Source organism: Apium graveolens, chromosome 6, assembly GCF_009905375.1.
Source record: "Apium graveolens cultivar Ventura chromosome 6, ASM990537v1, whole genome shotgun sequence".
Lineage (NCBI taxonomy): Eukaryota > Viridiplantae > Streptophyta > Magnoliopsida > Apiales > Apiaceae > Apium > Apium graveolens.
The window spans coordinates 199,458,246-199,530,334 of record NC_133652.1 but is presented as its reverse complement, the minus strand read 5'-3'; the positions used below and the strand labels follow the sequence as shown (position 1 = coordinate 199,530,334).

Sequence of the window (72,089 nt, the reverse complement as noted above, 5' to 3'; positions counted from 1 at the left end):
TCTTAAAATTTGGAAACTTCCCTGTTTGTGACTGACCCTCACTTCCCTCAACTTTCCTTTTCTTGCTTTCCTTATCTTTCTGGAACATCTCACTCTCTGTCTCTGCGATCATAGCCTTCTGTACAACCCTGACATAGGTATCCAATTCAAAAATAGCTACCCTCCCCCTGATCCATGGCTTCAAGCCTTGCTGGAATCTCTTAGCTTTCTTTCTATCAGTATCAACATACGACGGCACATACCTTGATAATTCCTCAAACTTCCCCTCATAATCTGTTACCGATATATTCCCTTGCTTTAACTCTAAAAATTTCAGCTCCATTTGATCCTGAACAAACTGAGGAAAATACTTTTCTAAAAACAATTCCTTAAACCTTTCCCAAGTAATAACATCTGTACTTTCCAATGTTTTCACCATTTCCCACCAATAGGTGGCCTCATTCTTCAGATAGTAACTTGCAAATTCAACCTTCTGCTCCTCTTTCACTTTTACCAAGGCAAAAGCCTTCTCTATTTCCTTTAACCACACATTTGCTTCAATTGGCTCTAAGGAACCCTTGAATTCTGGTGGGTTTACTGCCTGAAAAGTTTTGAAAGTTACCTGGGGATTGGTCTGTCTCTGCTGTTGTTGTGCCAGGTGAACTGTTTGTTGGGCCAAGATTTGAAGAATCTGGGCTATTGCTGGGTCCATGGGTCCTGGGTTCACATTCTAGGTTGTATCATCTTGGTTATTATTGTTGTTGGTTTCTTCATTCTGGGTGTTGGTGCGGGTATTTCTTTTGGGAGGCATTTTCTGTAAAGAATCAATCAATTTATTTAGCTTTTGAATCAAATATTTGCATAAAAGAAAAGTTTTGTAAAACAGGAATATCTCTTTTTGAAAACAGTTGTAACTAAGTAAATTGCATGCTTCTTTACAGAGTATAAACAGTTATGGAAAACAGGGCACATGGTATCACAGGGTATAACTGGTGCAATAAAATAAATAACAGTGCTGGAAAGGAAAAAGGTACTGATATATATAGATCAAAAGTTTTAGGGTAGTACAAGCGTAAAGACGCTTCGGAAGTAAAAGCAAAAAGGGTACAACAACCTACTCACTAGTCAGCATAGCTAGTCTATAAATACAACTCAAAAGTCTACTGATACACACTACACACTACTGTACATACTATATAACCACACAACACTGCTCATTATATCCATCTCTGAATCTCTGGCTCATGGTAAATCTGGACCTCCTATCTCCTCAAGCTCCTCTAGAACCCACTTAGCCCACTCTACTAGGAAATCAGGGGTGATGTCCTCATGTGTAGCCTCAGCAATCCTCACAGCAGCTGCTCTACGAAACGCCTAGAGCCTCTCCCTAAGTCGCCTCTCACCACTCCCCATCTCTCTGGTACGCATGATATGTAATAACTCCTGGATCTGACCCTGTAGGAATCGCAGCTCCATAAGGCAAGCCTCAAACTGATGATATGGGACAGGATAGGAAGAGAACTGGAAAGGTACTCCTGTGACTGAATGACTAGTAAAGCCTGAATCAGCAGGTGGGGGTCCTCTGACAGGTGGCCTCATGCCTGGGGGTGGAATAGCCTGCAATGGTACGGGCTGCAACACCGGAGGAGGTAGAATAGCCAATGCTGGTGGAACAACAGGACGTGGATACGAAAACGGCACTCCAACTGAAGGCTCTGAGTGATCAGCTGATACGGGAATAAAAGAGTCGGCCATCTCTGCTATCTGAAATCATATCATAATATAAGAATCTCGTACCATGACGCAAACTATACTAATACCGGTTATACCATAACACTCAACCTCTCGACGTTCTATCATCCTATACCTTACTTCTAATCCTAACCCTCTACCCATTCCCGTTAACCTAGGCTTGTGTCAGTGACTTATAACCTGTAACTCTGATACCAAACCTGTGGCGCCCTCCAAACCCGGGTCAGAAGTTTGGGGTCCACACACACACCTTAATTATAACCTGCTTATAACAATAATAAAGATAATAATAATATATGCAGTGACCCTACTTACCAACCACCACGGACCGCAACAGGTTAAAGTATGCACACAAGCCACACACACTAATATATTACAAACCGTTCAAATCCCAACTATTTCAAACTCAAACTGAGTATTAAACATTATTACAATTTTTTTTCAAACTTAAATTATTCCAAAAGAAGCCTACTAGCTTAGCTTTCTCAACCTGAACCCCTAGCTCTCGCGCTGGACTGGGGATCCTCTATACCAACTGGTTCCTTTTTAACTGGAAAGAATATAAACAACATCGCACAAATGAGCTAACTAGCTCAACAAGTCACAATGACAAAACTGAGAATAATGATCATCAGGTGAATATGTTTATGATATCAAGTGAACAATGGATTATAATTTAGAATTGAATATTATACTTTTAATTTAAAAACCAAGGTTAGGCTGCTGATCAGTCACGCACTAACCCCGAGCAAGGCACACAGCATTGCTCTAACTACTGGATCCAAGGCACACATTGGCCTAACTTGACCATTATATGATCTGACCACGAATCTGGTCCACAATTTTATAAAAACAATCCAATTCTAACATAATAACAGAATATGCAATAATAAGCAATAACCAAAATCATTAACAATAATAAATGTTTAACAATGAAAGGGTTTCAATCCTTGTAAGGATCAATAAGGCAATTTAAAAGCTTGGATGCTGGGTAATGAAAGAATTGAATAACAAAGGAATCAATATTTCAGGGTTTCAAAGATTTAGGCTTTCAAAGCATAGGATACCATGGGTTGAGAATATAATAGTTCATTTCAGTGTCTGGTATTTAGTTTGTATGTATTTGTGGAGTAGTATCATAGATTTGTGGTTCTTGTTTGGGTATACAATAATCAATGGCTTAGAATGAATATGGTTCATAGCTCAAGAACAATAACTGAAATCAGGATTTAGGTTTTCGTGCTTCAAAGCACTTGCAATGTCAACAAGACTATCAAGAATTACAATATCTCGAGAAAGTTCAGAACACTTGCCTGGTATTAGGTTACTATCCTGCACTTGCTTTCAATCACAATCATCTTACTCCTCAACTACCTGTTTCCCTTTCCTACATCTTGCCTCTTCTGCTCACATATCATAAGTATCTATCAATAATTTATTCATGGAATTCTATTCAACACATACTTCTATCTACCCTTCGTTTTACCCAAATCCGATTAACGGATTGAAAGTTATGCAATAATCAAGTAAACACCGAATATATAGACCGATAGTCAAACAACAGGTCACGTATAACACATAATACATCACGTAATCAATGACATATCATCTATAAAGAAGTCTCGGGTCATAAATATGCTTTCGGGTATTTAAAATGATTTTTAAAACATTTTTCGGAATTAAAATGGGTCGTTGTATCAATTTCGGGTTAATAAACAGGGTTCGGTTGGCCCATTCTGGCTCCGAAATAATTTTAGAATAATTATCGAGCCTTGGAAATAATTTAGAATAATATTTTAAAGCTCGAAACTATTTTTCGGAATTTTTAAATCATTTTTAAATTATTAAATCTAATTAAATAACTAATTAAAATCAATTAATAATTAATTAAATCAATTAATCAATTAATTTTTGAATTAATTGACCAATTAATCAATTATAAATTAACTGAAATTAATTAACTAATTAATTCAGATTCATTTGTGAATTAAAAATAATTTTCGGAATTAAAATAATAATTTTCAGAATTTTCAGAAATTAAAAATGAATTTTTATAATAAAAATAAATAGAAAATATGATTTTTAAACATTTTATAAACAGGAATCCTATTTTTGAAAACTTTGCAAACTATAGGGACTAAACTTCACCATCTTCAAAAATACAGGGACTAAACTGCAATTTTGCAGTTTTAGTCGCCGGAAAATCGGGGGTGGCCGGAGAACACGTTCCCGGCGTCCTCACCCCATCAACACCTCCAGATCAACACTACATAACACCAGGAACTTGTTCATGCATTCAAAACATTCTAATCATCCCTGTTCTGGCCGGAAATTGGCCAAGAACATCGCCGGTTTCCGGCGAACATCGCAAATCTTTAAAACACAACTCCCTTCGATTCAAGCATCCTCTGTTAACGAGCTATATATCAATCGATTGCAAATATTATAAGGAACACAACCCACTATAAATCAACAGCTAATAACCCCTGAATCAAAAACCCCCAAATTTCAATTGAAAACATTCATACGGGTTATAAACCCTAATTTTGAAATTCGAAAATTAAACTCAAATTTGAACATGTTATTGAACTCCAAATCAGACGTATGACATATGAAAATCATCAGGAAAACAAGCTCTACAACATGCAATCATCAAATCATACAAACAATCATCCGAACATAAATTCATATTTTTAATAAAATAAATTCGAAAATAAATAAATTTTTAGAAAAATAACCTTGATTTCTGCAGTGAAACAAAGCTCAGAATCTGATAGAACACCTCAAATCCTTCGTTTTGGTTACTCAAGCTTTAAAAACAGAGATCGGTAACGCCTTCGTTTTGCTGTTTGATTCTTAGAACAGCTTATATAATTAGGGTTTTTATCTGAAAATTATATAATTAACTATCTGCAAATGATTTTGATACAAAATAAAATACGGTAAAAGGCTATTTATAATTATGGAAAATTTGTATCCCGTTGGATCATTCCGGATATAAAATAGTACGTTTATCAGTAAAAACTGATCCAAACGGTATCGGTTTTTGGGATAATTATCCAAATCAGTACAATTTGTACTGCGGTCTTGGTCTCAGCGCCTGGTTACACGTATTACGAAGTGATAATTGGGATAGTTTAATAAAAAGCTCTCGTTTATCGAAAATACGGGTTTTATTGATTTACCGAAACGAATATTGTATCGAAAATGTTGCGCCGGGACCCGCGCAGGACAAACCGTAAGCCGGATCGAAAAAGTCGAAACATGGAAAATGCTCGAAATATTACAATTAGGTAAGGAAGGAGTTCTCAGAAGAGTTTCGGGTTCCAAAAACGTAACAACGGGTGACGTCAGTTGGTTCCCGTTTTTATAAAATAGATTTTAATTACCCGGAAAAAGATTTTAGAAATTTCATATAATTCTTATAAATCCATAAACCAACATAAAAATAATTAGGAAGATATGACAATTATCTATATTTTATTTTGGACATATAAAAATTAAAATACTCAATTAATATTATTTTTGAATATTCAAGTACAGATAACACTTAACAATTAACTCACAGAATAGATATTGGGCACACATAATAATATCAAAAATAATTACACGATATATCCCGGATATTAGAATCTTGGTGTGTGGTGATTGATTGATATCCTAGTATTGGTTGTGCTTATTCATCTTATGTGTGTAGCTAAGATATAAGATAGTGTGTTAATCTCTATTGAAACAAAAGTGAATATAGAGGTTTAGAACTTGCCATGCTAGCATAGGTTCATGTATAATTGTATACATGATTCGTAGGTAATTTTAACCATCTTACTTTCCCTATTTAATCACGATAGATAACTTGTTCATTAAACCTTTATGATGTAAACTTCTATAGACATATTGGGTCTCAACATAATTGGTGTCTATTCAGCTGCTATCTCTTTTGTGGATGTCTGGTAGTAGGGTATTTATACAACAAAAGTTGGCGTTTACTAGTTTCATGTTATCTTATTAGTTGTTATCACCATTGCATGGCAATGTTAAGAACAATGACTTTAAATGAAGTATTTAATGAAGTTAGAATCCCATGTTTTTCTTATATAGTTAATTTAATCACTTTTATTCTTAGTTAATTGCATGTTAGTTTAATCTTAGTTATAAACATCTCAACTTGTTATTGTCTTAGCATTGAGCGATAACCATACCATTGTTGCATAGGTGCAAAATCTTAAGTTAACTAAAAAGAGTCTTTGTGGGTACGCATCTGATTTATATCTTATACTACTTGCGAACGCGTATACTTGCGTGTAATTTTAGCGCATGTTTTCGCCCTAGCAAGTTTTTGGCGCCGCTGCTGGGGATTCAGTGTTAATTTTTAGTTTATGTGCTTGACATTAGTGGTCGTTAAAGCTCACAGACTCAAATTCTTTTACTTTCACGGTTTACTTGTTTGTGTTTCAGGTACTCTAGAGGGCGTGTATACGAACACGTTCTCAATCTCGTAAAGAAGAATTGGAAGAAGTTGAAGTAGTTGAAGAAGTTTTTGAAAAAGTGGAGAAAGTTGAAGAAGAAGCGATCATTACAATGGGAGTTTAAGCATCAAATATAAAAGCTTTGATGGAGTATTCTTAACCAAAGATTAATGACATTCAGTCTAGCATTGTCAGACCAGCCATCGCGGCTAATACTTTTGAAATCAAGGCTAGCACAATTCAGATGGTACATAATTCAGTCAAGTCTGGGGGTTCTCCAACGGAAGATCCCTAAATGCACATTAGGGATTTTATCGATATATACGACACCTTCAAGTTCAATAATGCTGTGAAACTGAGACTGTTTCCATTCTCTCTGAGGGATAAGGCTAAGAGTTAGTTACACTCTCTACCAGCTGGTTCTATCATAACTTGGGAGGATCTTGCTCAGAAGTTTCTTACTAAATTCTTCCCTATGGCGAAGACAGTTGCACTCAGGAATGCTCTTACTCAATTTGCGCATAAATTGGGAGAAACTCAATGTGAAGCTTAGGAGCGCTACAAGGAGATACTAAGGAAGTATCCCCATCATGGCATGCCTAATTGGATGATCATCAATTATTTTTGCAATGGTTTGGGAGCACAGTCTACACCCATGCTTGATGCAGCATCAGGTGGAGCATTATGGGCAAAGAGCTATGAGGAAGCTAATGGTCTAATTGAACTGATGGCTGCTATTGAATATCAGTATCCAACCCAGAGATTTCCACATGGAAAAGTAGCTGGAGTTCTGCAACTGGATACATCTACGGCTATCACTTCTCAACTAAAGGCGTTGTCTATGAAGATCGATTATCTGGCTAACTATGGTGTTAATCAAATAACCATTGTTTGTGACTTGTGTGGAGGTTCGCATGCGACGGAGTAATGCGCTATATCTAGTGAATCAGCTCAGTTTGTGAGCAACTTTCAGAGATCGCAGCAACTAGTTCCAGCCACTTATCATCTTGATAACTGGAATCATCCTAACTTCAGCTGGAGCAAAAATCAGAGTGCGATGCAACGGCCTTATCAGCAGTATGCAGCAAAACAATTCAACCCTCCTGGTTTTCAACAACCGTAATATGCACCAAGACAACAATTCCAACTTCAATAACAAACTCATGGAGGTGCAGGTCTATCTTCTAATGAAAAATATGAATTAGAGGAGTTGCGGCTTATGTGCAAAAACCAGGCTCTCATATACCAAAGCCAGGCTGTTTCTATCAAGACTCTGGAGAACCAAGTAGGGCAAATTGCTAATGTCTTATTGAATCGACCATCAGGAACGCTTTCTAGTGATACAGAAGCCAATCCAGGCAAGAGGAAAGTTAGCGAATAGGTGAATGCCATCACCTTGAGATCCGCAAAGGTCACAAGTCCCCAAATTCAGTAAGACGAAGAGTCTGAAAATTCTTTCTAGAATGTAGGTGCATCTGCACCTTGGACAAATCCATAAAATGAGATTATATCTGAAAAAGTGGTGCAGAAGGATGCTGAGGTGGAACCAAAGAAGAAATCTATTGAAAGCAATCCTCCTGAGGGTAATACAGGGGATAAACAGGTCTACCCACCTCCGTCATATCCTAAAAGGCTTCAAAAGCATAAGTTCGACAAGCAATTTGCCAAGTTTTTGGAAGTTTTCAAGAAGCTGCATATTAACATACCTTTTGTTGAAGCTCTAGAACAGATGCCGAGCTATGATAAGTTTATGAAGGATTTTCTATCTCGGAATCTAAAACTTGATGAGTTGGAAATTGTTGCTCTAACGGAAGAGTGTAGTGTTGTGCTGTAACAAAAACTATCTCTTAAGCTTAAAGATCCTGGAAGCTTCACAATATCTTGTACCACTGGAAATCTGTCATTCGACAAGTATTTGTATGACTTGGGAGCTAGCATCAATTTGATGCCCTTGTCAGTTTTCAAGAAACTTGGACTACCTGATCAAAAACCTGTAGACATGTCTTTGCAGTTAGCTGATCGTTCCATTACTTATCCGTGAGGAGAAGTGGAGGATATCTTGGTTAAGGTGGATAAGCTCATCTTCCCTACTGAGTTTGTCATTCTAGACTTTGAAAAATATATGAATATTTCCATTATCTTGGGAAGACCATTCTTGGCTACAGGCCGAACTATGATTGATGTGCGAAAAGGAGATCTTACGATGAAACTTCAAGATCAGAAGGTTACTTTTAGTGTGTTCAAGGCAATAAAGTTACCCACAGATGAAGAACAGTGCTTTAAAGTAGAGCTGGTTGACTCTGTCGTAAATTCGGAGTTTGAGCAATTGCAAAATTCAGATACCTTAGAGAGATCCTTAATAGGGGAATCCATTATTAAAGATGAAGACGGAACAGAACAACTGCAGGTTTTGAATGCACCTCAATGGAAGAGGAAGCTGCATATGCCATTTGATTCTCTTGGGTTAGCAGAGCTGAAAATTTCTCAGGAATGTCTCGAACCATCGATTGAAAAAGCTCCTACACTTGAGCTCAACCCACTGTGACGCCCTCCAAACCCGGGTCAGAAGTTTGGGGCTCACAACGCACACCATAATATTTAAACATGTATATAAAGTATTATATGCATTGACCCTTCTGTACACAACCACGGATCGCAACAGGTTAAAGTATGAAAATAAGCCACGACCTTAACTTTTATTACATCGCACCAAAACCCAACTAGTTCAACTTACAATTGCTAATGATATCGTTGTTACAATCTTGCATAACTCACCTACATTATAAAGCTTCTGCTAGCTAGATCCAATTTAACCGGAACCCGAGCTCGCACACTGAACAGGGAATCCTCGTTACCAACACTTTCTTCTTCAACTGTTGAAAACATAAAAAAAAATTTGCAAGAGTGAGCTTACTAGCTCAGCAAGTAATAATAGAAGCAATTGAGGTTAAACAATCACCAATTGAAATGATTCAGAAGAATCAAGTTTCTGAATAAGCAATGATTAGAATTGGATATTCATTTTTCATTTTAAAAAGCAAGGTTATGCTGCTGATCAGTCACGCACTAACCCCGAGCAAGGCTCCCAACTTTGCTCTATATACTGGATCCAAGGCATGCATTGGCCTATTATGACCACGAATCTGGTCTGACCACGAATCTGGTCCACATTTATAAAACCATCCAATTCTAAAACAATTCAATATGATAACCAATGTAATCAATAAGCTGAATCATAAACAACATTTATTTTGAAGCATAGGGTGATTCATAACACCCTGAAGGCACAACAGGGAATTCAAAAGGATTGGCTTTCAATTAAGGAAAGATTTAGAAAGTAGAAGACCAAGGGTTCAAGGGTTCCAAGAATTGGTCTTCTGTTAAACAAGGAATAAGGGTTGGTATGTCAAGCAATTTAATATCAGAAATCAGTATATGGTAGATATGTATTTGTGGAGTAGTATCGTATGTGTATGGCTCGTATTTGGGAATTTAACAATCAATGGTTTATGAAGAACAAGGTTTCTGGCTCAAGATCAAGAAGAATCAGGGTTCGAGGTTAAATATTTTAAAGCACTTGCAATATAAAACAAGAATTATTTTGAATAATAGCGACATTTTATGAAAATAGTTTGAAAATATTTGCAATATATCTTGAAGAGAAGTTCAGGAATACTTGCCTTATCATCGATGATTTCCACTTTATTTGTACTCACCTAACAGTTTTACTCGTCAACCACTTTTCTTCTCTTTCTATGCCTTGCTTCTATTTATCAATCAATTTCCTTCTCTTTCTACGCTTTGATTCTATTTATGGATCACTGATTTCCTTTTTTATGCCTTGTTGACTCTTGATTTCTGGGCAAAAACAAATGGTTGATTCAGAAAGAAGATTTCGAGAGCTTCGTTTTGATATATTACACGCCCGAATCGGAGTTCGATAACGCCTTCGTTCGTGCGTTTGATTTTCAAGAACTTGGTTTTAATTCGATATTTTCTATGTATTTTACGGGATTTTACTGACTGATTATGATTATATGAATAAAATGAAATAATAAAAGGGCTATATATATTTTTGGAATATTGGTTCATTTTGGATCGTTTTGGATCGTTAAATTAGTTGTTTAGCCGCTAAGTAACTGCAATAACGATCCGATTTGATATCAGTTTTGGATAATTATCCCAACCGGGCTTTTTATAAAACACTTTATACGAAAATAATGTAATATTATCCCGTCCTTTGAGAATATGGGTTTTGTTGATTCACTGAAATGATTATCGTATCGAAAATTTTGCGTCGGGCCGCGCACGGGTCAAACCGTAATCCGGATCGAAAAAGTCAAAACACGGAAAATGTTTGGAATTACCAGATTAGGTTAAGAAGGAGATTTCGGAAGAGTTTCGGGTTGTAAAAATGTAAAACGGTTGAAGTCGGATGATTCCCGGCTTTATAAAATAATTTTGTAATTATTCAGAAAATAATTAATAAATTAATAAATCAATATAAAATCATTTAACAACCCAAAAATTACCAGAAAAATACCGTAATTATCTATATTTTATTCTGGTCATAATAAAATTAACAAACTTATACTGTATCACATATAATCATTCACATATTCCCACCAATCATCAGATAGTTCACCAAAAATCAGATAATAATCATATAAAAATTATTTATTGATAAAGAAAATTACACGCGATATCCCGGATGTTACATCCTTCCCCCTTTAAAAGTATTCTGTCCTCGGAATCATACTAAGGATCAGATAATGATATATTCAAGTGTCTCACTTCCATTTCCTCAGGTTGATCTTTCAACCCTACAGCTTTTCATTAACTTTTACTCGCAGCATCACTCACTACTTATCAGTCTCTTATTGGCATCATTATCTATCTGATGCTCATGTTATTCAACTCAAGTCTCCATTTTATATATAATGGAGCTAAATTACTTTTCCTGAGTATACACGTATAAATACCGTATGAATCTGCTAAACGGGTGGCGATGAAGCCAACTTACTTACACTTATCCTGACTATTTTACTGTCTCAAAAGGGACCAGCATAATGCTTACTAATTAGCTTTTCTTTGTAATTCTATTAATTCGTACTTGTGAACGTTTGCAATAGCTACTAGTTGTTGAATATCCTTCCCACATTTTTCTCTATTCAATTAACTTAGTTCATAATCACTTCGAATCGCATTCGAGGCACTTTAGTCGTTCTTTTAATCTTCTCGTCCATCTGCGAATGATATACTGGAATTATGGCGTATTCGATTTCTAACGTTCTCGAGATTACTCCAGAGTTAAGGATTAACAAGAAAATCTCGACTGAATATGACTGACGCACATACTTATCACCATATTTTATTTTCCTTGAAGCACAATCGAGGAGGTTTATCAAGCGAAGATCTCTTACCATTTTTAAAGAAAGTACATTAACCTGGAGGCATCACCGGCATACTTTTAACCTATATCATCATTTATTTTGATTCTAAGGAGTTCTCATACGAAACTGACTGCAATGCTTTCCTTGACGTCTAATCACATATAACGTTTATTCTTTCCTTATGCCATACTATCAAAAAAAATTCTTTGACATCTATGTCTCGTATCATACCTTCGGATTAGCTTGAATCTCTTGAGTTATCATTGTTCAACCAAATTCCTATCTTTTTGGTTCCGCTTTACTTAATATCCATTCCTCTAGAAGTAGTACATACCATTCTAGTTCGACATAATTTATCATATTCTGAATATTCTTGTCAAATTTCAAATCACACAATATTAATCGTCTACAACTAGTTCCTGGATTTGATGACGTACCACCATTTCTTCAAGCAGCAACTAACCCACCTTTAGTTCTTAGTTGGCATCACCATAACGTTTCTTGGAGAAATATATCCGTCTAGTCTTTAATGTCCCGCCTCAACACCTCGATACCAATAATTTCCCTCTAAATCTCTATACATATTGGAACTTCATGGATGGACCGAATGTCTTGAGTTGTAAGCTTCTTGTAAAGTTCTATCCTTCAATTCTGTCACTATTGGAATCCCAAATTCTGAAATAAAATATGGGAATGTCTTGATCATTCTTTTGAGTATATATATATATATATATATATATATATTTTCTCTAATGATAATATCTTGATCTATTATTTCCCCTTGACATTTCTTTACCTTCTCTAGCAATCCTGGCTGAAAAGTTATACTATACATCTTTGCATTATTAGGTTTGCAAGCTCTGGCTTCCAATTTCAACTTTTGAAATTCCTTGTATGATTCTTCTGACATGGTCAACACGTTCGGTCTTTCCTTTCTTCTTAATGCATCTGTTATTACGTTTGCTTTTCCTGGAATCTTATAAAGTTTCTTTATCACCCTTTTGATTCCATTTCCTCTCCTATCTCCGTTCTTCATTCTCATAGCTTATTGAAAATCAAACTCCTGACATTAATACTCATTTTGCTGTCATATCAACCTAGATACGAATACGAACTTTGATGCTCACAACATCCCATTCTGAAGTAAACATCAATCATCTATTTTAATACCACTTCTGATATCTAACAACAACCTAAGTATCAACATTAATTAGAAACTGAATTAAAACTATATCTCATACTTAATCCAAAACAGAAATACTTGACATATCATTTATTGTATAATTATCACAACAATTTTGAAACAAGACATTCTTTGATAAAACTTTGTTGCAGATGATAAAATCTCCCTGACCGTCTTATGAAATCCATATTGGTGTAGTTATTAATCTCTACTTTATTCTACCTCCCTTCTTCCTTTCTTCTCTTTGCTTTATCTTAAATCTTTAGCTCTTGGAAACATTCTTCTCACTTGTCCATACGATTAACTTTTTATTTCTCTTGTCCATTATGAAGGCGTATTTATCCACGTAAAAACTCACACATTTGCAGAAATTTTCTGAATTCTACAAGCGTCCTTACTTCTCCCCAATTCCTCATTGTTTTGATTTCGGATTTGAAAGTCACATCAAAATTTGACTTAATTTAATTGGAATCAATATCCATGTAACTGACCATTAGTTGGTACAATTGATCAATTAATTGGTCAATTAACTTACTTAATTGATCAATTGCACCAAGTGATGACTAGCTAAATGAAATCAAAGCCAATTATATATAGTCGGATTGGATGTAACAACCTCTTTCGAGAATCGAGATTCCAAGTAATTGGAGTATCAACATGAATATCTATAACACATAGAAGTATGCTTTCCCTTTTTAATAGTAGGGTACTTTCCGAAAAAAAAATTGGGCAACATCTCCTTTATATTATTGACTACTAGTCGGACTCAAGCCGACACTCAAAATAAATTGTTCTCATATTTTCTGATTATAACGGAATATCACTACTGAGTACAATTATAAATTATTCTAAAATTCTTCTAGTTCATGTTTCAATTCAAGCTCTCTACTTAACAATTAGTCCACCCCGGCAATATACACTTGTCCTTATTAATTAACTTGTTCAACCTTTGATGACCAACACCTGGTTTCAACCAACACTCTTAAAATCTTGCGAATGAGTACGTTTGGTTTAAAGCTTCAAATCTTAAAAATTGTTGCAGTCAAACCGCCATACCTTCATCTTCCCTTATGTCTTTCCATATTTGAACCTTCTTTGTCGTCCTTGCTACAAGCGTAAATTTTTACCACAACTCATTTTCTTGAGTTGGGGAAAGCCTAACCATCCCTTGATGAACACACTTAAAGTTTATCTGTATCTAGCATTTCTTCGATCATGAATCTTCATGATAAATATATCCCTCATGATTAAGGTATGCTTCATCATCACAACGTATTACTTGATTATCTGGTTATTGTTAAGAATTTCTTCATTCTCCTTCAGTGTCCAATCGATCATTTGCCTCATCTGATACATGTAGCTTTACTTTCGTGTTTCTCTAGTTAATTTACCTCATTCAGTTTGCTAATTACTCCAATTCATGCCAAAATCTCAGACTCGAAACGTATCATGTATATAGATTTTCCGCCTTTGATTTGATGCTCTCGCAACTATCCCGTTATCAGTATACTGATTCTTTTCTGCACGTAAATGTCCACCATTTATCGGCTTGCAATTGTCCACACTTGTTACGTAACTCCATCTGCTACACGGGTTCATTTTGCTTCCTTTTTAAAACATTCAAAGAGTAGACCATACACAAGAAGGAATTTGTGTATGATTCTGATTGAAACTTTCTGTAAGGGATAAGAGTACAAGGAAACAATCAAAGAAATTCATGAATAAACAAATCAGGATTTAAGTAGAAAGAATGAATAATGATTTGAATAGGAGTGAGACAACCATATTAGTACTCAAGATGGCCAGTCTTTCATACCATACGGCACACAGCATATGATTAGGTGGCGTCTCACCAGACTCTTTGTCATTTCGATAAATCGTCACACCATAACACTGTTTATCCCGATTAGGAAATAATATTTTGAAGAAGGAATGATTTGAAAGGGATTCAACAATCACCTTAATAAAGCAGATCATAAAAGAAGTTCATACTTTACTCGAGATTTATAAGAATAATAAGAAAGATTGATATCATTGGTCACTGTTAGGGTGGAAAACATGCGCTAATAATACATGCAAGTATACGCGTTCGCAAGTAATATAGAATACTTTCTAGCTCTGACTAATTATGTTCAATTAACACTCACTCGCCAATGTATAATTACTTCTCAATGTCAAGACAATAACACTTGGAATAGATTAACTAATTATTAACAACAATTAACTACGAGAATTAAACACTTAATTGACACTTGAATTAACAATATTAAACACACATGAGATCACAATTTCATTACTACTTCCTTCAATAGCTACTGTTATTACCCTTAGCATGTAACGGTGATGATATTAATCGAACAACACGAACTGATACAAGCCAACTTTCTTTGTACTAATACCATTCTACCAAACATCCACAATTAAGATAAAAGTTGAATAGGCATCAATTATGTTAAGACCCAATATGTCTACAGAATTTGACAACATAACGATTTAAGCACAAGTTATTCCTTAAGATTACACAGGGCAAGTAAAACGGTTAGAGTTACCCACTAATCATGCATACACATACATGAACCTATGCTAGCATGGCAAGTTCTAAACCTCAAGATCCAATGTCGCTTCACAAGAGATTGACACCCTATCTTATATGTTCGCGACGCACATAAGGCGAATAAGCACAACCAATACTAGATATCATACAATCATCACACACTAAGGTATTAAACAACTAACTAAAGAATTCCATAGCAAATCCGTTACGACCCCACGATCACGATTAGCCCATGATAGAACTCATCGTTATCATGGGTTCATATGAAAACATGATAATAACACACGAGAATAACTAAATAAACTACTTATATTAAACCAGAGTACGTCACAAGAGTAAATAGGTTCAAAGTAAAGAAAACTAGCATCCAACGTTACAACAAAATAAAGAATCACAAGAAAATATGCTTCATCTTCGTTGCGCTGTGCTAAAATGGTCTTCTTCCTTATCTCGTCGCTCCTCGATTGATAATATGATTCAACACTTCATGAAATATCTCTGAAAACTATTTATATAGGAGTGCCAAAAACCCAGCTATCTCAGAAGTTGGAAGCTCAACAGAATTAGGAGTCTAAAATAATAATTTAAATTTACGTCCCTGAGCGGCCGCTCAGCAATCCTTAGCTGGCGCTCAGCTTCCTGAGCGGTCGCTCAGCAGAGCTGAGTGGGCACTCAGACCCCTTCTGGAAAAAACTCTGTTTTTTCTCCTGTTCTTTGCTGCATTCTGCTCCTATCTTCCCACTTGCAATGCCAAACACATGCCAAGGCTTATTCTTGATGAAATCCCTCCACAAATGCAAGTAATACCCTGAAATGCACAAACACTAGAAAAATGCTTCAAATACACAAAATACTTGATTTCAAGACATCAATTTAAGCTATTATAAGACGTTCTAAGTGGTATAAAATGCCACTTATCACACCCCAAACTTAAATCGATGCTTATCCTCAAGCGTCACAGACTCAAAAACAAAACAAAAACATGCATGAATGCAACCTATATGAAATGCAGCGATCCCCCTTACTAAGACCGAACCAACCAATTCACGACATCTCAACAAATGAAATTAGGCGAATAAAGATCAATCAAATCATGCAAACTAACATACAGCCGAAAACGTGGTGTGTGCGGATGCTTAACAGATATGCTTCGAAACTAGATCAATTATCATAACTCGACTATCCTCAAGGTAATCACATGATTATATGAAGAATAAATTTTAGGCACAAAATGACTTATAACACTTCAAGATTACTGGAGCTTATTACGGAATCATGCTTATTAATTAACACACAAACAAATGCTTATTTGACCGTGCAATGAGTGAGGTCCACAGAAGACTTATACAATGGCATCCATTTAGCGAGCGTTAGGTTAGCGGATCCCATACTATAAAAGCCTTAGGTCACTAGGCACAAAGTCCCCTAAGAACTTAATAACTCAAATACCAAAGAGTGATCAATTATGTATTAACTATTTTTTTTTCTTTTTTTTTCTTTCTATTTTTTTTCAAATTTCTGAGCAAGTGCGTTTCACTCCATCTTGCTCAACCTTATACTACTCGTATAAAAATACGAGCCGGCTACTAGCCATTTGACGCCTAACCACAATTAGCAATGAATTCCAATTTTTACTCCAATTTTTTCTATTCATGCCTTTTATCACTAAGAACCTATTATAAATTCTAAACATAATCAATAGACTAACCTTGAAAACCATCAAACCATGACAACAATCTAGTCCTTAAGCATTCTCTAAGACTTAGTGAAATTATAAGTGTTTCTAGCATGCACGTCAACCTACAAGACTCAACATCACTTTAACGTTATCACTGCACTCGCATCAACATCACAAATTAATTGGTAAAGCAACGCAAAAGGGACCATGGTAAATGCATGAGCTACATGACATGATAAATAAAGCTATAATAAAATAAAATAAAAACTATATGGCAAAAATATGCAATTATATGAACCAAACTATCATGAATATGTAATTATATGACACACACAATATATTCCTTAACTACCACCCCCAAACTTAAACTCTTCACTGTCCCCAATGAAGTTAGTTGAAAGGAACATAGGGTATACCTACTCGGAGAGATCATCATCATAACCCTTAGAGGGTGGAGTATCAGGAGGCGAATATGCACAGTCCTCACCAAAAACGAGCCACTGGATGTCAGCTCCAAGGCTCTAAAACCAGTCCCAAGTGCAAGGGTGAGCTCCTGAGCAAACCTGCTCTGCGTCTCATACATAGCATCCATCCTCCTCGACAGCCTCCTATACTGGGCATCAGCCATCCCAGCACCCTCCTGAGCTCTAGAAGAGCATGCCTCATCACGCCCCGGTCTCGCCATGGTAGCACCGCGTGCTGGACGCCCTCCTGGAAGACGATAACCCAGCCCATGCTCCTCGGGCTCTCCACCAGTCCACTCCTGCATCGTATTCAGAGTCCCAGAATCAATAGGAGCGGCCATCAGCTGCAACTGCTTGTGAGAAGGCCACTGAACTCCCACTGCTTGGCAAAGCTTTGTAACAGTAGATGCATAAGGGATGTTCATGTGCTTCGCTCTCCTCAAAAACTTCAGAATTCCTTGGTAGATGAACTCACCAATGTCTACATAGTACTCCTCATTCAAAATACCCCATAACAACTGTGCTCCCTCAACTATAATCTCATGTGCATGTGAAGTAGGCAGAATATTAGCACAAATAAAGGCATTCCATGCACAGGCAAACCTATCATCGCAATCGCCGGAAAATGACGATACTTGTTAGTCCCAGTCTTGAACGTCCAAACCGTGCCCGGCCTACAGAGAGTAGCACAAATCAAATCCAAGTCAAAATCTTCAGCAGCCTTCTCGTTCCAATTCTCCTCTGTGGGCTTCCTCTGTCGCTGCCCAATCACACGGCGAATCACCTCAGGGTGATAATCCACCGTCATCCCCCATACAATAGAAAACCCATTCTTTTCAGACTTCGTATTCGCATAGAACTCGCGAACCACGCTCATCGGAACTACCTCTGGTGACTCACAGAAAGTAATCCAACCCTTCTCAGCAATCATTGGCAACAACTCACCATCCCTCCCCGATGGTAAGAATCCCCTATCCTTCAAAATCGGCTTAACCAGAAGCCTAGTATACTCCTCCTCAGCAGCCCTATCAAACAAACGAGGCCTCGCAGCAGTGCCCCTTGAAGAATCAGCAGTAGGAACAGTGCTGCTGCTATAAATAGTCCTGGATCTCTTGGGTGCCATTGAAACTGAGAAAAAGTGCTTAAGAATTGTGTTTTTGAATATGTGAGAGAGTTTAAGGTTTGAAAGTATATGGGGGAGTATATGGAATAGTTGTATGTATATATAGGGTAGAGATTAGGTTAAAATTTGATTAGGAGTGGGTTTGAGGATTAAAAACGTGGGTAATGGGAACATAATTCGTGGGTAGTGGGGATGTGTTTGTATTTTTATGTTTTTTGATTTTTTTTTGTTTTTTATTAGGCTAAAAAAAATTCAAACAGTCGGGGCCTGAGCGGTCGCTCAGCAAAGGTGAGCGGGCGCTCAGCTTGCTGAGCGGTCGCTCAGCAGAGCTGAGCGGGCGCTCAGGGACCTTCTGGAAAAATATTTTTTTTGTCCTGGTTTTTCTGATTTTTATGGTTTTGGATAGGTTACTAACTTTTAAGGGTTCCTATAACAACAAATCATGGGTTGCCTCCCAAGAAGTGCTTCTTTTTCGTCATTAGCTTGACGTAGCGTACCTTACTCAAGTTGACAATAAAATGGCACTAACCACTTCCCATTTTGCCGTGTCCCCATAGTAATGCTTCAAATGCTGACCATTAACCTTGAATGCTTGGCCCGGATCATTCTTAAAAATCTCCACCGCTCCATGTGGAAACACATTTTTGACATTAAAGGTCCAGACCACCTTGATTTCAACTTTCCAGGAAAAAGTCGGAGATGAGAGTTGAATAAAAGAACTTGCTGCCCCGGCACAAATGACCTAGGATATAGCTTCCTGTCGTGCCACCTTTTCACTTTTTCCTTGTACATTTTGTTGTTCTCGTACGCTTGGAGTCGAAATTCATCAAGTTCATTTAACTGAAGCATTCTCTTCTTACCAGCTGTATCTAGATCAAGGTTCAACTTCTTCAATGCCCAATAGGCTTTATGCTCAAGCTCCGCAGGTAAATGATATCCCTTACCATACACAAGTTGAAACGGGGACATCCCAAGTGGAGTCTTGTATGCTGTTCTGTAAGCCCAAACAGCTTCATCGAGCTTTAAAGACTAATCCTTCCTTGATGGACAAACAACTTTCTCTAGAATGCGCTTGATCTCTCTATTAGACACTTCCGCTTGACCATTCGTTTGCGGATGATAGGCAGTAGCAACACGGTGATTTACATTGTAGCGCTGCATCGTAGAAGTGAACTTACTGTTGCAGAAATGTGACCCCTCATCACTTATGATTACTCGTGGCATTCCAAACCTTGTGAAAATCTACTTATGAAGAAAATTCAACACTACCTTTGCATCATTCGTCGGTAGAGCCTTGACTTCTACCTATTTTGAGACATAATCGACTGCCAGCAAGATGTACTGATTATTGCAGGACGAGATAAATGGTCCCATGAAATCGATTCCCCAAACATCAAAGACATCGACTTCAAGCATCACATTTAACGGCATCTCATCCTTCCTCGTAAGATTCCCCACTTTTTGGCAACAATCACACCTTAAAATGAACTGATGAGCATCCTTAAATAGAGTAGGCCAAAAAAAACCTGCTTATAGAATACGAGCTGTCATCTTCTCACCACCATAATGTCCATCATAAACTGTGGAGTGGCAGTCTCATAATATCCCCTCCGTCTCACAGAATGAGATACATCTCCTGATGATCTGGTCAGCTCCCTGTCTAAACAAATACGGTTCATCCCACATGTACCACTTCACCTCATGCAGAAACTCCTTCGTTTGAGCTGTATTCATATTTGGAGGCATTATATTGCTGACAAGATAGTTCACAATATCTGTGAACCATGGCTCTTCCTCCTGAACTGCGAACAACTGCTCATCCGGAAAAGATTCATTGATCAATATCTTATCATGTGAAATAGAATCGGGATTCTCCAATCTAGAGAGATGGTCAGCTACTTGATTCTCAGTACCTTTTTGATCCTTGATCTCTAACTCAAATTCCTGTAGCAAGAGCACCCAACAAATAAGTCTAGGCTTCGAATTCTTCTTAAAAACCAAATAGCGGATGGCCGCATGATCAGTGAACACTGTCACCTTTATCCCAAGCAAATAAGATCAAAATTTTTCAAAACCAAAAACTATAGCCAAGAGCTCCTTCTCAGTAGTGGTGTAGTTCATTTGAGCTTCATTTAGAGTCTTACTAGCATAGTAGACCACATGAAAGAGATTATTCTTGCGCTGCCCAAGAACTGCGCCCACCGCAAAATCACTCGCATCACACATCATCTCAAAAGGCTCTGTCCAATCAGGTGTCGTAATAACTGGTGCAGTTATCAAACTCTTCTTGAGAGTCTCGAATGCCGTCAAGCATTCATCATCGAATTTGAAAGGCACATCTTTCTCGAGCAAGTTGCACAACGGCTTTGATATCTTCGAGAAGTCCTTGATAAAATGCCGATAAAAACCTGCATGACCAAGAAAAATACGGATTCCTTTCACGGAAATAGGTGGTGGAAGATTTTCAATGACTCCCACCTTGGCTTTGTCTACCTCGAGACCCTTGCTAGATACCTTATGCCCAAGAATAATGCCTTCACGCACCATAAAGTGACATTTTTCCCAATTTAGCACAAGATTAGTTTCCACACACCTTTTGAGCACCGTACGAAGATTATTCAAACATTCATCATACGAATTTCCAAAGACGGAGAAGTCGTCCATGAACACCTCGACATTATTTCCAATCATATCAGAGAATATAGCCATCAAGCATCTCTGAAAAGTGGCCGGTGCGCCATATAAGCCGAACGAAACTCTGTGAAAAGCAAACGTGCCAAATGGACAAGTGAAGGTAGTCTTTTCTTGATCCTCTGGTGCAATACATATCTGATTATACCCCGAATAGCCATCCAGAAGACAATAATACTCATGACCGGCCAACCTGTCAAACATCTGATCAATAAATGGAAGAGGGAAGTGATCCTTCCTTGTGGCCTTGTTCATCTTTCTCTAGTCCATGCATACCCTCCATCATGTGACTGTTCGAGTGGGAATGAGCTCGTTCTTCTTATTTGCTACCATATTAATACCTCCGTTCTTAGGTACACATTGCACGGGGCTCACCCAAGAACTGTCAGAAATAGGATATATGATTCCTGCGTCCAGCCACTTCAGAATTTCTTTCTTCACCACTTCTTTCATGATAGGATTAAGTCTGCGCTGTTGCTCAACAGTCGGCTTACTACTCTCCTCTAGCAGAATTTTATACATGCAATATGAAGGGCTGATCCCCTTGATGTCTGCTATAGTCCATCCAATAGCCGATCTGAATTCTCTCAAGATCCTCAAGAGCTTGTCCTCGTCACTACCTGAAAGGTCAGATGCAATAATAACAGGTAAAGTAGATGCATCACCTAAAAAAGCATACCTCAAGTGTTCAGGCAATGGTTTAAGCTCCAAGGTAGGTGCTTCCTCAATAGATGGTTTGAGCTTTCCTTCAGTATTTTTGAGGTCAGAAGTACCAAGAGATTCAAATGGCATATCTAGCTTTTGCCTCAAGGGAGAAGCATTTAGATATTGTAGTTGCTCATTGTCATCCTCATCATCACTGCCAAAGTCCCTCACTAAGACTTTCTCTAATGCATCAGACATTAGCATATGATCAAGTTCTGAAGTACCCGCAGAATCAATCAAATCCACCTTTAAACACTCCTTATCTTCTGTAGGGAATTTCATCGCTTTGAACACGTTGAATGTCACATCCTGATCCTGCACCCTCATAGTAAGCTCACCTTTCTGCACATCTATCAAGGTACGGCCTGTAGCCAAGAAGGGTCTCCCCAAGATTATGGGAATCTTCTTATCTTCTTTGAAATCCAGAATAACAAAGTCTGCAAGAAAGAAGAGTTTATCCACCTTTACTAGCATATCCTCCACTATGCCTCGTGGGTATGTAATAGAACGTTTAGCCAATTGTAGAGACATGTAGGTAGGCTTTGGATCAGGCAAATTCAACTTTTTGAAGATAGACAACGGCATCAGATTGATGCTTGCTCCCAAATCATTGTTACAATCTTGCATAACTCACCTACACTATAAAGCTTCTGCTAGCTAGATCCAATTTAACCGGAACCCTAGCTCGCACACTGAATAGGGAATCCTTGTTACCAACACTTCTTCTTCAACTGTTGAAAACATAAAAAAAAAATTGCAAGAGTGAGCTTACTAGCTCAACAAGTAATAATAGAAGCAATTGAGGTTAAACAATCACCAATTGAAATGATTCAGAAGAATCAAGTTTCTGAATAAGAAATGATTAGAATTGGATATTCATTTTTCATTTTAAAAACCTAGGTTAGGCTGCTGATCAGTCACGCACTAACCCCGAGCAAGGCTCCCAACTTTGCTCTATATACTGGATCTGAGGCATGCATTGGCCTATTATGACCACGAATCTGGTCTGACCACGAATTTGGTCCACATTTATAAAACCATCCAATTCTAAAATAATTCAATATGTTAACCAATGTAAATCAATAAGCTGAATCATAAACAACATTTATCTTGAAGCATAGGGTGATTCATAACACCCTGAAGGCACAACAGGGAATTCAAAAGGATTGGCTTTCAATTAAGGAAAGATTTAGAAAGTAGAAGACCAAGGATTCAAGGGTTCCAAGAATTGGTCTTCTGTTAAACAAGGAATAAGGGTTGGTATGTCAAGCAATTCAATATCAGAAATTAGTATGTGGTAGATATGTATTTGTGGAGTAGTATCGTATGTGTATGGCTCGTATCTGGGAATTCAACAATCAATGGTTTATGAAAAACAAGGCTTCTGGCTCAAGATCAAGAACAATCAGGGTTCGAGGTTAAATAGTTTAAAGCACTTGCAATATAAAACATGAATTATTTTGAATAATAGCGACATATTATAAAAACAGTTCGAAAATATTTGCAATATATCTTGAAGAGAAGTTCAGGAATACTTGCCTTATCATCGACGATTTCCACTTTATTTGTACTCATCTAACAGTTTTACTCGCCAACCACTTTTCTTCTCTTTCTATGCCTTGCTTCTGTTTATCAATCACTTTCCTTCTCTTTCTACGCTTTGATTCTATTTATGGATCACTGATTTCCTTTTCTATGCCTTGCTGACTCTTGATTTCTGGGAAAAAACAAATGGTTGATTTAGAAAGAAGATTTCGAGAGCTTCATTTTGATATATTACACACCCGAATCGGAGTTCGATAACGCCTTCGTTCGTGCGTTTAATTTTCAAGAACGCGGTTTTAATTCAACATTTTCTCTGTATTTTATGGGAGTTTACTGACTGATTATGATTATACGAATAAAATGAAATAATAAAAGGGCTATATATTTTTGGAATATTGGTTCGTTTAGGATCGTTAAATTAGTTGCTTAGCCGCTAAGTAACAGCAATAACGATCTGATTTGATATCAGTTCTGGATAATTATCCCAACCGGGCTTTTTATAAAACACTTTATACAAAAATAATGTAATATTATCCCGTCCTTTGAGAATACAGGTTTTGTTGATTCACCGAAATGATTATCGTATCAAAAATTTTATACCGGGCCGCGCACGAGTCAAACCGTAATCCGAATCGAAAAAGTCAAAACACGGAAAATGTCCGGAATTACCAGATTAGGTTTGGAAGGAGTTTTCGGAAGAGTTTTGGGTTGTAAAAATGTAAAACGGTTGAAGTCGGAGATTCCCGGCTTTATAAAATAATTTTGTAATTATTCAAAAAATAATTAATAAATTCATAAATCAATATAAAATTATTTAACAGCCAAAAATTACTAGAAAAATACCGTAATTATCTATATTTTATTCTGGTCATAATAAAATTAACAAACTTATACTGCATCATATATAAGCATTCACATATTCACACCAATCATCCTATAGTTCACCAAAAATCACATAATAATCATATAAAAGTTATTTATTGATAAAAATAATTACACGCGATATCCTGGATGTTACACCCACTGCCAGATCACTTGAGTTATGCATTCTTAGGTGCACCCCCGGACTAGGGGTTGGATTATATCTCTGATAATCTAAAGGGTGACTGGCCAGTTCCACCCGTGTTTACAGAAGGTCCCTCTCGTGTACCACAGACAGTTGATAGGTTTGGTCTTGGTGATGCGCAATATAGATGGTTGATTCGGCTTATTGAGGCCATGGATGACATCCACCGACGTTTTCCTACATATTTGACACACGTTCTCGGTATTGTTTTTCGAGACACTGGTGTCGAGGTTGATTGGCCACCTGATCCTCCACCCGAGGAGGGTGATCCTCCCGCTAACTAGGTATGCCTGAATTCCTTATTATAACCTTCAATGAGGACATTGAAAGTTTTAAGTTTGGGGGTGATAATGTAAGGATTAGTTTGTGTGTGTCCATATAAATTCGTATAGATTCATGTTGCATGTTTAGTGTATTTTATTCATATTTTTGCATGATTGTTCATATTGGACATTTTTATTTGTGTTTTTATGTGAGTTCATGTAGTTGCATTTGCATGCATATAACATGATCCCTTAGGTTGAGTTATTTCTAATTGATTGGTTGATGTTGATGTGACTGTATTGATGACGAATAAAGGGATATTTAAGTCTTAATGAATTGATTTGCATGCCAGGAAAAAAAATTCACAAGTCTTATAGGATTGCTTTTGAGCTAGATCATGATCATATTTGTTTAGTTGTTAAGATTTAATCACTTGTTCATATCTAGAATTTTTGGTATTATCGTAATGACAAAAAGAATACTGATTTTTTAAACTGGAGAAAAACTTTGATTTCATTGCTAATTGTGAATAAGGCTAGGCGTCAAATGGCTAGTAGCCGGCTCATAATTTATGAGTAGGCGAAATGCACTCATTCAAAAATTGTAGAAAAATAAAAGAAAGAAAAAAATATGTTTATGCATAATTGATCAAAGGTGAGCTCTTTAATACTCAAGTTATTAAGTTCTTAGAGGACTTTGTGCCTAGTGACCTAAGGCTTTTCATAGTCTGGGATTCGCAAACCTAACGCTATTTACATGGGTATTATTGTATAAGTCTTTTGGGACCTCATTCAATGCACGATCAAATAAGCATATTTGTCATGTGTTCCATAATAGCATGAATTCTTGTACAAGTCTAGTAGAAAGGAGGTGTTATGAGTCAATATGCGTTTATCGTCTATTCTGTTTATAAGCTTGTGATTGTTTTGATGATAGATTAGTTATGGTTATTGATCTAGAATCGAGAGTATATCTGTTAAGCATTTCACACACGCACGTTCTGGTTTGTGAGTTGATTTGCGAGATTTATTCAAACTCTGTTTTGATTTATTGCATTATTAGAGTCGTTCGCTTATTCATTTGGTTTTGATTATTCTGAGGGGATCTATGGCATTATCATTTAGTTGCATTCACGTAGTTGCATTCATGCATTAGGTTTGTTTTATAGTTTTTAAGTCTGTTTATGCTTGAGGACAAGTATCGATTCAAGTTTGGGGGTGTGATAAGTGGATTTTATATCTACTTGGAACGCTTCATTACAAGCTTAAGTTGGTGTTTAGGACTCAAGTTGTTGGTATTTTTTATATGTTTTATATTATTGCATTTCAGGCATCAGTTAAATGAAGAAAGGATATTTTCAAGGAAATATGCTGAAAAGAGCTAAGAATTTGATACCTAGGACATTCTCAATTGAAGAGAATCTCGTTAGCTTCGCGTCGACAGTTGAATCGCCTAATTCTGACGAGCAGAACTCAAGATACGGCCAAAAGAAAAATCAGCAGAAAAATCCAAAAACCATGCGCGGCCACCCCCAAAACCGGCGCGACCGCGCCGACTTTCTGCCAAACAACCAGCGCTCCCGCGATGATTTTAGCGCGGCCTCCCTGCCCTTTTTGCCCCAGAATCCTGATTTTAGTAGAATTTGATGATTTTGAGGGTCCAGGTCCACTAGGGGCTTATATAAACCAATAAAAAGATGTTTTTAACCACAAGGAGCGAAGGGAAAGCATTACGAAGACCTAGAGAGCGCAAGAGGGCTGCGGAGAAGAAGAATTTTGTATTCTTCAATATAGTTGATACTATGGATGCTTGTTTTAAATTTTTCATTTAAACCCTAGTACTCTTATATTGTTTATTATCATGCTTTCATTGGAACCCATGGTGATGATGAGTTCGATTATTAACTAGTCGTTATCGTGGGGTTCTAACAGATTTAATAATGGATTTCTAAAGTTAATTTGTTTCAATATCCTGGTGTGTGGTGATTGATTGATATCCTATTATTGGTTGTGCTTATTCGTCTTATGTGTGTAGCTAACATATAAGATATTGTGTTAATCTCTATTGAAGCGAATCTGAATATAGAGGTTTAGAACTTGCCATGCTAGCATAGGTTCATGTATAATTGTATGCATGATTCGTAGGTAATTTTAACCATCTTACTTGCCCTATGTAATCATGATAGATAACTTGTTCATTAAACCTTTATGTTGTCAAATTCTATAGACATATAGGGTGTCAACATAATTGGTATCTATTCAGCTGCTATCTCTTTTGTGGATGTCTGGTAGTAAGGTATTCGTACAAAGAAAGTTTGCGTTTACTAGTGTCGTGTTATCTTATTAGTTATCATCGCCATTGGATGACAATGTTAAGAAGAATGACTTTGAATGAAGTATTTAATGAAGTTAGAATCCCATGTTTGTCTCATATAGGTAATTCAATCACTTTTATTCTTAGTCAATTGCAAGTTAGTTTACTCTTAGTTATAAATATCTCAACTTGTTATTGTCTTAGCATTGAGCGATAGCCATACCATTCTTGCATTTGTGCATAATCTTAAGTTAACTAAAACAATTCTCTGTGGGTACGAATCTGATTTATATCTTATACTACTTGCGAACGCGTATACTTGCGTGTAGTTTTAGCTCGTGTTTTCGCCCTAACACTGTGCTCAAGTGCTTTGGATTAGAAATCAGCTAATGGATTATGACCTAGTGTTACACAAAATTCAAATTATGTGTGACAATACTAGTTCTATATCTATTGTGGCCAATGCAGTTAATCATTCTTGACCAAAGCACATTGATGTAAGGTACCATTTTATTAGAGAACATGTTACAAATGGTACGATTGAGCTCATTTTTGTTCCAACAGAAAAACAGTTAGCTAACATTTTTACTAAACCTTTGGATGAAGCAACTTTCACTAGACTTGTAGTGGGATGCTAAATTCTTTATTCTAAAGGCAAGAACTCAGCTAATGTTTTATAGCAGATTGATTTCTAATAAATCAAAATCAATTAAATTTAATTGGAAATTAACTGAAATACGAGTTATAAATATTTCAGAAATCTCTGTATATTTATTTTTCAAAATTCAAAACTTAGCTTGGAATTTTTCAGTTCTAAGAAAACTATCTAAATGTTAATTCACATTTTTAATATGTGATATTAGCACAAGACAAAATTAAAAACAACAAAAGTATATAGAGTACTGAGTTCTCCATAAGTCTAATTGACTTCTCGACAAGACATTTAAAGACTTCTCTAGTGAGTTCTCGATAAGTCATTTTCTGACTTCTCGAAGGACTTCTCGACAAGCTTTATTATGACTTATCGGTAAGTCACTGTAGAGTTCTCTATAAGTGTTAACACACAGAGTTCTCTACAAGTATATACTTTAAACTTATCAATAACTCAGAATTGAGATAATTTAACTCAATAAATTATTTTGGTAAAATACTTTTGATAAAATTTATTTTGATTTTATTTTAATTTATTCAAATAAAAATTGGAAACAATTCAGTCCATTCAAGACAAACTGGGTATTTATTTGACATCTCAACAAGTTATTTTCTAGTTCTTGATAAGAGTCAGGAAAATGACATATCGATATTTATTTATTCTCTCAATATGACTTCTCGATAAGCAAATCCCAAACGTCTATTTTTAATTCTTGATAAGTCATTTACCTTTTACTATAAATACCCAAACATCTCGACATACACCTCTTTACGCCTTCGAGATCTCTAAGAGACCTAATTTTTCCAAATCCAAACCGTTTTCTTTCATTTGAAGCTCTTTCTCTCTAATTTTCTTACCCACTCAAATTTAAACTATTCAAATGGCTTCAAACACAGTTACACCTTTCATCCCAAAGGAGGGCACCAATTATCTTGCTTTTACTGATGCAAGCCAAGCTCTTGACAGTTTCAAGAGCTTTGAAAAGTTTCTTTCTGTAACTTACTTTGCAGGTGCTCTAACTGCAAATCCAGTGTTGTACTTGATGTTTACAGGGATTTATGGAAAACAACTGTGGTGAGGACTGTGGTACATGAAAACTAGGCTGTATCTATTATGGTTAACTGTTCCGTTAGAGGCCAACAAGTGGAATTTTATGAAGATGTTGTCAATGTAGCTTTGGGCATCCCAACTGAAAATTTGGTGGAAATTCTGACACAGGATGAGCTAGCTGAGTTCATGGACTTCATTAACTATAGTCAAAGAATCAACCTGACTAGCCTGAACAAAAAGTACCTCAGGAGGGAATGGTCTTTCTTGTTTGATTCTATTGTGAGGGCCTTCACCTGCAGAAAGATAGGCTATGACAACATCTCAAGTGTTGTCCAGAAGCTGGTGTTCTCAATGGCCCACAACAGACACCTCAATATAGGTCATCTCATCATGGAGGAGCTAAGCACCAGGCTCATAATTCCTTTGACATCAAGAGGTAAAGAAATTTTTCTTCCTAGATTCATAATGTTTGCTTTAAATCATAAAGTACATGACATTCACATGCTAAATGGTATAGATAGAAAATAAGAAACTGTAATCAAGTGTCCAAAGTTCTATTTGGTTCACTTATTACTAAAATAATGTACATGTAAGTCTTAAAATCACTCCATTTATGATGGAGAGGCATGATTTACCCTTACCCTATGTCTGACATGAGGTCTAATATTGAATCCAGTGCAGTAATGGCTCCTGTCCATGTGGAAGTACAAACACAGGAACACCAACAGGGGCCTTCCCATAATGAGACCCTTTCTTCTTTACCTGTAGCATCTAGGAAGCCAACCACTTCATCCTCTCAATAGGGTGAATTGAGTAAAAAGAAGAGAAAGCAGGCACCATTAACTGTAATCAATGAGATTTTTTAGGACCAAACGGAACCAGAGTAAACCTTGGTCAAGAAACCAAAAAAGGAAAAAAATTGAGTTGACCACTCAAGTCACCTCTGCATCCTCCCAAAAGGATGTAGTTGAAAAAGAGTGATTATAACGGACTCTAGGGGCATCCTCTCAACAGGTTGTCTCTGTTGAAAAGAGCACTCTCCCTAGTGCATCATGTAAAGAGTCTGTACCGACACTTGAACAAATTCAAGTGTATGAAAGAAGAAATAAGGATGACACACAAAAAGAAAGCACATCTTTTGAAGCTCCCTCATCTAATCAGGGGGAGCTGCCAATACTCAACTCTAATATTCAAAATCTAATTTCTCAAATTTCTTCATCATTTAATCAAACACTTGAATCTCATTCTCAAGTGTTACCAACTTCATGTGACATGGTTCATGAAATTGTGCTCACCATTCATGACCCAAATTTAGTTGGTAAGATGCTACATGATGGGATAGATCTTGATGACACCGATACAAACACAGGGGTTTCATCAGTTTTTACCTAAGACCATGGTAGTTTTCAATGCACCATCATGTGCAAATCAAACTTCACAGGTTGTAAGGTTTGAAGGTAGTACTCCTAAAGGGGAGCTATCTAAATCCTCTCCAATTCAATTGGAGGTTCCTCTTGAAGGAACAGCTCCCCTCAAAACCCTAGCTGGAATTGCACTCACAATTAAAGCTAAGAGTTCAATTTCCAATGATCCTGCTATGGGGGAGGCAAGTACGTCACATTCAAGTGACAATACTTTGAAAGAAGCACAAGGGTTTGAGGCTAGAGTACATGAAAGTAACCTAGTCAACTCCCCTCCAATTCCAATAGAGGTTCCCACCAGAAGTGGAGAACAACAAACTGTCATAACCACAATTCAACATGTGAGTCAAACTGTGACATCTGTTACATGTGGTTCTATTGAGTCTATACCCTCCACTTTAAACCCAGCAGACCAACCATCCACCTCTAACCCTTCTCAAACACAACCTCACTTGGTCTCACAATGGCTACAAGAGACAGAAGCTCAACCAATAACTATCAATGATCTTTTAGTTGATCAACTGTCTGGCCTTGCTCAAATTTCACAAAAGTTTCTCACCTCAGACATGTCTAACCAACATTACCAAGCTATCATGCTTTCCTATCAGAGAGAGGTTCAAGAACATCAGGCCAAAATTGTAAATGAAGCTGAACAAGATGGAAAATTGATATTTGACTGGATGTTGTGTTAGCAAGGTTCAGGGAGGAGTATTTGACCATTCTTGGGAGTAATGCCAAATCTCTACTCCATAAGAAGTCTATGATGCAGTCACTGAGGTCTACAAAGCTCAACTTAAAGCTTTTCACCTCTTTGGTAAAGCTCTAAAACTGCAATTGACTGATCATCAAGACAGAACAAGAAAACTGGTCAATGACAAGCTAGATGAGATAATTCCTTCTCAAGTGGAAATCATACAAAAATTCTCTAGATTTACTGATCAAATGGTCAAGTTTAATTTATCATTTGTAGATAAGAGCATCAATAATCTAAGGAATCATTTATAGCTCTTCATGATGTTGTTTAGCAGCAAATCACCAACACTAATGACATCAGGGTCAAACTAGATCAACTTCATCAGGCTAGATATGAACCATCTGCTCTTTTGATGGAAGGAATCAAGAAAGCTATGCAAGCTATATTTGGAAATTCCCTATCTTCAAGCTCTCAACCACCCATATCAACATCCACCAACTTGCAAATTCAAGCTCTCCAAACTCAAGTCTCCCCCTTTCACTCAGCCAATGAGTCATTGACAACTCAAGTATCACAACTCACAACTATGGTCCAAAGTCAATAGGCTGATATTCAAACCTTGGTGGACTCCCATAAGCATTTACAAATGCAGAACTCAATCTCATTGGGCCATCATGGGATCACTCAATATTCCTTTTCCCGCACTTCCAGAAGCTGTTAGGTCTGAAATCCCTACACCTCACATCTTGTCTGCTAACAAGACTAAGGGGGAGATTGAGCCTAGGTTATTAAAATCATCATTTTCCCAAGCATCTGTTCAAGCTGTTCAAAAAGGTAGAGCCAAAGAAGTTGATGTTGAATGGAAAGGCTTATAAAAGAAGATGAGGGACCCAGGCTGAGCAAGGAATTTCATAAGGGTGATTTTAATAACCAAGGGTAACTTTCAGAAAAAGAGAATTGTGATCAATATCAATGACTCAGGTATGGATAGATGTATGCAGGTGTCCCTTAATTTTCTTACATCAAGAAGGGCATCTGAATTGGATATATTCATTGAAAAAGTCAACATAGTCTTTAATGAAGACACTCTCTTGCTTAAGGAACTTCAAAAAGCTCAAGAAGCTGCTTTTCTAGAAGCATGTCTCCATCCAAGCAAGGGAGTGTCATATATATGTCCATCCACCAAACAACTCAAGAATTTCCATGTTCCCAGACACTGTGTCATGGCACACAAGAAGCTCATAATGTCTTTCGAGACTGAGTTGAAGACTAAGAAGAACAAGAATTTTGAAGATGTTAAGATATTGGGGAGATATTTGAGAGATCCTAGAAAAAATTTGCCCAAAACTCAAATCAATAAGGACGACTAGGCTGATGATGAGCAGGAGAAAGATGATCAAAAACCTTCTAGCTCAAATCCAAGCCAATCCTCTAAGGCAACGGGCAGCGAAGAAGGAAAAAATAAAAGAAATTCTAAGAAGAAGGGAAATGATGAGAAGAAGGGTGATGAAAGAAGAAGAAAGACGAAAAAGGATGGTTCAGGAACAAGGAAAAATGTCCAATCAATTCAAATCCAACATGCTCAAGCCATTAAACCTACAAGCTCAAACATTCTACTATCTTTAACCACTAAGCCTAAGTTTTTGTACAAGACAACTGAAAACGCCCTACTCAAAATACCAATCACATCTAGCCAATCCACCTTGAAGAAAATCACAAACCTACCTTCATTCAAGCCACCAACCTAAACTCATTACAAATATGTTGGAAGAAAACCAAAGAAATTGCAAGTCAGTGAGAGGGCTATCTGGAACTGTTTTGTTCAAACTGATTTTATGCCAATAAATTGGTGCATCACAGATGATAACTACTTTCAATAATTAGCTGAAGAAATAGTCAAATTCTGGGTTGTATCTTACACAGAAGTCAGAATATATTACCAGGATGGTACCTTTACTCTACTTGGTAGTAACTTAATGGGTACACTTTCAACCACATAATTCAAAAGAGTGATTAGTGTGATGAAGGACAAGGACACAATTACAAGGGCTTGGAAGGTTTTGTTGTGTGTATGGGTGAGATAAAGGGATGAAAGAAATGTAAAAGCAAAGGCTAAAAAGAAATAAAAAAAAAGTATGCCGAAGAACTTGCAAGACTTGAACAACGATCAAATGAGGTTAAAGCAAAGGGGATGAGCAGACTTTCTAAGGATGGACACTTTCTAAACATAAAGGTTGGCAGATTCTCAAGATTCAGAGCTGGTTACTTGAATGGTTATTCATTGGATGAGTGGCTCAAGCTTGTGAAAGCTCTAAGAGGTACTGAAATCATAGAAGAATTTCAAGTTCTAGTAAATCTTAAGGACCTTATTAGAAAGGAGCCAGGCTATGAGGATTTCATGTAATGAATGTACTTATCAAACTCATGTAATCACTTGATGTATAAAAGTTGTACTTCTGTCAATTTTTATGTAATCTTTATTGTTTCATTATAACTTGGGGTTAGTCTTGCTACTAGGCATAAATTTGTGATAAGAAATATTCTCAATTGGGGGAGATTGTTGTGCAAGACATGCCTGTGTCATAACAAGACTATGTCAAATTGACAGCCCTAAGAATTAGTTGTATGATAATCTAAATTTGTATTTTGTATTATATTACTTGAGTCTGTAAAAATGTCAAAGATCAGATTGGAGTATTTTTTTGTAAATAGTCTCATACCTAAGAATAAACTCTGAAAGAAGATCAAGAAATCTGCCTCGGAGAGATTGTGAAGAAGCGTGGAGTTGAATAAATCAATTTGAGGAAAAATGTTCTAAGCCAAGATATCTACAATTCACAGATCAAGTCATATAGAGAAGTTATTCGAGAACTCCGAGATGACTTATCCAGAAGTCCAAAATAGCTTATAGAGAAGTCTCAGAGATGTCAACAAGAAAAATGAAGACATGAAGAATAAAGATATCGACAAGTCAAATTATCATTAAAGATCTCAGAGATATCTACAAGTCAAAATGTATATAGAGGTCTTTAAAATATCGACAAGTCATTTATGCATTAGAACTCAGAGATATCGACAAGTCAAAATGAAGACATGAAGATGGGAGATATTGACAAGTCAAATTATCATTAGAGTGCTCAGAGATATCTACAAGTCAGAATGTATATAGAGATCTTTGAGATATCGACAAGTCATTCCTACATGCAGAAATTTGGAGACCTCGACAAGCCAAGTTCACTTATAGAGAACTCAGAGATCTCAACAAGTCAAAGACACTTATAGAGAACTCAGAGATCTCAATAAGCCATTATACTTATCAAGATGTTGGTTCTCTTTAGATAAAACTGGAGATCTCGATATGAACCTCCAGTACAGAATGCAGACAAGTTAAATCTTCAAGATTATCAATCAATAAACGGTCTAATCACTTAGATTGAAAAGTCTACAAAAGCAGCTTGAAGAGTACAAGATCAAAGGCCAAGATTAACTGACAAAGGAAAGTCATAGATCTACAGGATATGAAAGGATTCACTAAGCCAAAACTGAAAATCTTTAGAGATAACTTAAAGTAGGGTTTAGTACATCTTATTACATGCTGTGTAAACCTGTGTTTACTAATTATAAACTAAACACTGGTCCTTTGCTTTTAATGAGTTTCAAACAGATCTAGTTTTTCTTGTAACTCTCTCAAGGAAGAAACCGAGTTCTTTACTTACAAAAAAACCAGGATTTGTAGAAAAACACTAGCTTAATTTTAATACAAAATTAAGTGAGTTTTGAAATATTACGTGCACTGTTTTATTTCAGCTAACTTAATATTACTGCATTTCTAATCTGTGTTGTTAACCAAGTAACAAACATTCAAAAAGCCTTAAAAATATCCAAAACACATTCACCCCCCCCCCCCGTGTTGTATTCATTACCTAAAATAATAATGCTCAGCCGTAATATGTGAAATAGTTTGAAAGTAACTGTTAAATATAACTATCTTTTCTCGTATAATATTATATACATAGGAGAATAACTTTTTTGGTGATATATACCTTTTTCAAACCAACATATTTTATTAACTTCATTGTTCAGCGAATACTTTTAATGAACCTAGCACCTAAGCTTGAGTTATAGTATTGCATACCAATTTCAGTTGAAAATAATTAGGACATTCACCGGATCCCCTACTATATGATGATCAATACCCCTTTTTCCTTACCCCCGGTTGTCACCCTGGGCGCATTCGGGCATTCTATGCTACCACTTTTTCCCGGGTATATTTTGCATACATCGCATGTCCATTGGTATTTATGGTACCTTCTCATACGGTATTATGGATTAAAAATTAGGGTATATTAATTGTTGTATTTATTACTAGGGTTCGTGAGCTTCGAGGCTCGATTTGACTTCTCTTGTGTCTCGTGACTCGATCTGCCTTAACAAGATGCCTACGTACCTTGCTGATTACCAAGGATCAATCCAAAAAACGTAGTTCTGATTTGTGGGGTGAGACCCCTTATATAGATTTTGAAAGTCCTTGAATTGGACTAGAGTTAGGAGACTTGGTGGGCAAGTCTCTGAATTAGAATGGACTTTGGAGTCCTAAGAGGTAGGAAACTGATTCCTCATCCCATGAAGTTCCTTGGAGGTCAATATTGAAGGAATTATATTCCTAACTGGACTTTATTTATCAGCTGATTTATCCCTTATTAATTAATTACGAAATTAATTAATATTCAGGGTTTTGGCCCCTTTTTTTAATGGGCCTAACAGTCAGCCCAATTCTGATATAATTAATACGATATTAATTATGCAATCAGGGTTTATTTTATTCCCTATCATTTTCCCCCCAACTTCTGGGAAACCGTAAAAAGATTTCGCAAAGTGTAGAGCGACCTACACATTTACAACGATTTGCCTTTGTACATGACTTCAAGGATTTTTTGGAATTTCCATATCACTTTCTTTTGCCTTTATTCCTATTATTTAGGAGTTATCTTAATTTCCAGGAATTTTCCCTTAATTTCTGGGAATTTTCCTAAATTTCCAGAATTTTTCCTTAATTCTAGGATTTTTCCTTAATTTTCTGGAATTTTCCATTAATTTCTGTAATTTTTCCTTAATATTCAGGAATTTTTCCTTAATTCTGGGATTTTTCCTTATTTTCTGGAATTTTCCCTTAATTTCTGGGATTTTTCCTTAATATTCAGGAATTTTCCCTTAATTCTGGGATTTTTCCTTAATTTTCTGGAATTTTTCCTTAATATTCCAGTAATTTCTCATAATTTCGGGATATTATTCCTTAATTTCCAGGAATTATTCCTAATTTCCAAAAAATATTCATAATTTTCAGGAAAATTTTAAGGAATTTCCTTAATTTCTGCAATTTTAATGAATTTTTTTCAGAAATTTTTCCTTCTTTTTTCTTTTTTCTTTTATTTCTTTCCCTTCTCTTTTTTTTATATATATATAATTCGACCAGGAATCCCATTCGACCAGGATCCTGGTCGAATTAACCACTATTATGTTCTGGTCGAAGGCTCATTCATGCAGGAATTGTCAACGAGAATCCTCACTGAATTCGGTCAGGATTTTTTTGTTTTTGACCGAACTAAACTCCCTCCTAGCCTTGGTCGAAGCCTTTTTCAAGGAGAACTTTTCGACTAGGATTCCTGACCGAATTTCGGTCAGGATTTTTCCAAGGTTCCTCTGTTCTGACCGAATTAGCCCTCTGTTTATCCTGGTCGACAGCAATTTCGGTTAGGACTGTTCGACCAGGATTCCTGACCTATTTCGGTCAGGATTTCATCCACTTCTTCTCAGGTTTGACCGAATTAACCCTTAATTTCTTCCTGGTTGTAATAACCCCAAATATTTTGGACTTTTTGTAAACCTTATAAATAGTGATTTTGCTGATTATGCTGAATAAGAAAACTTTTCATGCCACACTATGTAGGGGTTCTTTTATTGATATTCTGAGATCTTATTAGTACTCTATATGGTATATAAGTGTATGTAAAGATCGTCAGAATCCAAATTCGAACACTTTGATTTTTCCTGAAAACCCACCAGATACAGAAAGAATTGAGTATAAGGTAACATAATTAAAAGGATTTTAATTCAAGGATTATAAGAGAGGATCATAAAAGGAATATAAAATATTGAGAAAGGTTTAAGGGAACCTAAGTAATGAGATCCCGAGTATGATCCCTCAAACGATAAACGAGAACGAAAGTTAAGCGAACCGTATAACAGATAAGCGGTCATTAGCCAAGTAATTAGGGGTTAATCAAAGAGGTTAATGGGTGATGATGTCATCATACCAATAAGAAGAAAACAAGTGTAAGAAGATGACATAAGAAAGATGACATATGCATGGTGACATAAGCATGATAAATAGAAAGGTTAGTTGGTTGATTGTGAGCCATATAATTTTTACCATGGTAAATTTAATTAGCAAACAAGAGAAGCAACCAAGCCAAAAGAAATCATAACACAAAATTTTAAAAAGTTGACTTTGTTTTTCCACAAGAAGCTCTCGGACAAAACTAGAGCAGCAACTTCAAACTACCATATCTCCTTCAATACTCACTAAAATAGTATGTTCTATAGCTCTTTGGAAAGGTATTGAGATGGCCTACAACTCTTGTCACAAGTCTCGTCCAAATAAGCAAGGTAAGACCCTCGTTTTGACAGTTCTTTCAATCTGACTTTTAGAAACTTCAAAACCTAACTTTGTATTCTTGATTTCTTTGGAAAGATCAAGCTTGTAGGAGGCTCCCTAAGACTTCCTAGCAACTTAGCACCTACCAAGGAAGGTATCAACTTCAAACCCTAGCTTTGATTTTATGATTCCATTAAGTTTTATTGAAGCATTGTTAGTATTAAGGCTTGATCTTTGATTATAAGTACTTTTGGTGGATTTGTATTGGTTTTGAATATTGGGTCTTTGATTGGTTGGATAAATTGGTAAAACTTGGAGTTGGGGACTGAGTTTTTAGTATGATGGTTGAATATTATTGTATTGGTGATTGTGAGTGAATTGATTATAATTTAGAGTGTTAATTAAATTGGAAATCGCGTAAACATAAACGTCATAATGCCCGATTTTCCTTAACTATTCTGTTCTTAACTTTAGGACCCGTGAACTCACTGAAAGATTCTAACCTTTTCCATGTTTAGATAGCTCATATTACGAGCTTCATTTTGATATGTGGTTCGCTTGAATCCGATGTACGTTTTAGGAGAAACGACCGTTTTAAGTAACGGCGTTTCGCGAACGAACCATTACCCCTCGCCTTACTTTGAAACCTTGGTTAAGGCCCTTAAATGACTAATTGGATTATGAAACAATTATGTAAAGTGAACTAGGCAGTTGGTAGGGTATTCACGAAAGCGTCGCCTTAAAATTCGTAACGGTTAATTTATTAAAAATGGTGGAGCCGAGGGTACTCGAACGACTTATGTGATTTGTTAAGCGTAGAAATGACCATAAGCAAACGTTAAGTTTCAATTGGTTAAAGTCTAGTTTCTTAAGCGACCGGGGTTTAATTCCGACTTATGTTGTTGTTCATAGGTTATCGGACCCACTCTAAGCTTAAGTCTATCCGGGAATACTCAGGCAAGTTTTCTACCCGTTATACTGTTGTTGTGATGTATATATGTATATGCATTATCTTGTGATAAGTGCATGATTGTTATTAGCAAATCTTGTGATATATTGGAGCATGCTGATATGGTATATATGCATGTCTGTTTCGTAATCTTGATATCTAATTGTTGATTCAATTGCTTATAAGTTGCATAATACCTATGCTAGAGATAAGCAGTAGTTGCGTATACCCTTAGTATAGGGGACCCAAAGGTGAACATATTTTCTAAACCGGGAGACGATGTTCCCGAGTATATTATATATATATATATTTATATATATATAAATAGTTTTCAAAACTATTATTCGAATAAGGTTTATTCGATAACTTTATTTCACTTAATGAATATTATTTTGAATATTCATTTGAGGACTTATGACTCCGCTTATTTTATTTAATGAATATTGTTTTGAATATTCATTCGAGGACTTATGACTCCGCTTATTTTATCAAATAATATTCTTTATTTTATTAAAGAATAATGTTTCGATAATCAAACTTATTTTTGATTATTCAAATAAAGATTGTACTTTTGTATAAGTATATCTTTGGTTATTTATTATTCATTTCAAGTATGAGTTTTAAAACTTCTACTTCAATTATTTTTATAAAGATTATTATTTATGGGAATATTATTTAAATAATAATATTCAGATATTTTCTAATATATTGGGATTGATTTATTTTATTATATCAGTATTACTCCAAAGATTCTTAAAAATGTTTTCGAGTCTTCAAAATGAATTTTAAAGGTTAGGGCGGATCCCAAAACTCACTTTTTTATATTTAAGATCTTCTTTTCGAAGGGGATTCAAATACTCGCTCAAAACCTGAGGGATCCGGCTCTTTGGTATATTTTATATTCGCAACAAGGTTGCTGTTTTGATAAAAGAGTTTTCGATTACTTACCCAACACTCGGGAAGTAAAATTCTTGGATCAAGTTAATCCATTAACAGGCATCGCCTGGGAAATATCGGTGAGTTTTCCTTTCCAACTAGATACGACTTCTTGGTGGAGCTGTACCAACAAGTTTCTACTTGGGGAAAGGGGGGACGAGCTTTACATTTCAGAGTCATGGATTTCATCTGAACTAGGAGTGACGTAAGTGGTCGAGTGGCGCCGGCCCAGCCTTATTATATTGGCCCAAATGGCCTGGAAGTTCCGCTAAGATGGTCCATTCCTTGGGAGTCCAGGGTTCGGTTGACAAGTAAATCCGACTGTTCTCCTCTACATGTAGAAAATGGTGGGGTTGCACTATTGCGACTGATCATCGTAAGTGGTCTTCCTGGAGCGGCAAACTCCCGTAATGAGTTCATCATCCAATTGGATATTTCTGCAACATTACCCAAAGCACTTCGATAGAAAGGCTACGGCTGGGAAATTGTTGAGTGTTGGCAGGGTCGAGTTTTCAAAATGTTGTTTTCATCAAATAAAGTATCTCATAACTTCATTTCATTTTGATCATATTTCAAAGATTGATTCTATACATGTTTTGTCGTGTAGCTTCATCTATGGGATGAACTATTTATACCTTGAACGGTGGTAGTTCAAGTAGTATTCGGAAAAAGATATAAGTATATTAGAGTATCTTGTGACTTCATCTTTTTAACTTATATCTAGTTAATGATTATCTTATGAATGACAAAGGTTTTCAGAAAAATGTTGAGACAAGGTTAGATATATGAGATCACCTTGCAACGATATTTTTATACAGTTATAAACTGGAACTCTGTGTATATTATACATGTCAGAGGATTTCAAAGATTGTGAAAAGTATATATGTATATATATACTGAATATTTTACGACTTGGTCGCGTTAAGATATCAACTTGGTTCAATTCTTCTTGACCAAGACTTTCATGAGTGCTATGAGAATACTCATATATTGTTATTCATTATACATATTATTTCGGTGGGCTTGTTGCTCACCCTTGCTTTCTTCTTTCATCACACAATAACAGATAGACAAGATGAACATGATCAAGGTCCCAATTCGTGAGCGGTTAGGAAACGTTCCGCAGTTTCCTGCAGGCGTTGATGCTGTTGTAGCTGAGGTAGGAACTACCAGTAGGCTAGGCTTTCAACTTTTATTGTACCAGACTTATGTATCTATATGAATTGTAATAATGGCAAAGAAATGTAAATTTATTCAGAAACCCTCTTGAGGTGTAATGGCTTATAATGTGGAATAAAATGACTTGTGTTATTTTTGATATTTGATAAGTGTGATTTTATACCACTTAGAACGTCTTAAAATGGCTTAAATTGGTGTCTTGAAATCAAGTATTTTGTGTAGTTGATGCGTTTTTCTAGTGTTTATGCATTTCAGGGTATTAGTTGCATTTCGGGGGAGTAATCATCAAGAATAAGCCTTGGCATGTGTTCATCATTGAGAGAGGGAAGAAATGGGCAGATTACGGCGAAGGAACGAAGCGAACTCAGGAATTTTCCAGAAGGGTCCTGAGCGCCCGCGACTTCTATTTCTGTTTGGCTTCCACTTCTATGTAATCTGAGTTTTATGGGACTATTGTCTAAGTTGATTTGGAGACGTTTTCAAGATAGAGGATCGTGGTATTACGCAAGGAGCGAAGGAGATAAGGAAGAAGACCGTTTAGAGCACAGCAACGAAGAAGAAGCATATTTTCTTGTGATTCTTGTTTCGTTGTAACGTTGGATGCTAGTTTTCTTACCTTGAACCTATTTACTCTTGTGACGTACTCTGATTTAATATAATTAGTTTAGTTATATTTTCTTGTGTTTGTTTATCATGATTTTATATGAACCCATGATGACGATAAGTGCTATTATGGGCTAATCGTGATCATGGGGTTGCAACGGATTTATTATGGAATTCTTTAGTTAATTGTTTAATAATTTAGTGTGTGATGATTGTATGATATCTAGTTTTGGTTGTGTATATTCGTCTTATGTGCGTCGCGAACATATAAGATAGGGTGTTAATCTCTTGTAAAGCGACGGTGGATCTTGAGATTAGAACTTGCCATGCTAGCATAGGTTCATGTACGTTGTGCATGATTAGTGGGTAACTCTAACAGTTTTATTTGCCCTATATAATCAAAAGGAATAGCTTGTGCTTAAATTGTTGTGTTGTCAATTTCTGTAGACATATAGGAACTTAACATAATTGATGACTATTCAACTTCTATCTTGATTGTGGATGTTGGTAGAATGGTATTAGTATAATGAAAGTTGGCTTTTATCAGTTTTGTGTTATTCGATTAATATCATCACTGTCACATGCTAAAGGTAATAACAATGACTATTGAAGGAAGTAGTAATGAAGTTGTGATCTCATGAGTGTTTTATTATTCATAATTTGAAGTGTTAATTAAGTGATTAATTAAGTAGATAATTGTAGTTAATATTTAGTCAACAATTCTAAGTGTTAGTGTCTTAACATTGAGAAGTAATCATACATTGGTGAGTGAGTTTAATTAGATAATAAATTAGTCCGAGTCTCTGTGGGAACGAACTAGAAAGTATTATATATTACTTGCGAACGCGTATACTTGCGTGAATATTAGCGTGTGTTTTCGCTCTAACAAGTTTTTGGCGCCGCTGCCGGGGACTCGGCGTATTTGTTTAGTTTATGTACTTACCATCATTGGTCATTAGGACTCAGTGATTAGGACGTAGTAGTTACTTATTATTTCCAATTGTGTTTCAGGTACTTTAGCAAGCATTTATGCAAACTCGTTCTCGTACTCGCAAGAGGACTTTAGATACAGCTGAGGAGACAGACGAAGTTCCTGATATTCCGGAGAAGTTAGATTTTGAAGATTCGGATTCAGGAACTGAGCGGAAAGAACCAATAAACATGGGTGATCGTATTGTTCAAGCTGATCCAGCTCTTATGGATTTTTCTCGGCCAAAAATTGATGACATTCAGTCAAGCATTCTTCATCCGGCTATTCAAGCTAACACTTTTGAAATCAAGCCGGGCACTATTCAGATGGTGCAGAATTCTGTTTCTTTTGGAGGAGCGGCGACTGAAGACCCCAACATGCACATAAGGAATTTTGTCGAGATCTGCAGCACTTTTAAGTATAATGGTGTGACTGATAAGGCTATCAAGTTGAGGCTTTTCCCATTCTCACTGAGGGACAAGGCTAAAGACTGGTTACATTCTGAACCAGCTGGGTCCATCACTACGTGGCAAGATCTTGCGCAAAAGTTTCTGGTGAAGTTTTATCCGATGGCAAAGACTGCTGCTATGAGGAGTGCTCTTACTCAGTTTGCGCAGCAACCTACAGAATCTATGTGTGAGGCTTGGGAACGCTACAAGGAAATGTTGAGAAAATGTCCACATCATGGAATGCCTGATTGGATGGTGATCACTGGTTTCTATAATGGTTTGGGGGCCCAATCTCGGCCCATGCTCGATGCAGCAGCTGGAGGCGCCTTATGGGCTAAAAGCTATACTGAGGTGTATAATCTTATAGAGACTATGGCGGCAAATGAGCATCAAAACCCAACTCAGAGGATGACGTCAGGTAAGGTAGCAGGTATTCTGGAAGTTGATGCAGCCACCGCTATTGCAGCCCAGCTTCAAGCGCTATCAATGAAGGTTGATTCTCTGGCTACATATGGAGTTAATCAAATAGCTATGGTTTGTGAGCTTTGTGCAGGTTCTCAAGCTACGGATTAGTGTTCTCTTGTCAATGAATCTGTTCAGTACATGAATAATTATCAGCGACAACAGCAGCCTGTGCCAGCGACCTATCATCCTAATAACAGAAATCATCCAAATTTCGGCTGGGGGAATAATCAGAATGCTATTCAGCCACCATATCAGCAAGGAGTGAGTAAACAGTTTAACCCACCTGGATTCCAGCAACCACAGCAATATGCTACAAGGCAATCATACCCTCAACAGGGAAGTACAGCTGCACCTACTAGTGCTGATTTTGAGGAACTTAAGCTGTTATGCAAGAGTCAGGCGGTTTCTATCAAGACCTTGGAAAATCAAATCGGTCAATTAGCCAATGCAGTGCTCAATCGTCAACCTGGCACTCTTCCCAGTGACACGGAAGTACCAGGCAGGAAGGAAGCTAAAGAGCAAGTCAAGGCTATTACCTTAAGGTCTGGAAAAGTTGTTGATGCTGAAAAGGCAAAAGAAGGAGAAGCTGAAATTAGAGATGAAGAAGCTAAGCAAAAGGAGAAAGCGGCGGAACCAAGGAAGACTACTGTTGAACAAACTTTGCCTGAGGCTAATACAGGGGAGAAACAGCTCTATCCTCCACCACCTTTTCCTAAGAGATTACAGCAACAAAAGCTGGATAGACAGTTCGTTAAGTTTCTGGAGGTTTCAAGAAACTTCACATCAATATACCTTTCGCTGAGGCTCTGGAGCAAATGCCTAGTTATGCGAAGTTTATGAAGAGTATTCTTTCAAGGAAGGTGAAACTGGATGACCTTTAGACCGTTGCTCTCACGGAAGAATGCAGCGCTGTTCTGCAGCAAAAGTTACCACCGAAACTGAAAGATCCAGGTAGCTTCACCATTCCTTGCACCATTGGCAATTTGACTTTTGACAAGTGCCTTTGTGATTTGGGAGCAAGCATTAATCTGATGCCGTTGTCGATCTTTAAAAAGCTAGATCTGCCTGATCCAAAACCCACATACATGTCTCTACAGTTGGCTGATCATTCCATTACTTACCCAAGGGGCATAGTGGAGGATGTGCTCGTCAAGGTGGAAAAGCTCTTCTTTCCTGCAGATTTTGTTATTCTGGATTTTGAGGAAGATAAGAAGATTCCCATAATCTTGGGAAGACCTTTCTTGGCTACTGGCCGTACCTTGATAGATGTACAAAAAGGTGAACTTACTATGCGGGTACAAGATCAGGATGTGACCTTCAACGTATTCAAGGCAATGAAATTCCCTACAGAAGATGAGGAGTGCTTTAAAGTGGATGTGATTGATTCTGCGGTTACTTCGGCACTCGATCGCATGCTAATGTCTGATGCATTGGAAAAGGCCTTAGTGGGGGATTTTGACAGCGACGATGAAGATGGCAACGAGCAATTACAATATCTGAACGCTTCTCCCTGGAAGCGAAAGCTGGACATGCCGTTTGAATCTCTTGGTACTTCTGACCTCAAGAATGCTGAAGGAAAGCTCAAACCATCAATAGAGGAAGCAGCTGCCTTGGAGCTCAAGCCATTACCTGAACACTTGAGGTATGCTTTTTTAGGTGATACATCTACTTTACCTGTTATTATTTCATCTGACCTTTCAGGTAGTGAGGAAGACAAGCTCTTAAGGATTTTGAGAGAATTCAAATCGGCTATTGGATGGACCATAGCAGACATCAAGGGGATAAGTCCTTCATATTGTATGCATAAAATTCTGCTAGAGGAAGGCAGTAAGCCGACTGTGGAACAGCAGCGAAGACTGAATCCTATCATGAAGGAGGTGGTGAAGAAAGAAATTCTGAAATGGCTGGATACAGGCATCATTTATCCTATTTCTGACAGCTCGTGGGTAAGCCCCGTACAATGTGTACCTAAGAAAGGAGGTATCACTGTGGTGGCAAATGAAAAGAATGAGCTCATCCCCACTCGAACAGTTACAGGATGGAGAGTATGCATGGATTATAGAAAATTGAACAAAGCCACAAGGAAGGATCACTTCCCTCTTCCATTTATTGATCAGATGCTTGACAGGTTGGCGGGTCATGAGTATTTTTGTCTTCTGGATGGTTATTCAGGGTATAATCAGATTTTTATTGCACCAGAGGATCAGGAAAAGACTACCTTCACTTGTCCATTTGGCACGTTTGCTTTTCGCAAAGTTTCGTTTGGGTTACGTGGCGCCCCGGCCACTTTTCAGAGATGTATGATGGCTATATTCTCTGACATGATTGGAAATAATGTTGAAGTGTTCATGGATGACTTCTCCGTCTTTGGACATTCATATGATGAATGTTTGAATAATCTGCGTGCCGTACTCAAAAGGTGCGTGGAAACTAATTTGGTGCTCAATTGGGAAAAATGTCATTTTATGGTGCGTGAAGGCATTATTATTGGGCATAAGGTCTCTAACAAGGGTCTGGAGGTGGACAAGGCCAAGGTGGGAGTCATTGAAAATCTTCCACCACCTAATTCTGTGAAAGGAATCCGTAGTTTTCTTGGTCATGCTGGTTTTTATCGGCGATTCATCAAGGACTTTTCAAAGATATCTAAGTCGTTGTGCAATTTGCTTGAGAAAGATGTGCCTTTCAAATTTGATGAGGAATGTTTGGCAGCATTCGAGACTCTCAAGAAGAGTTTGATCACTGTACCAGTTATTACAGCACCAGATTGGAAAGAACCATTTGAGATGATGTGTGATGCGAGTGATTATGCGGTAGGTGCAGTTCTGGGACAGCGCAAGAAAAATCTCTTCCATGTGATCTACTATGCGAGTAAGACTTTAAATGGGGCCCAAATGAACTACACCACTACTGAGAAGGAGCTATTGGCTATAGTCTTTGGTTTCGAGAAATTTCGATCTTATCTACTTGGTACAAAAGTAACAGTATTCACTGATCATGCGGCTATTCGCTATCTGGTTTCCAAGAAGGATTCGAAGCCGAGACTCATTCGTTGGGTGCTTTTACTTCAGGAATTTGAGTTAGAGATCAAGGATAGAAAAGGTACTGAGAATCAAGTAGCTGACCATCTCTCTAGGTTGGAGAATCCCGATTCTACTTTACAAGATGGGACACTAATCAATGAATCTTTTCCGGATGAGCAGTTGTTTGCAGTTCAGGAGGAAGAACCATGGTTTGCAGATATTGTAAACTATCTCGTCAGCAATGTAATGCCTCATAATTTGACCTCCGCTCAAAAGAAGAAGTTTCTGCATGAGGTGAAGTGGTATATGTGGGATGAACCATATTTATTTAGACAGGGAGCTGACCAGATCATCAGGAGATGTATCCCGTTCTGTGAGACGGAGGGGATATTACGAGACTGGCACTCCACGGTTTATGGTGGACACTATGGTGGTGAGAAGACGGCAGCTCGTATTCTGCAAGCAGGTTTTTTTTGGCCCACTTTGTTCAAGGATGCTCATCAGTTTGTTTTAAGGTGTGTTCGTTGCCAAAGAGTGGGAAATTTGACAAGAAAGGATGAGATGCCATTAAATGTGATGCTTGAAGTCGAGGTCTTTAATGTTTGGGGAATCGATTTCATGGGGCCTTTTATCTCGTCTTGCAATAATCAGTACATCTTGCTGGCAGTCGATTATGTCTCAAAATGGGTAGAAGTTAAAGCTTTACCGACAAATGATTGAAAGGCAGTGCTTAATTTTCTTCATAAGCAAATTTTCACAAGGTTTGGAACACCTCGGGTAATCATAAGTGATGAAGGGTCGCATTTCTGCAATCGTAAGTTCACTTCTATGATGCAGCGTTATAATGTGAATCATCGAGTGGCTACTGCCTATCATCCGCAAACAAATGGTCAAGCGGAAGTGTCTAACAGAGAGATAAAGCGCATTCTAGAGAAGGTTGTTTGTCTGTCAAGGAAGGATTGGTCTTTAAAGCTCGATGAAGCTGTTTGGGCTTACAGAACAGCATACAAAACTCCACTTGGTATGTCCCCGTTTCAGTTGGTGTACGGTAAGGGATGTCATCTACCTGCGGAGCTTGAGCATAAGGCCTACTGGGCATTGAAAAAGTTGAACCTGGATTAGATGCAGCTGGTAAGAAAAGAATGCTTCAGCTTAATGAACTTGATGAATTTCGACTTCAAGCGTACGAGAATAACAAAATGTATAAGGAAAAGGTGAAGAGGTGGCACGATAGGAAGCTACATCCTAAGTTATTTGTGCCGGGGCAACAAGTTCTCTTATTCAACTCTCGGCTCCGACTTTTTCCTGGGAAGTTAAAATCGAGGTGGTCGGGACCTTTTATTATCAAAACTGTGTTTCCACATGGAGCGGTGGAAATATTTGAGAATGATCTGGACCAAGCATTCAAGGTTAACGGTCAGCGTTTGAAGCACTACTATGGGGACATGGCAAACCGAGAAGTGGCTAGCGCCATTTTGTTGACTACTTGAGAAGGGTACGCAACGTCAAGCTAATGACGAAAAAGAAGCGTTACGTGGGAGGCAACCCATGAATTGTTGTTACAGGAACCCTTAGAAGTTAATAACCTATCCAAAAACACAAAAAAAATCAGAAAATCGGGCTGAAAAAAAAAATTCCAGTGACCCCCTGAGCGCCCGCTCAGCTTTGCTGAGCGACCACTCAGGGGTCGACTGCCAGAAATTTTTTTAAGTTCAGAAAAAAAAAACCAATTGTAGCCCATAAACCCACGATTTGTTCCCACTACCCCATCATTTTAACCCTTAATCCCCAAACCCTAATCTAATTTAACCTATTCCACACCCTATATATACATACACATATCCTACATATCTCCCACAAACTTCCTACACTTAAACTCTCTTCCAAGCACCAAAACTCAGTTCTTAAACACTTTTATTGGAGAATCAATGGCACCCAAGAGAGCACGCACTATCGATAGCAGTAGCACAGTCCCTACTACTGATTCATCAAGGGGTACTGCTGCAAGGCCTCGGTTGACTGACAAAGCTGCGGAGGAGGAGTACACTAGGCTTTTGAGGAAGCCGATTCTGAAGGAGAGAGGGTTTTTACCATCGGGGAGGGATGGTGAGTTGCTACCCATGATTGCAGAAAAGGGGTGGATAGCTTTTTGTGAGTCGCCCAAAGCAGTACCGATGAGTGTGGTTCGCGAGTTCTATGCGAACGCGAAGGCCGAAAAGAATGGGTTTTCTGTGGTCCGAGGGTTGACGGTTGATTATCACCCTGCGGCGATTCACCAAGTGATTGGACAGCGAGAGAGGAAGCCCGAGGAGGAGAATTGGAATGAGAAGACTGCTGAGGATTTTGACTTGGATTTGATTTGTGCGACTCTATGTAGGCCGGGCACAGTGTGGACCTTCAAGACCGGCACTAATGAGTATCGTCACTTCCCGGCGATCGCTATGAACAGGTATGCCCGTGCATGGAATGCATTTATTTGTGCTAATATTTTGCCTTCTTCGCATGCACACGAGGTCACAGTTGAGAGAGCACAGTTGTTGTGGGGAATTCTTCATGAGGAGTACTATGTGGACCTTGGTGAGTTTATCTACCAAGGAATTCTGAAGTTTTTGAGGGGAGCTAAGCATATGAACATCCCTTATGCATCCACGGTTACGAAGCTGTGCCGAGCAGTAGGAGTGAACTGGCCGGCTCATGAGCAGTTGCAGTTACCGGCAGCTCCGATTGATTCTGGAACTCTGAATGGGATGCAGGAGTGGACCGGTGGTGAGCCTGAGGAGCATGGGCTGGGTTATCCTCTTCCAGGAGGGCGTCCAGCACGAGGTGCTACTATGGCTAGGCCTGGGCGTGATGAGGCTGGTTCTTCGAGAGCTCAGGAGGGTGCTGGGATGGCTGATACCCAGTATAGGAGGCTTTCACGGCGGATGGATGCCATGTACGAGATGCAGAGCAGGTTTGCTCAGGAGCTCACCCTTGCGTTAGGGACTGCTTTTCGGGGCCTTAGAGCTGATATCAAGTGGCCAGTTTTTGGTGAGGACTCTGCATACCCGCCGCCTGATACTCCACCAACTGAGGGTGATGATGATGATGACTCCGAGTAGGTATACCCTGTGTTCCTTTCTGCTACCTTCACTGAGGACAGTGAAGATTTTAAGTTTGGGGGTGGTAGTTAAGGAATACTGTGTGTGTGTCATATAGCTGCATATTCATGATAGTTTAGTTCATATAGTTGCATAATTTATGCCATATAGTTTTTTTATATATATAGCTTTAATTGTTTATCATGTCATGTAGCTCATGCATTTACCATGATCCCTTTTGCGATGATTTATCGACTGAATTGTGATATTGATGCGAGTGTAGTGATAGCATTAAAGTGATATTAAGTCGTGTAGGTTGATATGCATGCTAGAAGCACTTGTAATTCCACTAAGTCTTAGAGAATGCGTAAGGGCTAGATTGTTGTTATGATTTGATTGTTTTAGAGGTCAATCTATTTATTATGCTTAGAATTCGATAATAGGCTCTTAGTGATAAAGGCATGAAAAAAAAAGAAAAAAAAATTGGAGTAAAAAAAAATGGAATTTGTTGCTAGTTGTGGCTAGGCGTCAAATGGCTAGTAGCCGGCTCGCATGTTGTGTGAGTAGTCTAGGGTTGAGCAAGATGGAGCGAAACGCACTTGCTCAGAAATTCTAAAAAAAAAAAAAATTGTGGTGTTTATGCATAATTGATCAAGAGTGGGCTCTTTGGTATTCGAGTTATTAAGTTCTTAGGGGACTTTGTGCCTAGTGACCTAAGGCTTTTAGAGTCTGGGATCCGCTAACCTAACGCTCGTTACATGGATACCATTGTATAAGTCTTTTGTGGACCTCACTCATTGCACGGTCAAATAAGCATTTGTGTTGTGAATAAAAAGCATGATTCCGTAATAAGCTCCAAAATTCTTGTAGTGTTGTATATCACTTTGTGCCTAGAATTTTTATTCTTTGTATGATCATGTGATTTCCTTGAGGATAGTCGAGTCATAATAATTGGTCTAGTTCCGAAGCATATCTGTTAAGCATTTGCACACACCACGTTTCTGGCTGTATGTCTGTTGCCATGAGTTTATTGATCCTTAGTTGTCTAACTGCATTTGTTGAGATGTTGCAATTTGGTTGGTTTATTCGTAGTAAGGGGGATCGCTGCATTTTCATATAGATTGCATTCATGCATGTTTTTTTTATTTGTTTTTGAGTCTGTGACGCTTGAGGACAAGCATCGATTTAAGGTTGGGGGTGTGATAAGTGGCATTTTATACCACTTAGAACGTCTTAAAATGGCTTAAATTGGTGTCTTGAAATCAAGTATTTTGTGTAGTTGATGCATTTTTCTAGTGTTTATGCATTTCAGGGTATTAGTTGCATTTCGGGGGAGTAATCATCAAGAATAAGCCTTGGCATGTGTTCATCATTGAGAGAGGGAAGAAATGGGCAGATTACGGCGAAGGAACGAAGCGAACTCAGGAATTTTCCAGAAGGGTCCTGAGCGCCCGCGACTTCTATTTCTGTTTGGCTTCCACTTCTATGTAATCTGAGTTTTATGGGACTATTGTCTAAGTTGATTTGGAGACGTTTTCAAGATAGAGGATCGTGGTATTACGCAAGGAGCGAAGGAGATAAGGAAGAAGACCGTTTAGAGCACAGCAACGAAGAAGAAGCATATTTTCTTGTGATTCTTGTTTCGTTGTAACGTTGGATGCTAGTTTTCTTACCTTGAACCTATTTACTCTTGTGACGTACTCTGATTTAATATAATTAGTTTAGTTATATTTTCTTGTGTTTGTTTATCATGATTTTATATGAACCCATGATGACGATAAGTGCTATTATGGGCTAATCGTGATCATGGGGTTGCAACGGATTTATTATGGAATTCTTTAGTTAATTGTTTAATAATTTAGTGTGTGATGATTGTATGATATCTAGTTTTGGTTGTGTGTATTCATCTTATGTGCGTCGCGAACATATAAGATAGGGTGTTAATCTCTTGTAAAGCGACGGTGGATCTTGAGATTAGAACTTGCCATGCTAGCATAGGTTCATGTACGTTGTGCATGATTAGTGGGTAACTCTAACAGTTTTATTTGCCCTATGTAATCAAAAGGAATAGCTTGTGCTTAAATCGTTGTGTTGTCAATTTCTGTAGACATATAGGAACTTAACATAATTGATGACTATTCAACTTCTATCTTGATTGTGGATGTTGGTAGAATGGTATTAGTATAATGAAAGTTGGCTTTTATCAATTTTGTGTTATTCGATTAATATCATCACTGTCACATGCTAAAGGTAATAACAATGACTATTGAAGGAAGTAGTAATGAAGTTGTGATCTCATGAGTGTTTTATTATTCATAATTTGAAGTGTTAATTAAGTGATTAATTAAGTAGATAATTCTAGTTAATATTTAGTCAACAATTCTAAGTGTTAGTGTCTTAACATTGAGAAGTAATCATACATTGGTGAGTGAGTTTAATTAGATAATAAATTAGTCCGAGTCTCTGTGGGAACGAACTAGAAAGTATTCTATATTACTTGCGAACGCGTATACTTGCGTGAATATTAGCGTGTGTTTTCGCTCGAACAGTATTCATCTCTGAGACTATAACTTATGGCGTGTATATGTATATTGTGGGGTCACAGTACGCAGTAGTTGGTTGACTGTTAAGATTAAGTATTAATAAGAGAAATGGAACTCGTGATAACCCGAATCCCCCTGACCCCGGATTTGGGGGTGTTACACTGGTCGTGGGGAATTTCGACCTCAAAGATTCGACCAGAAATCCAATAAGAATCCTGATCGAATTGGGTCAGGATATTTTTTTTAGATTCATAGCTTGGGCTGAGCCTTTGCTTTAAAAATCCGAAATATTGAACTTGGGCCCAGGACTTGGGCTTGATCGGATCCATGTGTTAATCAATTGGGCCTGTAATATAGGCTTGTTATATTCTCAGGCCTAATAAGATTTAGGTTTTCACACATATTTATTATATATTTTCGGACTTGGGCCCTTACACTGGGCTTTTATACTCCTAGGTCCAATAACTTTTGGGCTTTTTAAAACTTCATATACATATATTTATGTATATGTCATGTATATACTTTAATCATCCTGTTCTGGAATTCTCCAGATTTTGGGCCTTTTGTTGGGTCATTCTCCATGGGCTTCAAATCCCAAGTTCCATAATGTTCTAGAATGTCCTCAATACTTCTAAATTTATTTTATATAATTCAATATATATATATATTCCCTCCAGAATTCTCCGGATCTTTCTGGAATGTTCCAAACTTGGGCCTAAATGGGCTTTTGACAGGCCCAAATGCTTGGTTGGAGAGGCTATATAAGAGTGGAGGGGGGTGTGATTTCATTCACACTTCTCCTTTCCCATTTCATATTCCTCACCTCTCCAGCACTCCTCTCCTCTCTAGTGATTTTTTGGCGATCCTCCTAGCCTATTCCGGCCTTCTTCTTCTCCTTCCAAAGCTTCCAAGCTTTCTTATATCTCCATCAATGGCAGACAAGATTTCTGAGAGAGCGGCTAAGATTGCTTCTACTTCGAAACGAGGTAACGATATCGAAATCCGCTCTTCTTATATGTCATTTTTAAACATGATTAACAGTAGGGGGATGAATACCCTTCTAATGCACATCTAGATTCATTCGATTATTGCAACACATGGCACACTATAGATTTTGATAAAATGAACACACTTTACAATGTCCGTCCCCCTCTTGGGCTAGTTCCTGTTAGAGGTGGTGATCGTACTTGCCATTGGAAGCCCAACAGTCTTTTCATTTACACAGACACCCTTAAGGATGGCCTTAGGTTCCCATTCCATGATTTCATTCCCCACTTACTAGCAGACTTACAAATTAATCCATGTTAGCTTCCCCCTAATGCTTGGAGAAACATTCTATGTTTCATGGTCTCGTGTCTTTGGGGAATTTTTTCCTTTGTCAGTAGCAGTTTTTAGGAAAATCTTTTAGTGTTATAATAGCTCTCAAAGTATCTGTGGTTGGGTCTACATTAAACAAAGGCCCAAGTGTAAACACATATTTAATAGTGCTTCCATTCCCGACAATAACCAACACTGGAGGGGTAGTTTTTTCGGGTTAAGGTGGGAGAATGGGGACTGGGGCACCCTCTTCAGATCTTCCTTCGGGAAGGTTAGTGATGGTAGCCTCAAATCCATTCACTATCCCCCGAGGAGACTATTATTTATAATGAGCTCATTCGGGATGATGGTGCCACTCCTAGCTGGACTCTATTAGAGGAGTTTTCCCTTATCCAAGTGGGGCTCTCCTCAGTTTCTCCCCAGGGTATTTTTCTTCCCTTCTTGTTTTTACTTTCTTTCATGCATTATTGACGCCACTTATTTTTCTTTTTCTCTTATTTTTGCAGTTGCTAAGGAAATCAACGAGGATAACGTGCCTGTCCTAGAAGAAACCATGAGGATGAAGAAGGCTCGGCTTGTAGGACCTGACACCCAGGGGAAGGCTACGGAGCCTAGCTTTTTAAGGAAGCCTAAGGAGCCTCTGGTGGAGGCTTCTTCTGGGGGAACTGAAACCCCAACTGCTCTCACTACTACTGTGGCTCCTGCTTCTGTTGCCACTGGTGCCTTCCAGCCTCTTTGGGGATTCTGTCATGGGGACACTGTGGTTGGATCCACAAAGCATGCATGGGATTGGTCCTACCATGGTGTGACCCCCAAGGACTTCACTGATGTTGTGGCTGCCCCAGACTTGGAGAGGGTGAAGCTCATGGGTGCTCAGTCATTGGCCTCAGTATGACCCTTTCTTGTTTCTCCTCTCTTTTTACTTGTAGCATTCACTTGCCTTATATATTTATTTATTGTTTTGTTTCAGTCTAATGCTTATTTCCAAGTTGTTGTGAGGCAAGCTGAATCGTGGAAGAGGGCCTCGAACAAGGCTGATAATGCCCTTAGGAAGCAGCAGAGGAAGTACGCTTCTTTGGACAGAAAGTTGAAGTATTGGAGGAGGAGCTTGGAGAATCTAATGCTGAGCTGGTTGTGCTAAGGGCTGAGAAGGACAGGGCAATCGATAATTATTTGGACTCGGAGGAGTTCACTCAGTCTATGAGGGTGAGGGATGACTCGGTATTCCCTGGGTTTTTTAGGACTGGCTGGGACACGGCCCTTGGAACCGTGAACGAGGCTTGTCCCGATATTAACCCAGCGGACTATGTCTGCCCTGACGACGAGGCTTTACTACAGAGGTTTCGCACCCGAGTGGTTTTCTCGTACCGTGCTCCTCAGGACCTGCTTCTTCTTCCTCCCGAATCATCTTCTCGCCCTTTAGCAGATCAGAGCTCTTTTTCCTCTGGGACCACTGAGACATCCAGCGAGAGTGGCGGAGATGATGATATGGATATAGAGGGCACCTCTGCCCCTTAGAGCTTTTCTAGCCCTGCGTGGCTTATTTATTTTACTTTGTCTTTCAGACTATCTTTATTTATCAAACTTTGTATTGCTTATTTGAACCTGGCTTATTTATCAAACTTTATGCTTTTATCTCATGCACTTAGTTTTCTTGTTATGCCAAAAGGATTCTAAACATATTTCGGAAACTTTTTAAATTTCATAAACTTTTGGGACTCATCCCTTACACAAGTCTTAATAAACCTTAAACTTTAAAGAGTAGCCTACTAAAACATGAAATCCTAAGCAAGCAAAGCTTCAAGGTGCTTTTCAATCTACTTATCATCTTGACAAGTGAGAATCGTGCTCAATCATTTTACACATAATAAACCTTCAGGTTCTGTGCGTGCCAGGTTCTTGGGACTTCAAAACCATTCATAGTCTCCAGCTTGTAGGTTCCTCTTCCTTGAACACTTTTGACCTTGTATGGCCCTTCCCAATTTGGGGCAAGTTTTCCTTTCTGCCCAATACCGGAAGCTTCCACCTTCCTCAGAACCAAGTCACCTTGCTTGAAGAACCTTTCTTTAACCCTTAGGTTGTAGTAGAATGAAGCCTTTTTCTGATATTTCACTATCTTCGCATTTGCCTCATCTCGTACTTCATCAATTAGATCCAGGGCTAATCTTTGCCCTTCCTCATTTTCCTCAGCATTAAAAGCTTGGATCCTGGGAGACGAATGTGATATCTCTACAGAAACAACCGCTTCTGCCCCATATGCTAACATGAAGGGAGCTGCTCCAGTTTTGACTCTACAAGTAGTTCTATAGCCCATAGTATTGGGAGTATTTCATCCACCCAGTTATTCCTCGACTTCTCGATTCTCTTCTTTAGTCCATCCAGGATTATTCGATTTGCCACTTCCGCTTGCCCATTGGCTTGCGGATGAGCTACGGAGGTAAATCGCAACTCAATCTCATTCTCCTTACAATACTTCTTTAATTCCTCATTATTGAACTGTGTTTCATTATCGGTAACTAGGATATGGGGAATTCCATATCGGCACATGATATTTTCCCACAGGAATTGTGCAACCTGCTTACTTGTGATCTTGGCCAAAGGCTTGGCTTCAATCCACTTAGTAAAATAATCAATGGCTACAATCAGGAACTTCCTTTATGTCGTGGCCATGGGGAAGGGTCCAAGTATATCCATTCCCCACATGGTAAAAGGAATGGGAGAATTGATGGAAGTTAACATCTCGGGGGGTTGCCGAACAACCGGCGTATGTTTCTAACAACGATCACACTTCTTCACTTATTTTTTGGCATCAGCCATCATCTCTGGCCAATAAAAGCCTAAACGGGTTATCTTATGAGCCAACGCTCTGCCCCCCAGGTGTTGGCCACATATTCCCTCATGTACTTCCTCTAGAGCCAAACGTGCCTCATTGGGCTTGAGACATCTTAGGTAAGGAACAACGTAAGATCTTTTGTACAAAATCCCATCAATCAAGGAGTATCTCAGTGCTCGAACATCCAACTTTCATGCTTCAGTCACAACATTTGGCAGCCAACCAGTTTGGATATGGGCCTTAATGGGATCTATCCATGACATTCCCAGACCTATAGGAGCTACAAGCTTAACATCAATGCTCCGTGTTATCAAAACGTGGAAGTATACACTTCCTGAACTTTCCTATATCTCTGATGAAGCAAACTTTGATAATGCATCCACCTTAGCATTTTCCTCCCCTGGGATGTGCTCAATATTGCATTCATCGAACTGTGTCATCACAGCCCTTACTAGTCGGACATACTTAGCCATTGTATCATCCCTTGCCCCAAACTCTCCATTGACCTGGGATATGACCAACTTTGAGTCTCCATAGACTTTTAAGTTCTTGACTCTCAGTGTTCCTGCTAGGCTGAGGTCAGCTATCGGAGCTTCATATTCTGCTTCTTTGTTTGTAGTTGGGAAGTCTAGCTTCATAGAATATTCAATCAAGAACCTATCGGGGCTTTATAAAACAAGTCCTGCTCCACTTGAATTTGTTTTTGATGCTCCATCAAAATAGAGAACCCAATATTCCTTCTCCTTAACGTCCTTTTCTTTGCCTCCTTTATCACCTTCTGTGTCTTGAGGTATAGTATATACCTGCCCCCCGACTTCTTGGTTGGGTATGGTACATTCCACCATGAAGTCAGCCAATGTCTGGGTTTTTATTGTTGTTCATGACTTGTACTTGATGTCAAATCCACCCAACTCTATTGCCCACTCAATCAGCCTCCCACTAGCATTGGGACTATGAATAATATTTTTCAAGGGCTGATTTGTTAGTACCTCAATTTTATAAGCCTGAAAGTAAGGATGCAACTTTCTTGAAGCCATTACCAAGGCTAAAGCAAACTTCTCAATAGTTGAATAATTCAACTCAGCCCCATGCAGAATTTTGCTAACATAGTATACGGGTTTCTGGACTTTAAGTTCTTCCTTAACCAATACAGCGCTCAAGGCATTTTCTGAAATGGCCAGGTACAAGTATAAAATTTCATTCAGAGCTAGCTTGGCCAACAACGGGGTTTGGGCCATATATTTGTTTAAGTCTTCGAATGCCTTCTGGCTTTCCTTAGTCCATACGAAATCCTTAACCCTCTTCAAGGACTTGAAGAACGACAAGCACTTGTCCCCAGATTTGGAGATGAACCGCCCCAATGCAGCAACCCTTCCCGTGAGCTTTTGAAAATCTTTGATAGTCTTTGTTGGCTCCAGGTCCAAGATTGCCTTTATTTTATCGGGATTGGGCTCGATTCCTCTCTTGGAGACCATCAACCCCAATAACTTTCCAGATCCCACTCCGGAAGCACACTTTGCAGGATTTGGCATCATTTTGTGGTATCTCAGGACCTTAAAAGCTTCCCTCAAATGGGTTATATGGTCAGTCTTCACTAGAATTTTGGCTAACTTGTCATCGACATAAACTTCCATGGTCTTGCCCATAAGATCCTTGAAAATCTTATTTACCAACCTTTGATAGGTGGCTCCTGCATTCTTGAGACCAAATGCCATAAAAAGATAACAATAAACACCAAAGTCAGTGATGAATGATACCTTTGGGATGTCGTCCTTGTGCATCTTGATCTGATTGTATCCACTGAATCCATCCATGAAGCTCAGCATCTCATGTCCAGTAGTAGCATCTAATAATGTATCTATCCTTGGCAATGGGAAACAGTCCTTGGGGCATGCATCATTCAAATCGGTGAAATCCACACACATCCTCCATTTTCCATTAGCCTTCTTTACCATCACAAGGTTTTCTAACCATTCCGAAAATTGTATCTCCTCAATGAAACCATCCTCTAAGAGCTTCTCTACTTCTTGTTTAATAACTTCTTGCCTCTCTGGAGAGCTTCTATTCTTCAGCTTCACAGTCTTTCAATTTGGATCCACATCCAGCTTGTGAGTGATCAGTTCCGAGTCTATGCCTGGCATATCAGCTTTCGACCATGCAAACACATCACTGTTTTCTTGCAAAAATTTTACCAACTTCCCTCTAAGGGGTTCCTCTAGTGTTGCTCCAATGAAAGTCACTTTTTCAGGATCCTCGGGAGCCAAAGGAATCGAAACCAAGTCTTCTTCTGGCTTCCCTCTTTTCTCATCATTCTCACGGATATCCAGATCTTCAATTGGCATAACCTGCCCCCAACTCCATATACCTAAGAGAGGCCACATAACAACTTCTTTCCATCTTTTGATCTCCTCTCTCTTCTCCAATCCCATTCCGGGTGGGAAACTTCATCACTGAATGGTAAGAAGAAAGGACTGCCTTAAAGGCATGTATTCACGTTCTTCCCAAGATTACATTGTAAGTTGAACTAGCCTTCACCACTACAAAGTCCAACATTTGTGTTGCTTGCCTTGGTTCCTGACCTATGGTCGTTGGCAACTTAATTATCCCTTCCACGGGGCACTCTACACCTGCAAATCCATATTTTGGCATATCGGTCGGGATTAATTGGGAATCATTGTAGCCCATCCTTAAAAAGGTATCATAAAGTAAGATGTCCATCGAGGCATCATTATCTACAAGGACCCTCTTGACTGGGTTGTTCCCTATTATTGGTGTTATGACCAGCGGGTCGTCATGAGGATATTTCACACCCTCCAAGTCAGAATCATCAAATGCCATTGTCACTCCTGTCCTAGCCCTCTTCGGGGCTTCCCCAACAATATGCATAACATCTCTAGTATACGCTTTCCTGGAGTTCCTGGATAATCCAACAGCAGCTGGTGCTTCAAAGATTGTATTTATCACAGGCACTCAGGGTCGCGATCCTCCAAAGATTGTATTTATCACTGGTCCCCTAGGTTGGGGATTCCGCCCCTGATCGTCTTGGTTTTTCTTTCGATCTTCAAAGTTCTTTCTCCCATTGTTGTTCCTATCTCCTCCATCTCCAGTGTACTTACTCAATCTTCCTTTTCGAATGAGGAACTTTATTTCATTTTTCAATTATCTACACTATTTGCTCTTATCTAGCTTGGTAGGATCGGCCTTCAGGGGTTTAGGCCAACGAATATCTCTATCTTTCTCGATTTCCTTCAAGATATGGCTTCTAGGAGCATTCAACTTAGCATATTCAGTAAACTTTTGCCCAGGTCCTCCCTTCTTCGGGGTTGAATCAGGGTTTTGTTCAGTTCTAGGATACTTATCCTTAGAAATATACTCCAGATCAGTCTTTCGCTTATTGCCTCCAGCGGGCTCGTTATTTACTATTGTCTTCCCCATGCTCTCCTCCACTTTGATGTATTTTCCGGCCCTATCTTGGAGCTGCAACATACTTTCAGGGGGCGCTTGGCCAAGGACATCTTGAAGAACTCGTCCCTAGTTCCCTGTTGTAGTGCTATCATAACTACCTTGTCATCAAGGTCTGGGACTTTTTAAGCTTCCTTTGTGAAACGATTCAGATAGTCTCTCAAGGACTCCTTCGATCCTTGCACAATGCTCATGAGGGATGCTGAACTTTTCTCTTGCACTCTCCCACTAATGAATTGCTTAATAAAATCCTGACTTAGTTCTCTGAAGGATCCAATAAAATTTGGGGGCAAACGACTATACCATCTTTGAGCAATTCCTGACAGGGTTTGAGGAAAGGCCCGACACTTAATAGCGCTGTTCACGGGATGCAACAACAGTGCATTAAAGAATGTCCTGACATGATTAGAGGGATCTCTGGTGCCATCATAAGCTTTGATGGTGGGAATCTTGAACTTCCTTGAGATATGAGCACTCATTATTTCTTCAGTAAATGGTGGAGTAGGATCATTAGGATCTCCAAGGGGAAGAAGATTGCTTGGATCATCCCTTGGGACAGCAGTCCTTCTCTGTAGCGGACCATCCAAGTCTATGATTGGAGGAGGATTTCTCCCCCTTGGAGGTAGTGGGGGTCTAGGGGTCTGGTGCCCCTCCAAGTCGTGCTTCAACCTTTGAATCTCAGCCTCGTGAGCCCTGATTCTCTCTTGCACTTCTTGGGGATTCATCCCTCGGGTGCTCCTAGGACGTTGGTTACCATCAGGCATCGGCTCTTTACCAGCACGCCTCGTTCTTGGGGCCACATCATCATCCGAGGATTCAGAGTCTCTCTCAGTATAAGGACCAGATAATTCTTGATCCTCCGAGATAGGAGCTATACCACATATATATTGGGGCGTCTGGCCTTATGGTTCACTCTGATTAACATACCCACTTCCTCCAACCTCGGGGTAAAGGGGCATCCCATAATGGGGGTTAGTGGTCACAATAGTTGAATACTCATACCCAACGGATCGAGAATACACAGGTGTTTATAGCTGTTGAAGTTGGGAATTCGTCCCTTGAGGAGCCGGGGGAATCGTCCCTTAAGGCTGCGGTTCAGTTGCCCCTTCTAGGGCTCATCCTTGATTGGTGGCATAGGTTGAATGCAGAGGTATCTCCACAATTAACAAAATCGTTTAGGTCGTCCCTGCTGGTGTTCCTCCAAGGGCGTTGTTTCCTCTCTGTGTTCTCGACATGGTTGTTGTAAGCATTTCCCACAGACGGTGCCAAATGTTATGGATTAAAAACTAGGGTATATTAATTGCTGTATTTATTACTAGGGTTCGAGAGTTTCGAGGCTCGATTTGACTGCTCTTGTGTCTCGTGACTCGAACTGCCTTAACAAGATGCCTACGTACCTTGCTGATTACCAAGGACCAAACCAAAAAACATAGTTCTGATTTGTGGGGTGAGACCCCTTATATAGATATTGAAAGTCCTTGAATTGGACTAGAGTTAGGAGACTTGGTGGGCAAGTCTCTGAATTAGAATGGACTTTGGAGTCCTAAGAGGTTAGAAACTGATTCCTTATCCCATGAGGTTCCTTGGAGGTCAATCTTCAAGGTATTATATTCCTAGCTGGACTTTATTTATCAGCTGATTTACCCATTATTAATTAATTACGAAATTAATTAATATTCAGGGTTTTGGCCCCTTTTTTCAATGGGCCTAACTGTCAGCCCAATTCTAATATAATTAATGCGATATTAATTAAGCAATCAGGGTTTATTTTATTCCCTATCATACGGTAATAAGAAGTAGGTTCCCTGGTACACAAAGTACTAGAGTCCTCTCGTATATTTTAAACTTATTTTTGTTCCCCAAGTATAATGCTTGTTAATAGGTACATACTGATATAAATACATAATTCTGAGAATTTTTGGAGAAAGTATTATAATAATGTGATTTGACCGTTATCAACAGATAAATAATTAAGGAGGAGTTCCTTTTGACATTATCGTCAAATTAATCAAAATACGTTAAAGTAATACTTTTTGAATATTTGAAAGTATATGGATAATTTTTTGAAAGTAAAAAAAACTTTTAAAATAGGATTTATGATTTTTAAATCAGATAAAACCTTTAATAAATATTTTATAATAAAATATTAATTATTAAATAATTAAATCTTGAATAACTCTCTTTTAAATGAATATTCTATAATAATATTCATTTTTTAAATAATATCTAGTAGTAAATAATATTTGTTACTCGAAATAATATTTTTGGGAAACATTTGATAAAATATCTTTAGTATATTTTATAAGTAAAAAATGGGACATCCAGTCCTTTGAAAATATTCTTGTTATTACTTAGAATAGATTTATGCGAAATGCAATAATCTTCGGAACACTTCCGAGTTTTTAACAATTTTTACTAACCAACCCTCAGTCTAAATTACATTTCATATATAATACGCTACTCTCTAGCGTTATCAATTGAAATCCAGTATTATTATTATACCAAAACCATCAACATATCGTATGATATTATATATCACAATTCGTAAAACATCACAAAACAACATTATGTATATATGGCAGTAATTGATAACATTAACAACACAACAGTTCGTAAGGTGGGGTTTGAAAACTTGCCTGGAGTCCAAGATACGTTCTCCGACTTCCACTTGTTCCAGGTTTTCTAACTAACAATTATCATAATCTTTATCTGTATTCCTAATCTCATCAATGACTTATTTTACTAATATGTGTAATAATTTATAATTTTCGTTATTCGTGCGACTCAAAATAACTACCAACCAGTGGTCGTAATGGACAGTCAAAGTGGCCTCCTCGAGTTGACTTTCTCGAATGTTACTATTACGCGACTCACACTCTGACATTTTTAATAAATTGAAAAATTAATATTTAATACGCAACTACCTCGAAGATCTTTCTGAGTATCGGCTGTATTTATCACAAAAGTTTCATCTTCAAAAAGTGAATTTAAATAGGTGGAATTATTTTAAAAGTTTGGTCAACTTTAGAGTTTACTATCCATACCGCTTTCACTAAAACATTGATTTCTCTCAAACCGTTAACTCAATCGACACACCATTTTCACGTACTCGATATAGACAACATTTAGAACAAGTTACTTGAAAATATTTGTCCGAGCAGAGTGGTAAATTTCAAAAGCAACAGCTTTTATGCAGTAGGCAATTTTGATATTTTCACTTTGCATGAACTCGACTCGAACATTTTTATAAAATCAAAATATTCATATATTAAGCTCAAATTTGTCAGCTACTAAAAAAGTTTTATAAATTTATAAAATGCTTAAGGGCCTCATTTACATCCTCAAAATTAGTACTATGTAGCAGTTTGGTTTTCTCGACTACATTCACTAAATGGACTTTTCTCTTAACCCATAAGTCATCTCAACGCGATATTTATATGGTTACAAACTAAAAAACAAGTTTTTTACAGTCATGTCCAGTGGTTTTCAAGAATACAAGTTTTACAGTTCGGAAAGACGCTTCAAAATAGCCTAAATGCACGATAACCTTATAACGGTATACGCGTAACGATTCCCAGTTTAACTACGTTAAATATATTTAAGAACAACCCAAATGTCAAATCCATAAATTTTCTTTCAAGGTCAGTTTATTAACTTTATTAAAACATCATCAACATCGATCCATTACAATTAACCATCAAGATTTAACAATCCAAACTTCGTTATTCAAGAATCATGTCACACATAAACATGTCTTGTAACTATGCTTAAAACTCAAAGAAATACAAAGGTGGAGGAGGTTTATACCTTTCTTGAATCCTTAAACATACTACCAAGAGATTTTAATCTTTAAGGGAGCCTTGAACTATGCTTATCCTTCTTAAACTTGCAAAAAAAATCAAGAAACTAGTTAAAAAATTTTGGAGTTACTAGTCACCCTCATCTTCAACCATTTTTATATAATTACAAATTCCATGGATAATATTGAAATTTTGTACGTACCTTATTCAGTATATGAAGGAGATGTGGTAAAATTTTGGTTATTTATGAATGAGTAGAAACTGATTTTTGAATTTTTCTTTCCTTGGTGTTCTTTAATGGCTAAAATGAAAAGATGAGAGAGTGGAGAGTGTTTGACTTTCTTGCTCTTAATTTTTGTGTTAAAGTCAGATATATATGTGTTTTTAATGATATAAAATCTGATTATGGCTGATTTGTAAGCTTGCTTGTGAGTGTTTTACAAGCCACACCCTTGCACTATATAGGTACTATACAATTACTCTTGCCCCAACTAGTGTAGTTTAGTTGTGTACTTCCCATTTGGCTTTCTAACTGAATTGGTTAGATTCTACTTCTCTAGTTTCATGGTGTGCATGGAATTACTACTTGCCAATTTGCGTATAATACTCAATTTCCTTTTGTAAGTTTGATTATTTCTCGAAAACATTTCGTGTCTTAAATCCTTTTATTGTTAGTTCCTTTCTATTTCTTGTACTTGGACTTGGTTATATTTGTGGAATTCAGTTCTTATAATTCTCTTGGTCATAGTGTAATTTTTGAATTCCTCGGTAGCTCATAAAATATGGTTATTTGAATTATCGATTTTATTCGAGAACTAACAACTTTTACATACACCCATTTATTTCATAAAAACGTAATATCAATTCAAAACCTTCATATGGTAACTCGTATATAGTGTGGCCAGAAAAGTTTTTATTAAACTGCAAGATCACTATTCACGAAGTTCTTTTACCGATGTCAAAATTTTGGGTTTTTATAGCAATGAGGCTCATAGATTTGTGGCCTTACTCCTAAATAAAGTACGCAAACTCTAACAGACTATTACGACCATCGCCGATGTAGTCGTTAAGTCGGCCAGTAAAGACATCGATTAAAATAGTCGTTACAGAACTAGTTGGGTTTCTATGTTAAGGTGAATAACGACCAACGAATACCGATTATTTCTAAAGGAGATAGTTATTGTTTATATGAAGGTGGTCGGTATATGATTAGTGAGGTCGGAATCTGTTACTCAAAAACTGTTACTTTTAGTTGTTACTTTTAGCAGCAACAACCACTTCCGATGCAGCTTGTGATGCATCTACATTCTACTCCTCTTAATGAGGGGATAATGTGCTATGAACCGATGACCTCCCAGGCTGGCTCCGTGCCATAAACAATCAATATATCTGAGACTAAAACCTTTTTTCATAAAGATGACCCCTTATAATTTTCACTGAAAAATTCTTGAAATTGGCGCATTTGCAACAGGGGCAAGGTATTTGTTTAGAATCCTTACAATTTTGTTCGACATAAATTAAAAACTTTCAACCCCAATATCGTATTCCAGTGAATCCCTCTGTTTCCAAGTTTTGTCCATAATCGAAATAATGATAACATAGTCCCTACCTAATTTTCATTTCAAATATTCAAAAATAAATAATGTACAATCCAAAAGCATAATGATATATTTACACATAAAATGCTACTAAATATTATATAAATATAATATTTATTACATTATACATAAAATGCTATTAAATTATATATATAATATTTATTACATTATATATTTATCATTCAAGTTATATTCTCTAATTTATATCCAAACTATATGTTATATTACAACTCTAACTTACTACATACATTTATCCCTGTGATATCAAGTACAACAATGCATCTATACTTACCATGTATTATCTAATTGATATCTACAATATATATTATTTTACTATTAAATATTTTCAATTTCTTACCTAAAGCCTACATGTTTAATAAAGCAAGAAATTTTATCAATTTAAGATCAAGAATATATATATATGTTAGTCCCAAAGTATCATAGAAGGGGGGGTTGAATATGATACCTACAAAATAACACAAAACAATTCGAGTAATCAAAATAACACAAAACAATTCGAGGAATATATTGTTTTATTAATATAAACCTTTAGGTTGCTACAATCTAATCAAGGTATTGATTACCTATAATTAATTCAGCAGCATAACAGTATGTTTACAAGAGTAATAAATGTGAAGCTTTATTGGATCTCCCGTAAACTTTCTGTGTTTGCTGAAGAAGATAACTAACTAAATGAATTACATTCATTCATCTTCTTGTAGACTTTCAAATTCAATGGACAGGTGGCATGTTTATGTCCACACATTCCATTTAACTTTGCTGCAATAAAATCAATGAATACAACTTCTTCTATGGTGACCAGGGAAACATTCTATGGCGACCTGTATCTCTGTAGAGTTCTATGGCGACTGCATATCCTCTATGGCGACCAGGAACTTCTATGGCGACCAACAGATATACTTGTTCTGAGATCAACTTAAAGTCCTATGGCGACCAGGTAGAGACATGTTGCTTCTGTGGCGACTAGAGCCTATGGCGACCAAGAACTTTTATGGCGACCAAGAGCTTCTATGGCGACCAAGAGCTTCTATGATGACTAAGGGCTTCCATGGCGACCAGAGTGGAAGACTGTTCTGACTTAGAGTATTCTTGCTTTTGCCAAAACATTCTTCATTGTATCAATAGTTTCTTCTATAACTGAATCAAATTCCTACTTGAATACTAATGTTTGGTGTATTGGTCTGGTTCACAAACAACTAGCATTGAGAGAATCCCAATTCAATTTTACTTGAGTTTCTGAGCTGATACAGATTGATGTTTATCCATTGCTTCTTTCACTGAACTCTTGATCTGTAACACTTGGAATTAATTCATGTAACTGATGTTTAAAGTCCCTTGTTGTCTTATTCTTCATGGCTTCTTGAACATTACAATAAACTTCTTCCCATTATCTGTTAGAGGACTTAAAGAGTCAATTACATCTTTTGGTTCTTTGTGTTTATCTTTTCTTCATCTATAGGTTTCCTGTGCTTCACAGTTTAATATTGTTTATCTATTTTTTTTTCATGTTGAGTTATAAATCCTCGATTACATGTTACATACATTATGCTTTATGATCTCCCCCTATTTGATTGTTAGACTTTGACAAGCAAATCCCTAAGGATAACTCAACTGATAATAAGAAAAAGTACAATCTCAAAATAGATAAAGATATTAAAGACATTCTGGATTACATATTCAATTCCAGATTTCTTAAGATACAAATTACAAAGAAGTGTTCCTCTAGACTGAACATATATTCTATATCTTCTTTGTTCTTGTTCTCTTCTGCTTTCTGCTTCCTTCTCCTTCTTATGGCTGATCAGATTTTCTCTTAGAGGCTTTCTTCTTGGGCTCTAAAGGTTTTGGAGGAGACTCTTTCAGCTCATTCAATATAGCTTGTACACAATCACGAGCTTCTATCTCATGTGCATTGAATGGAGGTGGATTATTCAGTTCATGAAGCATTATCTCAAGATATTTGACTTTGGTGCATTTAGGAACAAGATCAAACAATAGTGATGATTTTCTGGACATTACAAAGACTATTATCCTTTTAGGATGTCCTCGTACTCTCTTGATGTCATTGATTGACTCTTCTTCCAATACCTCATCAAGTATCCTTATGATTGGGATCAATGCAATTTTATTCTCCTTACATATGGAGAGCTTGACGTCCATTAAGGCTTGATAAATTAATTCTGATGCGCTTGTTCTGAAATCATTGATCTTGATCTTTGCTTGATTAATCTGAAAGACTAGTTCCCCTTCACTATTAGTGCTGATGATAGGTTTACTATCTTTTAGAAGATTCATTTCTGGTTCTCCATTGATTAATACTATCTCATGATAAGCTCTTCCAACTTTCTTCATGTCCTTCTCTGTATCCCTGATCATTTTATCATTGAGTCTGTAAGCATATTGGACTTCAGCAGCTTTAAGGTCTGCTTCTGATCTTTTAACTCTCGGTGCCTCCAGTTTTGCTCTTTTACTCCTGAGTTGACTTTCAAGAAAAGTGAGTTGTAGATATCGAATAGATCTCAGATGTTGGTCAGACATAGTGATATTTTGCATCCTGCCATCCACAATTACTTTGATCACGAATGGATACAAAAAGGCTTGAGGGGATACATTCATCATCATTCTCCAAAGTTTGTCTCTGAAATATTTATTCTCATTCGATTTCAACCATGGGATTTTTGAGGCTAGGATGAACAGTTCAACAATGTTCAACTTCTTCAACACACTGGTAGACACCTTCATCTGTAGACCATCTCTATGATTGATAGTGATCTTCCATCCATTCTTCAGAATGTTCACAGTAGTTCGAGTGATTATTTTGCTGATTTGATCATAGAACTCATGGATGTTTTCATACTCCTTTCTATAATGTTCCACAGTTCTCAGCAGATTAGAGTTACCAGGGTCTGAATGGTGATATATTTCTAGTTTGTCCATTTTCTTCTTTATATCTTCCCATTTGTTTCCTTTCCCATTAGCTCGAAGATATGCTTCTTTCTCTTCTCTATTCCTCCTTCTTTGAATAGCTCTTTAAATTCTTGCTTTTGATCTTTCCATTTCTTCTTGAATCTCAATATAAGATCAATTTATTTTCTCTGGAAGTCCATAGAACAGACAGTCATCAGAGAAAGCATCTTCATCTTCAAACTCTTCATCCTCAGAGATGAACTTTCTTTCTTCTACAGCAACTTCCTCGAATCTTGGCTCACACCCCATCGGAACATCACTTTCATCTATTTCACCTTCTTCTAGATCGTCTTCAGAGAATAAGGGTTTTGGAGCATATATCTGAGACAATAGATTTCTCTGAGTTGTAATGATTTGGCTCAGATTTCCTGATTGCTCCCCCTGAGATGTTGCACTTTCCTTAGGGAATATTTTCTTGAGAAGCACCCTTTCATCAATTCTCTCTTCTAGTTCTTCCTCCATCTCATCTCCAAGTTCATCATAAGTACCAGCAGTCTAAAAGGCATCTAGAAGTAGATTAACAGCAGCGTCTACTTTTTCTTGTTCCGCTACCCTTTCCCCCCCCCCTCAGTTGGGTTATCCTTCAGAGCTGGTGTTGATTGAGCATGTAAGCTAGAGACAGAGATCTCAAGAGAAACAGGCAGTTGCTTGCTGACTGAGGTCATTGGCCCGGTGCTGACAAGAGCTGCTTCGGATGAGACCGGGATCGGTGCTTGCTTGCTAACTAAGAGCTTTGGCTCAGTGTTGGCAATTGCTTTTCCTTTTCCTGTATGAGAGAGAGAGAGAGAGATTGCTCAACGAATTCCCGTAAACTAGCGAATGCTGCTTGTTGATGTTCAAGTTGATCGGAAAGACTAGCAATCTGATGATCCCTGAGAGATAGTTCTGTCTAAAAATGTTGATCTTTAAGAGCCAGCTATTCTTTAAAATAGCTGTATTTGAAAGCTAGCTGCTCTTTAAGATAGAATTTGATGATATAGTTTGAGAGATCTATAGGTGTTTTTTGGATGGTAGGTGTCTCACAGGCTTCTCGCAGTGTATCGCTCAGCACTCTATCACTAGGTTTAGGGTCATGTGTGTCACTCATTCTCACATGTTCACTACGCTCAAAGCTCTGAGTTCCAAGTGTACCTGCAGAAGACACTGGAACTATGCTGAAGGAGGTCAACAGTGGTGCAATGGGAGTTCACAATTCCCAATCCTTGTCTGAGACAAGTTGCCTGTCATCAGGAGATGACTCATCCAGAGTTAGAATCTCTGGAGGAGCATTGGGGCCGTCATATTTGGCATCTGATCCCCATCTTCCCTTTGTATCTGTGAAGATACATTCCCGTTAGGCTCACTAGTTAAATCTAGTTCATCGCCAATGGGTTGCCGATCCGCGCCTATGTTGGATAATATCTGCAGATGCATCTAGGTTTATTAGTCCTGGGGAGGTAAGTGTTGTGCTAGGTTTGGCAGCAATTACAGCACTCTCTCCTAACACTTGTGAAGGCAGTTGATCCATTGAAGGACCTTTAACATGATATTCTAACCGTAAAATTGTTAAATGCCCTGTTTTCATCAATACTTCCTCACCAAATAGAACTCTTCCAATCGACTTATTTAATGCTTCAAGAGCTTGGATATTGGATAGTGTGTTTGACTCATTACAGGATGCCGTGGTCGACGGGCGAATTTCAATAGATCTACCTTGTTGAGAAGATAGATCTAGTAACTATTTAGTTGCCTTTTTAGCCAGAGAATCCTTTTGAGAAGATACCTGGAGGTTTATAGTTGTCTCAGGAAATTCACTTCTTTGCTTCAAAGGAGACAGAGTTGTGGGTTTTCTCAAAGTACCTTCCTTATTTGTTGCATCTAGTGCAGTTTCTCCCTCTATATGCATGGGGTCCTTATACTCCAGGGATTGGGCTAGGAGAGTTGAAGGTGTTTGATTGGGCTCTAGAGGGTGGCCATGAATTTGTGGTATGCCAAATTCACTCCCTCGCCTATCTACTTGTTTAATAAGTAGCTGTGTCCGATGTGGGTCAAGATGTAATTGATCTATACTAATGAAATCAAAGCATGCTTCATATGTATTACTCATAGCAGATGTACTCATACCCGAGAAAGCTGGTCTGTAGACAGATGTATTAGAGTGAGTAGACTCAGCAGCTTAAGGAGGTTGTCTAGCAGCTTTAGGTTGAGGTTGTGGAGAATTTGAGGTTATGGAGAATTATCAGGTTTAGCTTCTTGTTGTGGTTCAACCTCATCCTCTCCTTGATCACCATGTTCAGGCTCAGGTTAATTTGCTTCTTCATCCACATTCTCTTTAGGTGCATGAGCAATGTCTTCCTGTGGTGCATTTTCAGCTTGAGGTTCACCTTCATCATCTTCATCTTCATATTGAGCATTGATAGTAGCAAAGACATCTATCATGTAGTCTATTAGGAAAGCAGCGTTTGCATTTGAATAGTTTCCTTTCTTGTGCAATTTAGTCACTATTAACGGGGACAAGATGGGAGGATCTTCCAAGATGTCACTATGAGTTGATGCCTTTTGTGCTTCTGACATTTTTCCATTGAGCACAATCTGAAGAAACCTTGCGTATAAGATAAAGTTTTGATGCTGAGATTGGTTCTCCAAAATGTGCTTCATGAATAAACGCCCAAAGTTGATGTGCAGATTATTTACGACTGCAACCCCAACAATTTAATTGAAATTAGTCAGTCCATGGAATCCACCAGTCTTGGGAGCCAAGCAGTGAGATAATATGTTGAAAAATAGATTCCATTCCTTTAGAAGATGACTTTTGTTGAAGTGCTTAGGAAAATCGTCATTCCCTGTCAATGTGCTTCTTATTGCTCTGAAAAAGCTGAGTAATTCCCAGTCTTCTGGAATATCATCAAAATTATCATGAGGTAGATGAAGATGTTCATTTAAATCATCTTCTGTGATTCTGATTGTATCATCACCAATAACAAAGGAAAAAGCCAGTTGTTCATCATCAGAAGAGTTTGTAGCTGTTCTACGCACATGCCTGAGAAGCTCAACATTCAATTTCACGTTAGTAGATAAAACGAAGCGCACAATGGAGTGTTCATTTAGAAAACGGATCCATGTCTCAAAATGTATCATTTTAACTGGATCATGTTCAATAATGGAAACAAAATTTATTTTTGGAATCTGAATATTATTCGCCATTTAATTAAAAATGAGAATAAAATTTGGATTTAAAATAAATAAATTTGTACCCTTCGAATTATAATATAAATTAAATTGACCAATATATTTGAACACACTTGTTATAGAAGTATTAACCAAACGAGGCCTAAAAATTTAAATTAAAATTAAACCAATTAACAAATTTGCCAAACAAAGCCTTAAACAAGCAACAACTAAGTAATTCGATCTCTACAAATACTCGGTTAAAGTTGTTGATTTTCGTATCAATCGAATCCTTGTGATCTGGGCTTTCAAAAACTTCAGAATTTGTAAAATTTGGTAGAGTTTTGTTAGTGATTTGATCAAAAAGAAATTTTCTTCCTCTCCTGAGATTTGAGTTGTGTATATATAACTGAAAATCAATCGGCTGTATGTATATATACTCGCAACAAAAAAAAATACACAGTGCAAGTGTTGTGAGGCGACTAGGGGCTCCTATGGCGACCAGGGAGCAGAGTATGCTCTCTGTGGCGACCACATGAGGGACTTAGAGTACCCTGTGACTCTCTGTGGCGACCACAGGAGAGGTATTTAGAAATTTTCTAAGTCCATACTCTCTGTGGCGACCACAGTAGAGTGACCTAGAATTTTTCTAATTCTATTCTCTGTGGTGACCACAGTAGAGTCACTTAGAATTTTTCTAAGTCTAGAACCTCTGTGTGGTGACCAACACCCTTTGTGCTGCTGTAATTTATTTTAAACATCTTTTAAATATTTGTTCATTAAAAAGAATGTTAAAAATAATAAATCACAATTATTTTTCACTACTTCTACAAATATTATCATTACATTAATAACACTATATTTTTGTGAAAAATGATTATGCTGCAACCTTTTAATATTAATTTCAATGAACCCTTTTAAATATTAATTATTTAAAGTTTATTGAAATTAAATTAAATAGCTTTATCAATATGAATGTGCTAAAACATATATATATATATATATATTGTATGCAAGCACATAAATGATTGAATTACGAGAAATAATTAATGGCATGTAAATTCAGAGGTCCTTAAAATATTGAAATTAAATAACAACAGAA

At 37.6% G+C, this 72,089-nt stretch overlaps 2 non-coding genes across 2 annotated transcripts; both read right to left on the bottom strand.

Annotated features, from left to right (window-relative positions):
- Positions 1-6,687: 6,687 nt before the first annotated feature.
- On the bottom strand, positions 6,688-6,794 carry LOC141669037 (small nucleolar RNA R71). The gene has a single exon (XR_012553338.1). It is a non-coding gene; the product is annotated as a small nucleolar RNA R71 (small nucleolar RNA).
- Positions 6,795-42,869: 36,075 nt separating this feature from the next.
- LOC141669185 (small nucleolar RNA R71) lies at positions 42,870-42,976 on the bottom strand. Its single transcript, XR_012553476.1, has one exon. It is a non-coding gene; the product is annotated as a small nucleolar RNA R71 (small nucleolar RNA).
- Between the last annotated feature and the right edge of the window lie 29,113 nt (positions 42,977-72,089).